The sequence below is a fragment of the Labrus mixtus genome, chromosome 12 (genome assembly GCF_963584025.1).
Source record: "Labrus mixtus chromosome 12, fLabMix1.1, whole genome shotgun sequence".
Lineage (NCBI taxonomy): Eukaryota > Metazoa > Chordata > Actinopteri > Labriformes > Labridae > Labrus > Labrus mixtus.
In genome coordinates, this window is record NC_083623.1 from 28,835,645 (window position 1) to 28,907,733 (window position 72,089).

Genomic DNA, 72,089 nt, shown 5'->3' on the forward strand with positions numbered 1-72,089 from the left:
CAGAAGTAACTAATCCATTCATACACATTCATACACCGCCGACAAAGTAGCGGGAACAATTTGGGTTTTAGTGTCATGCTCAAGGACACATCGTACAAGTTGCTGCAAGAGCTGGGGATCCAACCCCTGACCTTACAATTGAGAGACCACCAGCTCTACCACTGAGCCACAGCCACACCGAACACATGGCTCTTGGTTAACCAGTTAGGTAGTGACAACACCAACACTACCTACCCACCCACATTTCCTCTATTGCCCCCACAACCCAGCCATGTAGACCAGTCTAACTTATTGGGTCAGGGGCTTGGTTTGTTTGAATGAGGCTGGGCTATTTTTTTGCCAACATCAATAGGACCTAACACTCACATGTATTTTCTGCTTGCGGATTTACGGTTTTAAAATAATTCAATATACGTAGGTTACATTTACCAATCTGTGAGCATTGAATGTTAACACTCACAAAAAAACGACATTTAAACCTCAGGCTTTCGTTGGCCTTTGCAGAGTGTGAACAGTGAATTGATGGTTGTGATTGGTTTCAGTCTAAATAACTACTGGATGAAAAGATGATTGTGAAGGTTTTCAGTCATCCAGGCCATGGTAATTTGAAGCTTGATCCAAAGCAGCTGGACTTGGTTGAAGATTTTGAAGGACTGTACCTTTTGTGGCTTTTGGAATTGAATACCTCTCAATGACTTCTACAATTCTACAATTCACTTAGCAGACGCTTTTATCCAAAGCGACGTACATCAGAGAGTAAGTACAACACAAGCAAGGATCTAGAAAAAAGGGAACAATGTCAGTAAGAGCAAACGATCAGCTTTGAGTCTGATTGGACACACAGGTGCTGACAGGAAGTGACCAGAGGCAAAGCACAACATTGACAGCAGTTCTTGAGAGCTCTAATCAGTATAGAAACCATCTTATAAGTCGTCGTTATCAAACAAAGACCATCGTCATTACCATCATCATCATCATCAATAATATGGAGACCATCATCATTAAGTTAGTAGTTAAGTCATGAGTTCACTTGATAGGTACGTAGACAATTCATCCCTTTTTAGTTCCATTTTAGTTTGAAGAGCATTGATGGAACTTTATGGACCCATGACAGCATGGTACTCTACGTGCTACATACTACAGTGAGCGTATTGCATAATTTCCTGTTCTGTTCAACACAGAGTTCAGACCAGGAGGCAGAGCTGCAGTCTTACACGCTTCTCTGTGCCTCTCTTAGACCTGTCTCCCAGTCACTATAGCTGTAATTCTGAATCTAATTGTAATTATACGATAGAGCCTTCAGGTATCAGGCCTGCTCGTGGTACCTACAGTCTCTAAGTGTACTATGGGGGGTAAAGCCTTCAGTTATCAGGCTCCTCTCCTCTGGAATCATCATCCAGCCGGGGTCTGGGAGGCAGACACAGTCTGTATTTTTAAGAATAGACTTAAAACTTTCCTTTTTGATAAATCTTATAGTTAGGGCTGGTGCTGGTGTAGACCAGCTCTTAGTTATGCTGCTATAGGCTTAGACTACCAGGGGAACTGGCACCCTGAGCTCCTCTCTCTCTCTCTCTCTCTCTCTCTCTGTGCATATACAGTACATCATATTACTGCATGTCTATCTGTAAATCTCAGTCACTAATCACGTATTTTCCTGGGAGCTCCTGAGCTCCCTTGGGATCATTTGTGGACGGCCTGTCTGAACAACAGATTGATTGGTTGATGGAGAAGGGAACCTGTTGAATTCTCTCACTGAGCAGTTGGTACTGTACCGTTTTCAACCAAGTCCAGTTTCCTTTGGATCACTCTTCAAATTAATCAATTAGCTGGCAGACTTGATTTATGTTTGACACCGCAGGTGTAGACAGATGGGCAGCAAGAGCCAGGACATCACCAGGGTTATCAAGTTTGCCCCAGGACCACTCTGGAAAGTTTGTAATTTTGAGTTATGGTATCAGATCAGTGCATTGACCAGTGTACTCACAGACTGAATATTTGTTGTTTATTTATTGATTAAATAGTTTTATGCTTGTAATAAATAAAACACATTGTGTCTTACTAACACAGTTAACATGACATTGTGTCGAGCTGGTCTTTACTTATTGTATAACTTGCTATTATTTCAGGTATGTAAAATAAATGACACAAATACATGCAGGTGTAATGATTATTTTGTGTTGTCTTCTGACTGCAGGATGCTTATTAAGGGTTAAAGGTTTTCAGTGAAATCAACCTGGACCTGATCTGACTGTGGTCGCTCTGCATCAGGATCTGTTGGTCTCCTTTTCTCTACCAAAGACACTTTAGACACTCAACACAAAATAACACAAGTAGATAAAAGTCTTTCTCACTCTACATTTTACGTTTATTACAAGGAAACAATGTGACAGGAAGAAGAGAAGATATCAGAAGAGAAGAAGGATCCTTACACTTTAACTTCAAAGTAAAATGTCATAGCTTCTCCCAACTTACTGGTTCATATGTCAGCAACAAAACATTATTCAGTACATCTGTTAGGATGAGTTCACTGACTAACAACTGTCTCTTTATGCTGACCTGTTTAACACTTGAAGGATGCTGAAATGATGGAGGAAATGAAAAGACCTAGGGTGAGGGGAAGAAATTAAAAGATGTACTAGAAAGGAGTGCAAGTATAAATTGTTGACGATGGTTTATCAACTTCTTAAGGACAGGACTGAAAGGGAACATTTAGAAATGGGCACAATTATAGGAGCTGAGGGACCCCCAAAGTTAGTAATGCTGCCCTTAAACATCACAGAAGAAGAGGAAGAAGTAGGGTGTGTCTGAATTGTGATTGTTGCTCAGGAAGGTTCTTAACTGAGTGAAATGAAGCACCCATGATAAGAGCTTTATAACCTCCTTTAGCTTAGAATACAATGGACCATCCTTTACCAAAGGAGATGAGATATGCCGTCCCACAATTCCTTGCGCTTTTTGTAGTCCATTTTCTGAACATTGTAGTTTCAACACGGCAGACCCACGTCATTATTTTCTGAATTTCCCTCCGGGATTAATAAAGGATATCAAAAAATTAACCTCCGCCGGCCCGTCGCAATTAATTTCATCGCATAGTGGAAATGTTTTCGGATTGTCAGAGCAACGAGATCGCCTTTCCCTAAGTCCTTTATGAATTTTTTGTTTTTGTATTGTTTCAAGACAAAGACATTTACAACACAAGACAAACTGTACATCTATGTACAACTGTATACATGGGGGTATCAAAAAAATAAAACCAAAACAGAGATACAGGGTTACAGTAATAATTTCTCACAAATATCCGGGTTTTCTTTGGTTTTTTTTGTCTTTCAGTCCAAGTAGTGTTTGTAGGTAGTGTTCCATTTCTATTATGAATTGTTATATTTTGGGTGTTTTCTGATTCCATTTACATTTGTAAATAAAAATATTTCCCATATAAAATAAACAAGTTTAACATGAATAATTGTTCACTGTCAGTCCCACTCGTTATAAAAAAGATGATGTGCTTTTCCTTTAATTGAACATTAAAACCAGTCTTTGTTTTAAAGAAGAGCTCTAACTCGAACCAAAATAAACAAATATGCAAACATTCAGAAAATAAATTAATGTTGGAGCTATTTAATTGTGGTTAGAATTAGTTTTGGTATTTAGTTTACTAATATTTTGGTAAGTTTTCTTTATTTATGGGTAGTGTTTTCTTTTTTGCTAGTTATTTGTTTAGTAAATTTAGTTTTGTATTAGTATTTTTGTTAGGTGTTTGGGTAACACTGTGGGCACCGGAGATTATTGAAGTAAGAGGCAGGTAGTGGACCAGCATGCACCTGGGTGGGCCTATTGTTTTTTTACCAGAGCAAGAGAGCCACAATTTTCTTTGTTCTTTTGTTTGTTTTCTTCAAATAAACCACCAAAATACCGCAGCTCTTGCATGGACATTGGATTTCTTTTGCCTGCGTACATTACATCCCCATGGTGCATCAGTGGTCATTTGATAATTTTTGATATGAGTTTATTTAAATTTTTTTGTTGTTTTTTTGGACAAATAGCCACTACAATGAACAATGCTTTAAATCTTGTCGTTACAAAAAACACAACCACCCTCCTGCTCTCTGAATCTTGCGATTATTTGGTTTACTGGATAAATTGAATGTATAATTTTGAAGGCAACTTCTTTAATTTTATTTTTTAATAAAGTTTTAACAAAACTTTTGCATCTTTAGAAATATGGCCATCAATATTAAGTTTTTAAGGAGAGTTCGGCATTCCTTTTTTCCAAGTTCAAAAAATATTTTGTGTTCTTTTCTCCTTCCTCCATCCATGTCCTCCTAGGAGGTACAAATGCTCCTCTAGCCTTATCTTCATGAAGTTGGTCTAATTCTAATTTAGTTCATTTATCTTTTTGACTGTACTTTATGAATTCTCCTAACACCTTTCCTTAACCTCATGACGATAGTGAAAGGGGATAGGAGGGACAATTCGGATGCACCCTATCACAGTCAGACGGGAGGGGGGTCCCGGGGTAAGACGTGACGTAAAAAAACAACCCGGAAGTAGCTATCCGCTATACGACGTTATTATAACAATATCTGCCTTTATATCAATGCTATGTGTAATCCAATGGAATGACAACATCCACAAAGTCTGTGCAGCAGACACAGAATCTAAACGTCATTATCTCTTCCTATTGGCTCGAGCTGAATTCTCGGGGACAATATGCTGCTGTGTTCTCATATCAGCCCACTCGGACTTTCTGCGGATAAATCAAGGGGCAACCTCCGGTCTCGAAAAATGAAGCCAATGCGGAAGTACAAAAAACTGCAGTTCCTCGAGGTTCCGCTTGAGGCTGGCTGCAGAAGCACCGGAAGTGCCAAGGGTTGTGACAGATTTGATTGACAGCTCTGCGCGCCGCATCTGTCTGTCAGTTCAGCAGGTCAGGAGGCTAACAGCTTGATCCTTCTGATTTCTCCTCTTTTTTTACTTCGTTTGGAGAGTTTGTTTAACACATATCTGACAACATACATGGCTTGCTGTGCGGTTAACAGACCATCCAACAAGTTGATGCTTCAGTTTTTTTTGGTAAGTGATATAGTAGTGTTATATTTACTGCTTACTCATATGTCGGTATATTTATGGATCTAGCTTGTTTAGAGTTAGCTTGTAAACCAGTCGGCTAACTGTAAACAGTGTAGCCCATTATTTAATGGATCAATGGTTTAGAAATGTTTGTTGTTAAGATAAATAATGAGTTTGTGTGATGTTAGAAGCTAAAGGTTCACCTCAGTGGTTAACCGCAGACTGTAAATATGGTTATCTGACGTTATGATGAATGTTATACTCCACGTAAATGTGGACATTAAAAAACAAACTTTGTGTAGTAATTATCCGTCAGTAACATAAACTTAACTCAACTGAACCTAATATGTTGTGTAGGTTATAGAGGATGACATTAACGTTACATGGTTAATGCAAACTGTTACCAATTTTAAAAAAAATCACTTTCTATGAGTTCAGGTAAATTGAATCTGGTTATTAATATAGTTCTTAATCGTTACAGATGTTATTATAAAGAATATAGCAGTAGAAATATAAAATATAAATAACATAGAATGAAAATAAGATATAAAGCAATTAGTACAAGAAATAGTTTGAAGAATACAGCCATGTACTGAGCTCATGTTAATAATAAATGAGTTACTGTATGTTCTGTACTAAAGCACAGAGACTGTTAATGATTTAAATAATTCAGGTAGTATTTGTTTCATGTTAAGATGAAGTACTATCCACAATAAATTGCTTAATCTTTCCTCACACAAAATCTGAGACAATTTGATGTGGAATATCATTGTGCAAGTGAGTGAGAGAGCTGAAAATATCATGATTACAATAAGGTTTATCTTATTAACTTTAAACAGATGTTGATTACCTGAATACTGTACCTTTGTTGTCTGGGTAGTACACTGTTGAATTTATAAATGTTCTCTTACACACAGATGAATACAGAAAAATAGATGAGAACAAAAAAATGATTTAATGAATAACTGATATTTTCTCTCTTTCTTTGTCATCCCGAAGACCCCTCACTAAAAGTCCATGTTCTCCTGGATCCATGTCACATGCTCGAGCTTCTTCAGAATGACTTTTCAACAGTCAAAGTTCTGGTGAGAGAAGATGGCCAGCAGATAAGACGGCAGTACATCAACGAGCTTCAGGAGGAGGAGGAGGGTTTGTACCTTGGAAGTCTGTATTCATGCTTCAGCTGTTCAAATAAAAATAGATCTCCTCCAAACAACTTGCAATCAAACCATTTTCTTCCCATTTTAAAACCCTTTGTCCAGTTTAGATGGGAGAAGTTGATATTATGTGATATTGATCTGGGAAGACTACATTTCTAAATCATTTTTAACTGTGTTTTTATTCACAAGTTATTGATCTTATTTACTCTCCATGTATCTTGATTTAAGAATGGGGCTGTGTTTAAGGACACATTTTGAACTACATTAGTATTTGGTAAAAAAAATGTCAAAAGAAGACAAAGTTGTGTAAAAGTAGACTTCCTTCCCTAAGCTATTGAGTTGAGCATTAATGCACATTTTAGTCTTGTCATTTCAAATCTGAAATGTATACTCATAAGTAGACATAAAGGAGTGCATTTATATAGAAATATTTATTTCATGTGAAAAACCACATTCAAAAAAGTCTGTTTTTACAGCAGAGATTAACATGTTTACAGCTTGGTACAAAACAAACAAATAGGTGTGATTAGCTCATGTCTCGATCGACACACACTGTACGGGGGTCGTTTGATTTGATGAAGGATAAGAGTTATTCACAATAAGGCGTGTAGCTGACCAGCTTGACAGGCGGGTGCGGTGTAACGTTTTGTCAGGAGGTTTAAAACCCGCCTCAGCCTCAGCTCTCAGCCTGTGGGTGACATCACTCAGGCCATCCGGGTGAGACCTCCCTCGCAGCGAGTTGTTGAAGAGAAACAACCGAAGTCCACCCCAGAAGAACCAACAAATACAGATGTTGTTGAGGCTCAGGTTTCTTCCTCTGTCTCTGCAGCTCTCTGGGCACCTCGACGGACAAGTCACCAATAATCCACACTGTGTCTACAGGAGAAATACAAAAGTGTTCAATTAATGCGTCAGACAAGTCAAAATGTACAGTTAACTACATGTGACAGCTCAGGCTGTTTTTTTGTTATTAGTCACATCTGCAGGAATAATATTGAACAAGGTAGCTGCAACTCATAATAATAGATGCCAGTCTTAAACACTATTTTTTCTAACACTTAAAGTTTTTGGTGTGAAGCTGACACTGTCCACAGACTCCATGACTTTACGGGGTTCTATAGAAAACAAATGTCTTCTAATAAATACTAAATAATTATTTATCAGTTGTCATGTTCACCGTCATCACTGTTGACATCAGTAAATATAAAACACAGACATTCCTCTTTTTGTCAGAACAGTAACATGAACTGTATGCTTTGTAATATTGATTTCTTCTGGATGTCTCTCATTTATTTACAGTCTATGGATAAAACTTTATTAATGTATTTCTCTGCTAACACTGACAAAGTCTAACTGCTCTGACAAATAACTAATAACCATAATTGTATATTTAAAAAAGTGTAGTTTTAAGACTTTAATTAAATATTTGGGTTGAATATAATTTGTTTTAACTGTGTTGTAGAAAAGTTAAATGTTAACTTACTGTTTATAGAGATAACTCAGGACGAGCAGGAATAGGGGATGATAGCAGCCTAGCTGTTAGCTATGCTGTGAAGTGGACTGCTAACGTCGAGCTGAATGGGCGGAGTTAAGTCCCGCTGGTCCCGCCTTACTGCTGTAGCTAGGTTGATCCGAAGTTAGGCTGAGACTGCAAATCCAATATGGATGCGGCCCTCAATTGGACTCATTTGCTGCCTGTATAACAGACGGGTCAGGGTTCGTCCAGTAATATTTACAGTCTATGGGATAAATACTCGGGGTCTGGAGGAGAAACTCCGGGTGAAGTCCGCGTCTGTTCGCGTTCATATATAGACTGAATGAGGGTATCAAATTGAGTCAGGCAGGTCCACATCAATCTACATGAACCTGTTAGTCAAGGTTATAAAGACAGTTAGACAGTCTGAGTATGTCAGTGAGAAACACATTTATGTCACCAATTAGATTAAATACTCAGAGAGGTGGTCCTTCTTTTCCAAATTCTCAAGTTTTAATAGAGAAATATAAAAACTGTAGTATGACTTCAAATCCAGAGGGAGGCGGCAATGCAGAATTTTAGATGTTAACCGCTTTTAAAACCAAAGAAGAAGAAGAAGTGTAGCGGATGTAGTTTGTTAGTTGTTGTTAGTTATATGTAGCATGTATATATAGGTTATAATTATTGTTTTCCTTAGCCCGAATTCTCACTCCAGTTCAGCAGGTTGCGGTAATGCACCAATAAACTGGTGTGCCAAACACCATAAAAGTAGTTAGCAGTTTCCGGGTTTGATGGTCCTATCCGGCTCTCTCACAGTTAGCATGTCTGCTAACGTTGTAGGCTATCAGATTAATGTTGAAAATCGTCAGCATTGAGTTTTCCTTCCTACATGTGACTCTTTGATGTGTGTCAGATGTCCGGGTTTCAGGATCTTAAAGATTTCTTCAGACGGCGGCTGCTCGCTGCGGTTATCAGAGATATATCAGAAACAACAACATGTGGATACGAAGAGGAGCTCCACCGACAAAGAAAAGTGCTGGATGTGATTTTAACACCTGAAATCAAGCTGCAGAGAGCAGGTAGGTTTTCTTTCCACTGCTGGAAACGTGTTTCCTGCTCATAGCCTTTAGCTAACGACCATTGACGCACACAGCACAGTGGGTGCGTTAGAATTGTCATTTTAGTTTAGGAAGCTTCCTAACTGAGTGAAATGAAGCATTTAAGTGGCGGCCATGATAAGAGTCGTTCGAATTCTCTAAAAGCCAAGGAAAGGTGGGTCAATGCTTCCTTTATAACCTCCTTTAGCATAGGATACACTGGACCATCCTTTACCAAAGGAGATGAGATATGCCGCCCCACAATTCCTTGCGGCCGCAACATTTAAAGCGAGTCGCGCATCCGACCGTTCACGAACATTAACGATGATCGTAAAGTGACACAGATCATGTAAGAGATAAAAAGATGAAATACATTTTTATCAGATTATGTTTTATTCAACGTATTTAATTAATTCACTTAAGGATGCTATGTGCAGTTGTACATTTGTATGCTTAATATATATATATATGTTATATACAAGGTTATATACATGGTTATATAAGGTTATATATATGTTATATAAGGTTATATATATGTTATATACATGGTTATATAAGGTTATATATAAGGTTATATACATGGTTATATAAGGTTATATATAAGGTTATATACATGGTTATATAAGGTTATATATAAGGTTATATACATGGTTATATAAGGTTATATATGTTATATACATGGTTATATATATGTTATATACATGGTTATATATGTTATATACATGGTTATATATATGTTATATACAAGGTTATATAAGGTTATATATGTTATATACATGGTTATATAAGGTTATATATATGTTATATATATGTTATATACATGGTTATATATATGTTATATAAGGTTATATACATGGTTATATATAAGGTTATATATATATGGTTATATAAGGTTATATATATGTTATATACATGGTTATATATAAGGTTATATATATGTTATATACATGGTTATATATAAGGTTATATATATGTTATATACATGGTTATATAAGGTTATATATATGTTATATACATGGTTATATAAGGTTATATATATGGTTATATATATGTTATATACATGGTTATATATAAGGTTATATATATGTTATATACATGGTTATATAAGGTTATATACATGGTTATATATATATGGTTATATATGTTATATAAGGTTATATATATGTTATATACATGGTTATATATATGTTATATACATGGTTATATAAGGTTATATATATATGGTTATATAAGGTTATATATATGTTATATACATGGCTATATAAGGTTATATATATGTTATATACATGGTTATATAAGGATATATATAAGGTTATATATATGTTATATACATGGTTATATAAGGTTATATATATGGTTATATATATGTTATATACATGGTTATATAAGGTTATATAAGGTTATATATATGTTATATACATGGTTATATAAGGTTATATATATGGTTATATACATGGTTATATAAGGTTATATACATGGTTATATATATGGTTATATACATGGTTATATATAAGGTTATATATATGTTATATACATGGTTATATATATGGTTATATACATGGTTATATATAAGGTTATATATATGTTATATACATGGTTATATATAAGGTTATATATATGGTTATATAAGGTTATATATGTTATATACATGGTTATATATAAGGTTATATATATGTTATATACATGGTTATATATAAGGTTATATATATGGTTATATAAGGTTATATATATGTTATATACATGGTTATATATAAGGTTATATATATGTTATATACATGGTTATATATATGGTTATATAAGGTTATATATATGTTATATACATGGTTATATAAGGTTATATATAAGGTTATATATATTATATACAAGGTTATATAAGGTTATATATATGTTATATACAAGGTTATATAAGGTTATATATATGTTATATACATGGTTATATAAGGTTATATACATGGTTATATACATGGTTATATAAGGTTATATACATGGTTATATATATGTTATATACATGGTTATATAAGGTTATATATATGTTATATACATGGTTATATAAGGTTGTATATATGGTTATATACATGGTTATATAAGGTTATATATATGTTATATATATGGTTATATACATGGTTATATATAAGGTTATATATATGTTATATACATGGTTATATATATGGTTATATACATGGTTATATAAGGTTATATATGTGTTATATACATGGTTATATATAAGGTTATATATATGTTATATATAAGGTTATATATGTTATATACATGGTTATATATAAGGTTATATAAGGTTATATATATGTTATATATAAGGTTATATATATGGTTATATAAGGTTATATATATGTTATATACATGGTTATATATAAGGTTATATATATGTTATATACATGGTTATATATATGTTATATACATGGTTATATAAGGTTATATATAAGGTTATATATATGTTATATACAAGGTTATATAAGGTTATATATATGTTATATACAAGGTTATATAAGGTTATATATGTTATATACATGGTTATATAAGGTTATATATATGTTATATACATGGTTATATACATGGTTTTATATATGTTTTATATATGGTTATATATATGGTTATATATATGGTTATATAAGGTTATATATGGTTATATATATGTTATATAAGGTTATATACATGGTTATATACATGGTTATATATGTTATATATATGTTATATACATGGTTATATATATGGTTATATAAGGTTATATATAAGGTTATATATATGTTATATACATGTTATATAAGGTTATATATGTTATATACATGGTTATATAAGGTTATATATATGGTTATATATAAGGTTATATATATGTTATATACATGGTTATATAAGGTTATATATATGTTATATAATGGTTATATATATGGTTATATAAGGTTATATATGTTATATACATGGTTATATAAGGTTATATATATGTTATATACATGGTTATATATAAGGTTATATAAGGTTATATATATGTTATATACATGGTTATATATAAGGTTATATATTTGGTTATATAAGGTTATATATGTTATATACATGGTTATATAAGGTTATATATATGTTATATACATGGTTATATAAGGTTATATATGGTTATATACATGGTTATATATATGTTATATGTGGTTATATATGTTATATAAGGTTATATACATGGTTATATATATGTTATATACAAGGTTATATATATGGTTATATACATGGTTATATATATGTTATATACATGGTTATATATAAGGTTATATATATGGTTATATACATGGTTATATAAGGTTATATATGTTATATACATGGTTATATAAGGTCATATACATGGTTATATATGGTTATATACATGGTTATATATATGTTATATACATGGTTTTATATATATGGTTATATATATGTTATAAACATGGTTATATATATGTTATATACATGGTTATATATGGTTATATAAGGTTATATAAGGTTATATATGGTTATACATGGTTATATAAGGTTATATATGGTTATATATATGTTATATACATGGTTATATAAGGTCATATACATGGTTATATATGGTTATATACATGGTTATATATATGTTATATACATGGTTTTATATATATGGTTATATATATGTTATAAACATGGTTATATATTTGTTATATACATGGTTATATATGGTTATATAAGGTTATATATATGGTTATACATGGTTATATAAGGTTATATATGGTTATATATATGTTATATACATGGTTATATATGTTATATACATGGTTATATATATGTGATATACAAGGTTATATAAGGTTATATATGTTATATACATGGTTATATAAGGTTATATATATGTTATATACATGGTTATATATATGTTATATAAGGTTATATACATGGTTATATAAGGTTATATATATGTTATATACATGGTTATATATATATGGTTATATAAGGTTACATATATGTTATATACATGGTTATACATAAGGTTATATATATGGTTATATAAGGTTATATATATGTTAAATACATGGTTATATATAAGGTTATATATATGTTATATACATGGTTATATAAGGTTATATATATGTTATATACATGGTTATATATATGTTATATACATGGTTATATATATGTTATATACATAGTTATATAAGGTCATATACATGGTTATATATGGTTATATACATGGTTATATATATGTTATATACATGGTTTTATATATATGGTTATATATATGTTATAAACATGGTTATATATATGTTATATACATGGTTATATATGGTTATATAAGGTTATATAAGGTTATATATATGGTTATACATGGTTATATAAGGTTATATATGGTTATATATATGTTATATCCATGGTTATATATGTTATATACATGGTTATATATATGTGATATACAAGGTTATATAAGGTTATATATGTTATATACATGGTTATATAAGGTTATATATATGTTATATATATGTTATATACATGGTTATATATATGTTATATAAGGTTATATACATGGTTATATAAGGTTATATATATGTTATATACATGGTTATATATATATGGTTATATAAGGTTACATATATGTTATATACATGGTTATATATATGTTATATAAGGTTATATATATGGTTATATAAGGTTATATATATGTTAAATACATGGTTATATATAAGTTTATATATATGTTATATACATGGTTATATAAGGTTATATACATGTTATATACATGGTTATATATATGTTATATACATGGTTATATATAAGGTTATATATATGTTATATACATGGTTATATAAGGTTATATACATGGTTATATATGGTTATATATGTTATATAAGGTTATATATATGTTATATACATGGTTATATATATGTTATATACATGGTTATATAAGGTTATATATATGGTTATATAAGGTTATATACATGGCTATATAAGGTTATATATATGCTATATACATGGCTATATAAGGTTATATATATGTTATATACATGGTTATATATAAGGTTATATATATGTTATATACATGGTTATATAAGGTTATATATATGGTTATATATATGTTATATACATGGTTATATATATGTTATATAAGGTTATATACATGGTTATATAAGGTTATATATATGTTATATACATGGTTATATATATATGGTAATATAAGGTTACATATATGTTATATACATGGTTATATATAAGGTTATATATATGGTTATATAAGGTTATATATATGTTAAATACATGGTTATATATAAGGTTATATATATGTTATATACTTGGTTATATAAGGTTATATATATGTTATATACATGGTTATATATATGTTATATACATGGTTATATATAAGGTTATATATGTTATATACATGGTTATATAAGGTTATATACATGGTTATATATGGTTATATATGTTATATAAGGTTATATATGTTATATACATGGTTATATATGTTATATACATGGTTATATAAGGTTATATATATGGTTATATAAGGTTATATATATGTTATATACATGGCTATATAAGGTTATATATATGTTATATACATGGCTATATAAGGTTATATATATGTTATATACATGGTTATATAAGGTTATATATAAGGTTATATATATGTTATATACATGGTTATATAAGGTTATATAAGGTTATATATGTTATATACATGGTTATATAAGGTTATATATATGTTATATACATGGTTATATATAAGGTTATATATATGTTATATACATGGTTATATAAGGTTATATATATGGTTATATACATGGTTATATAAGGTTATATATATGTTATATACATGGTTATATATAAGGTTATATATATGTTATATATAAGGTTATATATATGTTATATACATGGTTATATATAAGGTTATATATAAGGTTATATATATGTTATATACATGGTTATATATATGGTTATATAAGGTTATATATGTTATATACATGGTTATATAAGTTTATATATAAGGTTATATATATGTTATATACAAGGTTATATAAGGTTATATATATGTTATATAAGGTTATATATATGTTATATACAAGGTTATATAAGGTTATATATATGTTATATACAAGGTTATATATATGTTATATACAAGGTTATATAAGGTTATATATATGTTATATACAAGGTTATATAAGGTTATATATGGTTATATACATGGTTATATAAGGTTATATACATGGTTATATATATGTTATATACATGGTTATAAAAGGTTATATATATGGTTATATACATGGTTATATAAGGTTATATAGATGTTATATACATGGTTATATATATGGTTATATACATGGTTATATATAAGGTTATATATATGTTATATACATGGTTATATATGGTTATATACATGGTTATATAAGGTTATATATATGTTATATACATGGTTATATCTAAGGTTATATATATGTTATATATAAGGTTATATATATGGTTATATAAGGTTATATATATGTTATATACATGGTTATATATAAGGTTATATAAGGTTATATATATGTTATATATGGTTATATAAGGTTATATATATGTTATATACATGGTTATATACATGGTTATATATAAGGTTATATATATGGTTATATAAGGTTATATATATGTTATATACATGGTTATATATAAGGTTATATACATGGTTATATATAAGGTTATATATATGTTATATATGGTTATATAAGGTTATATATATGTTATATACATGGTTATATATATGTTATATACATGGTTATATAAGGTTATATATGTTATATACTTGGTTATATATGGTTATATATGGTTATATGTATGTTATATACATGGTTATATACATGGTTTTATATATGTTATATATATGGTTATATATATGGTTATATAAGGTTATATATGGTTATATATGTTATATAAGGTTATATACATGGTTATATATATGGTTATATACATGGTTATATATATGGTTATATACATGGTTATATATGTTATATATATGTTATATACATGGTTATATATAAGGTTATATATATGGTTATATAAGGTTATATATAAGGTTATATATATGTTATATACATGTTCTATAAGGTTATATATGTTATATATATGGTTATATATGTTATATACATGGTTATATAAGGTTATGTACATGGTTATATAAGGTTATATATATGGTTATATACATGGTTATATATGGTTATATACATGGTTATATATAAGGTTATATATATGTTATATACATGGTTATATAAGGTTATATATATGTTATATAATGGTTATATATAAGGTTATATATATGGTTATATAAGGTTATATATGTTATATACATGGTTATATAAGGTTATATATATGTTATATACATGGTTATATATAAGGTTATATATATGTTATATACATGGTTATATATAAGGTTATATATATGGTTATATAAGGTTATATACATGGTTATATATGTTATATACAAGGTTATATAAGGTTATATATATGTTATATACATGGTTATATATATGTTATATATAAGGTTATATATATGGTTATATATGGTTATATAAGGTTATATATATGTTATATACAAGGTTATATATATGGTTATATACATGGTTATATATATGTTATATATATGTTATATACATGGTTATATATAAGGTTATATATATGGTTATATACAAGGTTATATATATGTTATATACATGGTTATATAAGGTTATATATGTTATATACATGGTTATATAAGGTCATATACATGGTTATATATGGTTATATACATGGTTATATATATGTTATATACATGGTTTTATATATATGGTTATATATATGTTATAAACATGGTTATATAAGGTTATATATGTTATATACATGGTTATATAAGGTTATATATGGTTATATATGGTTATATACATGGTTATATATATGGTTATATACATGGTTATATAAGGTTATATATATGGTTATACATGGTTATATAAGGTTATATATGGTTATATATATGTTATATACATGGTTATATAAGGTTATATATATGTTATATACATGGTTATATACATGGTTATATATGGTTATATACATGGTTATATACATGGTTATATAAGGTTATATATATGGTTATATACATGATTATACATGGTTATATACAAGGTTATATATATGGTTATATACATGTTATATATATAGTTATACACATGGTTATATACATGGTTATATATATGGTTATATATATGGTTATATACATGGTTATATAAGGTTATATACATGGTTATATATATGGTTATATACATGTTATATATGTTATATACATGGTTATATATAAGGTTATGTATATGGTTATATATATGGTTACATATAAGGTTATATATATGGTTATAGACATGGTTATATATATGTTTATATATATGGTTATATACATGGTTATATAGATGGTTATATATAAGGTTATAGACATAGTTATGTATATGGTTATATATATATAAGGTTATATATATGGTTATATAGATGGTTATAGACATGGTTATGTATATGGTTATATACATGGTTATATAGATGGTTATAGACATGGTTATGTATGTGGTTATATACATGGTTATATAGATGTTATATACATGGTTATATTTATATATATGGTTATGTACATGGTTATATACATGGTTATATACATGGTTCTATTTATATATATACATGGTTATATATAAGGTTATATTAGATTAGATTCAACTTTATTGTCATTGTGCAGAGTACAAGTACACAGACAACGAAATGTTTTTGGCGTTCTAACCAAAAAAAGTGTGAAAAAGCAACAAGGTGCAGTACAAACATGAATAGGCATAAAGTGCAATATGGTAGTAAGGTAATACGGTAAGCTGGTGCAGAGGATACAGATAAGACTGGTATATTATAGAGCAGCATTGATGGATATAAGATAGTTACAGTATGAACAATATTTACAGTATGGACATTATAAACAATATGCTAATAAATATCAAGTGGAATAGGATATTATATATACAGTCAAGTAGTATAGGAAATGCAGTGTTCAATGTAAAGTCAAGTACAAATGTACAGTCAAGAATTTAGGAGTATTGCAGTGTCCACGGGGGGTGGTTGAGGAGGAAGAGGGGGGTGGGGCAAAGTACACTTGGGTATGGAGTTCAGTAGGGTGACAGCCTGAGGGAAAAAACTTCTTCTGAACCTACTGGTCCTGGTGCCAAGAGACCTGTAGCGCTTTCCGGAGGGGAGGTAGGTAAACAGTCTATGGTTGGGATGGGAATTGTCCTTGGCAATGCAGCGCGCCTTGCGCAGGCACAGCTTTTTATGGACAGACTTGATGGAGGGGAGTGGGGAATCGATGATGCGTTGGGCAGTTTTCACCACCTTCTGCAGTGCCTTCCGGTCAGAGGCGGAGCAGTTGCCATACCATACAGTGACACAGTTAGTAAGTATGCTCTCGATGGTGCTGCGGTAAAAGTTTGCCAGGATCTGTGGGGACAGGTGAGCCTTTTTTAGTCTCCTCAGGAAGAAGAGGCGCTGGTGAGCCTTCTTGATCCTAGAAGGCATTAGGACTCCCAGAAACTTAAAGCTGGTGACACGTTCAACCTCGGCTCTGTCGATATGGAGGGGTGTGTGTGTGCCACCTTTAGACTTTCTGAAGTCCACGATGGTCTCTTTGGTCTCCATGGTGTTGAGGGACAGGTGGTTGTCGGCGCACCACACAGCTAGGCGCTGGACCTCGTCTCTGTACGCTGACTCATCGTTGTCGCTGATGAGACCAACCACCGCTGTGTCGTCTGCAAACTTAACAATGGTGTTTGAGCCATGTATGGCTTTGCAGTCGTGGGTGAAGAGGGAGTACAGGAGAGGGCTCAGCACACAGCCCTGCGGAACGCCAGTGTTCAGGGTGAGGGTAGAGGAGGTGTGGTCGTTGATCTTAACAGACTGCGGTCTGTTTGTGAGGAAGTCCAATATCCAATTGCGGAGGGAGGGGTCGATGTCCAGGTCATGCACTTTGGTGTGTGGAGGGGACAATGGTGTTGAACGCTGAGCTGAAGTCAACGAACAGTATTCTTACATAAGAGTTCTTTTTATCAAGGTGGGAGAGGGCGGAGTGAAGTGCCGTGGAAATGGCATCCTTTAGACCCTAGATTAATCCTGCTCAGCGCTGCAAACACTTCAGCGGGGGAGAGTGTGAGGGGCTGGTGGCCTGCAGGGAGCACCTCCTTGATGGCCACCTCTTTGTTGTCCCTGTCAAAGCGCCCATAGAAGACATTGAGCTCTTCAGGTAGGGAGGCGTCACTGGGTGGGGGGTTGGCGTTGGCGGGTTTGTAATCCGTGATGGCCTGTATGCCTTGTCACATGCGTCGGGGGTCGGAGTTAATGAAGTGCTCCTCAATCCTCAGCTTCTAACTGTGGCCTCAGAGATGCCCCTCGACAGATTAGCCCTGGCTGAGCTGTAGGCCCGAGGGTCACCAGATCTGAAGGCGATGTCGCGTGCCTTCAGCAGGACTCGGACCTCCTTGTTCATCCACAGCTTTTGGTTAGGGAATGTAGTGATCCTTTTCAGTGTGGTGACACTCTCTATGCTAGATGCTAGAGTCGATAAAGTTGACAGAGTTGCATGAACCGATGTTAAGGAGTTCCTGTCGGCTATACGTTATGTATGCTAGACTGTCTTTAGTGAAAAGACTCAAAACAAACAAACAAATAACAACTAATTTGCAGATTCTGGTTGGAGCACCGGTCCACCTGTTTATACATTTTCCATTGATCCGCGGATCACGAGTGGCCAGATCTGTTTCTCCACCATTTATGACACACAGAAAGTAAAAATATAGCAGCCAGTCACCACCCAGATATCCTCGGATTATCAAGTATTGTAGCTTTGTGTCTTTTAAGCTGAAGTGCACTTACCGCTGACCAGGAGCAGTCTGTGTCCAAAACTTTGCTCCCAATGTTGCTTCATTATAGACAACCAGGAGACACACTACAGAGAGGAAGTCAAACATCTGGTTGAGTGGTGTTCAGAAAATAGTCTTTCATGTTAACAGTTTTTCTTCAAATTAGTAGAGGAACTTGGGCCCCTAAAAGTTGAGATACCCCTACCCGAGGTAGAACAAAGCACAACCATATTTTATAATATAAACTTGAATATATAACTTGAACATGTCTAGTTTATGAAACGGATGGTTGTATAAAAACTTTTGGATGTTTTATGCATCTTACCAAAAAACGAAAATAGGTCAAATTAGGGCTTCTCCAAAAGGGACAGCTCTAGCCTTATCACATGTATCTCTGGGAATCAGAATCAGAATTTCACCAACTTTGGACAGGATGTTCACAGATAGTTATTAGTTTCAATTATGCAAAGTTTGTATCAATACCATTTTTAATTTTTGAATTTTTCACACTTAAACACACATGTAGTTTAGGCGGAAATTGAAACAAAAATTCAAAAGGTATGTATATCAAAGTCATGATCAAATCTCATTTTTTAAGTAAGGACACCAAACATTAAAATATGTCATTTGTATCTTCTTTAGACTGTTATCTCAACATAAAAGCAAGTTATTTGACTTTTCACTTGACCCTATGCTGTCACCAGCCCCTAACAGGAAACTAGTGCAGCCAGGATTTCAGGCCTGGTACAATGTGGCCCTATGGATATGTATGTGGGAGGAGGTGGCCACAAACAATAGATTAAGACTTAACAACAAGACACAATATAATTGTATTCTGTAATATATATATAATTAAACACTTTATAGTTATTCCTAATACATTTTGTCTCATATTTTCTATCTTACATATGATTTATATGATGACACTCAGAGTCAACCCGCTGCTTTCAACAATATTGTCACCTATGACATTGTTTCTATTTCATTCTAAAAAATTAAAGCATTGTCTTGACATCAGTTGTGAAATATTAATGAACTAAAAAACAGTATTGATATATATAACCTTGAGTTCTTAGAAATTAAATATACTTCATATAGTGTATTTGTATATCGCCCATACAGCCTGTTGTAGTTTTTTAAATGTATTTCAGTCATATAAAGATGGTGTGTAGTCACCATATCTCCTGCTTTTAAGAAGAACCCTAGTTACTCCAGAGGATACACTGGATGAAGGGATAGTTTTTATAATACCCTAAGTATGATAAAGTGTTTAAAAAAAGCTACAATAGCTATTTTTGTTGAATGATTTATGAAAAGTCAAATAACTTGCTTTTATGTTGAGATAACAGTCTAAAGAAGATAAAAATGACATATTTTAATGCTTGGTGTCCTTACTTAAAAAATGACAGACTTTGATATACATACCTTTTTGAATTTTTGTTTCAATTTTCAATTTCCGCCTAAACTACATGTGTGTTTAAGTGTGAAAAATTGAAAATGGTATTGATAAAAACTTTGCATAATTGAAACTAATAACTATCTGTGAACATCCTGTCCAAATTTGGTGAAATTCTGATTCCCAGAGATACATGTGATAAGGCTAGAGCTGTCCCTTTTGGAGAAGCCCTAAATTTGACCTGTTTTCGTTTTTTGGTAAGATGCATAAAACATCCAAAAAAAGTTATTTTGCAATAAGAAAATTTTATACAACCATCCGTTTCATAAACTAGACATGTTCAAGTTGTGAAAAAATATGGTTGTGCTTTGTTCTATCTCGGGTAGGGGTATCTCGAAAACTAAAGCCTTTTTTGGGGGTTTGTTCCTCTACTAAATTTGTCTGCTCTTCGTTTGAGCTTATGGTGATGCTGTTAGTCATCTTCTCTAATATACAGTATATATTTTTTTTTTCACTGTGTCCAGCAGCTGTTGGTGAGTAAAGAAGAGCTTCCACCTGAGCAGCAGGAGTTGAGCCACATTCTGGACCAGGAGGACCCTGAGTCCCCACAGATTAAAGAGGAACAGGAGGAACTGTGGATCAGTCAGGAGGAAGAACAGCTTCAAGGACTGGAGGAGGCTGATACCACCATGTTCCCCTTCACTCCTGTCTCTGTGAAGAGTGAAGATGATGAAGAGAAACCTCAGTCCTCACAGCTTCATCAGAGACAAACTGAACAGATGGAAACAGGAGTTGATGGAGAGGACTGTGGAGGAGCAGAACCAGAGAGGGACTCAGATCCAGAGAGACATTTACAACCAGAGACTGAGGTCAAGACTGAAGACTCTGATGAACCTGAGACTGATGACATAGAAGATTGTAAGGAGACCAGAGAGAATCAGTCAGGTATGACCTCTGTCGAAAACATTGAAGATAAGAGATCAAATAAACCACATACCTGTTCCAAGTGTTGTAAGTCATTCAAAAAGAAACGGGATCTGACCAGACACATAAGAATTCACACAGGAGAGAAACCCTTCAGCTGCTCTGAATGTGGAAAAAGGTTTAACCAAAAAGGAAGTCTGGCGATACACTCTTTACTTCACAGAGAGGAGAAACCCTTTGGCTGCTCTGAGTGTGGTAAAAGATTTAACCATAAGCCTACTCTGAAACTTCACATGGCGCGTCACAGAGGTGAGAAACGCTACAGCTGCTCTCTTTGTGACCAAAGGTTCTGTTGGTCTAATCAGTTAAAGAGACACAAGTGTGTTGGAGGTCAGGCTTCAAAACCCGAGAGTTATTTACAAGCAGAGACTGAGCCTGCAAACTCCTCTGTACATGAGACTGAAGACAGTGATGAGTATTGGAAGGATACCAAAGAACATAGGCCAGGTGTAAACTCTGTAGAAAACATGAAAAAGGCTTTCACTTATCAGAGACATAAAGTTTTAGTAAATGATGGACGTTGTTCTGGGGAGAGACAATTTGGCTGTTCTGAAGATGTTGCTAAACATGAATTCATGAAACACAACACTGTCAACATTGAACCATGCAGTAAGGCTGAGCACCTTCAGTCAGGTCTGAACTATCTGAAAAACGGTGGAGAGGTTTCCTCCTGCGATTCTTTGACATGTAATGAATCATCCAAAAACACTGACACTCTGCTCAAACAGCAGAAATGTAACGATGGGCAGAGGCCATTTAGTTGCCTATTTTGTGAGAAAAGATTTGCTACAGAAGATTGTTTGACAAGACATACATCTTTCCATACAAGAGAGAAACGACTCAGATGCATTCATTGTGAGAAAAGGTTTACTCAGGAGTCAGACTTCATCAGCCATATGTGTGTTGGTGTGTCCTCAGAACCTTATCAGAGCCAGACTGAAGAACAGATTACAGACAAATCTCTAAACTGTCCTCACTGTGGGAAAGGATTTGTCAGTCAGCACAATCTGCTGGTGCACATGAAGATTCATTCAGGAGAGGAAGTGTTTAGTTGCTCAGTTTGTGTTCAAACATTTGCCAGCCATGAAAGCTTAAGATGTAATTTGGCTTGTCAGACTGTGAAGAAGCATTTTTGTTGTTCAGTTTGTAATACAGGTTTCACTGACAGTGAATCTTTGATTAAACACATGAGAGTCCACGTTGGACAAACACAGTTCAGATGCTCAATTTGTGATCAAGAATTTGTCTGGAGAAGACATCTGACAAAACATATGGAGGTCCACACATCTGAGAAAATCTACAGCTGCATAGTTTGTGATCAAAGATTCTTTTGGTCCTCTCAGTTAAAAGAACACAAGTGTGTTGGAGGTCAGGCTTCAGAGTTTCATCAAAATCAAACTGAGGAGAAAAGAGAGGCAGAAACAGGAGATGATGGAGAGGACTGTGGAGGAGCAGAACCAGAGAGGGACTCAGATCCAGAGAGACATTTACAACCGGAGACTGAAGACACTGATGGGCAAGAGACTACAGAACATCAGTCAGGTTTAAGCTCTGTAGAAAACATTGAAGATAAGAGATCAAATAAATCAAATACCTGTTCTGACTGTTGTAAATCATTCAAAAAGAAACGGGATCTGACCAGACACATAAGAATTCACACGGGAGAGAAACCTTTTAGCTGCTCTGTTTGCAGTCAAAGATTTATCCTCAAGTCTGCTCTGATACTTCACATGGCTCATCACAGAGGAGAGAAACCCTATGACTGCTCTGTTTGTGACCTAAGATTATTTTGGCCCAAACAGTTAAAAAGACACAAGTGTGTTGGAGGTCAGGATGCAGATCTTCAAAATCAAACTGAGGAGAAAAGAGAGGCAGAAACAGGAGTTGATGGAGAGGACTGTGGAGGAGCAGAACCAAAGAGGGACTCAGATCCAGAGAGACATTTACACCCAGAGACTGAAGACTCTTCTGAGGCTGAGACTGAAGACAGTGAAGATTGGAGAGAAACCAGACCAAATCAGTCAGGTTTAGATTCTCTAACAAATGTCTCCCAGAGTGCAGCAACATTTGACTCTGATAGGAAATATGATTTCTGCTCTGACTCTGATCAAAACTTTAACAACAACCACCTTCTGGAACGCCATAGAAACAATCACACAGAAGATAAACTTTTCAGTGGCTCAGGATGTGAGAACCAGTTAACAGAAAGAGGAAATATGGGCCAACACATGATAGCCCACATAGGGCTACTCAGAGGGGCAAAGCAGGAGGAACAAGAACCCCCACTTATCAAGGAGGAACAGCAAGAATTCAGGATCAGTCAGGCTGATACCACCATGTTCCCCTTCACTCCTGTCTCTGTGAAGAGTGAAGATGATGAAGAGAAACCTCAGTCCTCACAGCTTCATCAGAGACAAACTGAACAGATGGAAACAGGAGTTGATGGAGAGGACTGTGGAGGAGCAGAACCAGAGAGATGTTTACAAATACAGACTGAGGTTAAGACTGAAGACTCTTGTCAATCTGATGATAGTGTAGACAGTGATTTTTGGAAAGAGACAAGAGATCGCCAGCCAGGTTTCAAATCTGTAGAAAACACTGAAGAGCATAGACCGGCGACTGAAAAGAAATCAAATAACTGCTCTGAGTGTAACAAAACATTCCTAACGAAATGGCTTTTGAACCAACACATGCGAATTCACACAGGGGAGAAACCCTTCAGCTGCTCTGTTTGCAACAAATGTTTCAATGTAAAGGGAAGTCTGACTAAACACATGTTGCTTCACACGGGAGAGAAACCCTTCAGCTGCTCCGAGTGTGGTAAAAGATTTGACCGAAGAGGCAGTTTGAACAGACACAAGATAGTTCACACAGGAGAGAAACCCTTTAGCTGTTCTGTTTGCACCAAAAGATTTAATCAAAGATCGAGTCTAAAACGTCACATGGCACATTACAGAGGAGAGAAACAGTTTAGCTCCTCTGATTGCAGTAAAATATAATGCCAAAAGGGGGTCTGATCAAAGTGCCCGTTTAGCCCAGTTGCTAAAGCAGCAAATTCTTGCTTTCCTTTTTCTGCACAAAGACAACAACTTCATTTCTGCCACTTTTTTGCTACAAAAGCTAAGGTGATGTTTTGTATATGTATCTTCTCAATGCCTTAAATCTTCTGATACAGTTTACCATGGAGTGTCGAAGTTCATAACAAATCTTAAAAGTCACGATTTGTACTCCTTTTCAATCAGTGTAAATAAGTCTCGGAGCTCCTCACAACATGTCTATGAAGTTTCTTGTTCTAAATCCACTCTGATCCTGTATTTGATCATCATCTATTTCAGCCCTGCTCAGAGCAGGCTGTTTCTGTGTCTGTACCTTTAAATATGTAAACACCAAACTGGTTTGTTCCTAATCACTCTGTAAATCGTACCACCATCTTTCTTTCCCTCTCTATTTCACTCAAGTTATTATGTTACATTATTTGACATAACTTTAAAGTGCTGTTGTAATGGTAGTGTGCACACTGCTTTGCCCATTTTGTGTGCCAAATAGAGGCAACCCAGCACACAGCAGGGGTGTGATGTGCTATAGTGGTCACATGGTTTGGTAAATTGAAAAAAATGTTTGTTTCTCTCAGTATCTCTGTAAATATTTTTTTGTGTCTCAATTAAAACTTATTAAAATATTGTCTGAATATTATTGTTTAAGATTGTGTAATAATGAAAATAATACATTTTATTTGTAACAAACTTTAAATCTGAAAGTGCTACAGAGTTGAAAATATAAACAATTACATCAATAAAAAACAAAGTCAGGAAGTCAGCTAAGGAAACTGAAAACACTAGCAAAAGGCTCTGTGAAAGAGGGGTTTGAAGGATCCTTTTCAAAGCGTCCATAGATTGTGGTGCCCTCGAGGTTAGGTAGAGCATTCTACAGACTGGGAGCCGTGGAGCAGAAGGCCCAGTCTTTGCTCCACGCTCCTCCTCAGTGTGTCTGCTGTGTACAATCATGCATGTGGCACATCAGCGTATTATTGATTATTTCAATCTTTTTTTGAGATATCTATTAATTTGATATATATCATGATATACAATGATCATTAAGGACCAATTTTTTCTTGATAACATGTCACATACCCCCCCTCCCCACCCATACATGTACTCACACATACATTATACACACATATACATTACAATAACATAACCATACCAGGGGAAACAGGAACAGAAAAATATATATATTCAGTACTGTGCAAAAGTTTTAGGCAGGTGTGAAAAAATGCTGTAAACTAAGAATGCTTTCAAAAATATAAATAATGATTGTTTATTTTTATCAATTTACAAAATGCAAAGTGAGCGAACAAAAGAAAAATCAAAATCACATCAATATTTGGTGTTACTACCCTTTGCCTTCAAACCAGCATCAATTCTTATAGGTACTGTTGGAGCCATGGATTGGTATAATTGTCTTTGTGGTATTTATTTAAGGTTAAGGTAGTCTGTTATATATTGGTGTTTTGGGTTATTGATTATTATATCATTTATTAGGATTGTGTTGAGTGGGGGGATGTCGGGTCACATGGGTATGGGCGGAGTTGTATTGATTTAACTCACCTGTTCACCTTTTTGTTCTCAGTGGAGGAGAGGGGTTGAGCTGGGTTGCCGTATTTTTTGTTGACCGCTATTGTTTCTGGTTCACTGTGACTATGAGTTAATGCACGTTATTATAAGTTAAGTTGATTATCTTTTTTATGTTAATAAAAAAGTAAAACTTATTTTTACGTATCACAGTATTCTTTTGAAAGCGCTTCGGACAAATACATTAGGCCCAACCTTAGCCTCTCAGCGGCTTCATATTCAGGAACGCCGCTACAGGTACACTTGCAAAAAGTCAGGGATTTTGTAGGATTGTAGTCAGGTGTATGATCAACCAATTATACCAAACAGGTGCTAATGCTCATCAATGTCACATGTAGGTTGAAATGCAGTCATTAACTGAAACAGAAACAGCTGTGTAGGAGGCTTAAAACTGGGTGAGGAACAGCCAAACTCTGCTTCCAAGGTGAGGTTGTGGAAGACAGTTTCATGCCACAGGTCATACACTATGGCAAGACTGAGCACAGCAACAAGACACAAGATAGTTACACTGCATCAGCAAGGTCTCTCCCAGACAAATATTTCAAAGCAGACTGGTGTTTCAAGATGTGCTGTTCAAGCTCTTTTGAAAAAGCACAAAGAAACGGGCAACGTTGAGGATCGTAGACGCAGTGGTCGGCCAAGGAAACTTAGTGCAGCAGATGAAAAACACATCAAGCTTATTTCCCTTCGAAATCGGAAGATGTCCAGCAGTGCCATCAGCTCTGAACTGGCAGAAACCAGTGGGACCTAGGTACACCCATCTACTGTCCGGAGAAGTCTGGCCAGAAGTGGTCTTCATGGAAGAGTTACAGCCAAAAAGCCATACCTCCGACATGGAAACAAGGCCAAGCGACTCAACTATGCACGAAAACATAGGAACTGGGGTGCAGAAAAATGGCAGCAGGTGCTCTGGACTGATGAGTCAAAATTTTAAATATTTGGCTGTAGCAGAAGGCAGTTTGTTCGCTGAAGGGCTGGAGAGCGGTACAATAACGAGTGTCTGCAGGCAACAGTGAAGCATGGTGGCGGTTCCTTGCAAGTTTGGGGCTGCATTTCTGCAAATGGAGTTGGAGATTTGGTCAGGATTAATGGTATCCTCAATGCTGAGAAATACAGGCAGATACTTATCCATCACGCAATACCATCAGGGAGGCGTATAATTGGCCCCAAATTTCTGCAGCAGGACAACGACCCCAAACATACAGCCAAGGTCATTAAGAACTATCTTCAGCGTAAAGAAGAACAAGAAGTCCTGGAAGTGATGGCATGGCCCCCACAGAGCCCTGATCTCAACACCATCGAGTGTGTCTGGGATTACATGAAGAGACAGAAGGATTTGAGGAAGCCTACATCCACAGAAGATCTGTGGTTAGTTCTCCAAGATGTTTGGAACAACCTACCAACCGAGTTCCTTCAAAAACTGTGTACAAGTGTACCTAGAAGAACTGATCCTGTCTTGAAGGCAAAGGGTGGTCACACCAAAGATTGATTTGATTTAGATTTATCTCCTGTTCATTCACTGCATTTTGTTAATTGATGAAAATAAACTATGAACACTTCCATTTTTGAAAGCATTCTTACTTTACAGCATTTTTTCATACCTGCCTAAAACTTTTGCACAGTACTGTATATATATATATATATATATATATATATATATTATAGAGCATAGTTAGAGCATTAACTGTCCTGTAGTTTCTTTAATTTGGTTATATTGGTTATATAATTGATCACAGGGCCCCAGACATATTCAAATTTTTCATATGATCCCCTCAAGTTGTACTTAATTTTCCCCCAATTTACGAACAGCCATGCAAGCGGGGACAGAATCAAAACATGTGACGTTTGCTGGAGACGTGTGACATCTATTACAAGTATCTGAGATACTGGCGTACATTTTGGAGAGTTTAGAGTTAGTAAAATAGGAGCGATGGACAACCTTAAATTGTATCAGATTAAGTCTGGAACAAGACGTGCTGTTATTCACTCGGGATAAAACACTACACCAGTCATTGTCACGTTTACCATGTTCCTCCTACCAGTCTTTTTGAATAATGTCCAGAGAAGTTTCTCTGTGCTGGGATATTACAGTGTAGATTTTTGAGATGAGGCCTTTCTGATTCATGGGCATGTCCAAGATTGAGTCGATTATAGAGGTAGGAGTTGGAAGTATCGAAAGAGATGAGAATGTGGGAAATTACATTTTTCACCCAGTTCGCTGAAGCTACAGAAGACGCTGTCAGAGTAAAGGTCCTTTAGTCTGACAAGACCTGACCTCTGACATAAGGAAAAGGCCATATTTTTTTTTCTTACCACTGTAACTTTTGCTGCTTTGCTAAAGTGCTCATGATGGATAGGCCGGGTCTTTGTAATATAGCAATAAGTAAGGTCTTTTACCTGCTTTTTGTAACATAACAATGAGTAAGGTCTTTTACCTGCTTTTTGTAACATAACAATGAGTAAGGTCTTTTGCCTGCTCTTTTGTAATGTTAAAAGACAAAGAGTAAGGTATTTTACCTGCTTTTTGTAAAGTGTCTCAAGATAACACTTGTTATGAGTTGACGCTATACAAATAAAAATTGATTGATTGATTGATATCAGTGCCAGGAGGGAGGATGAGATGGTTGTTGTGGATCGGGCTATGGTTAGATAATCCCTGGAGCCCAAAGGCCAGTCTAATCTGAGTCCAGATTCTTAGAGTGGAAGTGACGATTGGGTTACACCTGAGTTGGGTTGGTCGTATGGGAAGTTTTGATGTTAGCATAGCCAAGATGAGGTAGAGGGGCAGGATTTGGCTTCAAGTTCACACCAGTTTAATGTTGGTTCCTGGACCCAGAGGGACATTTTGTGAATATTAGTTGCTCAGTAATAATGTCTTAAATGAGGGAGTGCCAATCCCCCTGCAGATCTCTGCCTTTGTAAGAACTCTGTCCTGATCCTGGGTGTTAGAGCCATTGAGGACAACAGGGTAACATAAAAATATCATTTGCCCATTAGTGTAATTTAGTATTTATACATTTATACATATAATTAATAGAGTTTTTGCTTTTGAATTTTAGAATTCATTTACATTTTTTATATTTATCACGTATTGAAACATTGTGTGTTTATAGTAGGTCTGTGTGGTTATAAGTGCTCAGTTTACGTGTCCTGCTGCTGCAAAGTGTTCCTGCTGTCGTAAAGCGCAGCTAATTGGCGTAAATTGCCATGTGGGTACAGGTGAATAAATACTCAGACGAGAAGGCATTCTACCGAGCAGGACGAGGAGCAACAGTTTTCTGACCGTCATGGTTTTAGTTTTTGGTCGAACCCGAGAGGTTTTCTTTTAGGAAACGAGTGATATTTATAAGAGCGGAGCGTTTATTTTGTAACCTGAACCTTTTTTGAGCAATACATCGTATTTTTTTTGTCTCTTTAAATTGTCCTCCTTTCATCTTTGGATTACTTGGAAATTTGTCTTTTGGAAAGTACGAGTCAGAAACTTCTAGTCCTGCAGGAAGTGGCAAGAGGATTTTATTTTATTTAGTTAAGTTGCCACTACACTGGGAGTCTTGCCTTTCCAAAGGAAGGAGGTGATTAGTTTATCTATTGTACAAAAAAAGGATTTAAGAAAACGTGGAAGCATATTTATTTTTACACAGTTAACCCTTCCAGGAAGGGATAATAGTATCTTAAAGGGGAGGTGGCTGTCAGGGATCTGAAGGGCTCGATTGTTTACAGGGAAACATTCACTTTTTCAGAAAGATCCAAACCTATTTAGCAGCTCGATTGTCTGGTGAATTGTAGGAATCGGATCAGAGATTAACAATAATAAATCATCCGCATAGAGAGAAAGTGTGTGTTCCGAACCACATCTCAGGATCCCTTGACTGAAACTGGTGCTTTTAAGTGCAATCGATAGAGATTCCATAGCGGTGGCGAACAACAACGAGCTCAGGGGTGTGAACCTCTGCCGAGTTTAAAATATTGAAACTTCATCCCATTAGTTTACGGAGGCCCTAGGAGAGGAATATGAAAGCGTTATCCAGGATATATATTTTGACCCGATGCAAAATATCTTAAGCCCCAACAGGAACAGGTACCCCCACTCCACTCAGAGATACCACCACTTCAGCTGTCTCACTTGATGCTGGAGAGGAAAAAATATTGAGAAGTCGGCGAATGTTAGAGAAGGAGTGTCGGTTTTTCATGAACCTAGTTTGGTCTGGTGATATGATGTGTGGCATGATAGGTTCAAATCGACGGGCTAATGCTTTGGCTAAGATTTCATATTCGGTGTTTAGGAGGGAGATGGGACAATAGGAACTGCAATCAGAATCTTCTTTACCTGGTTTTAGTAGTTAGATTATTGAAGCCTCAGTGAGAGTTTGAGGAAGGGCGCCCCGGTCCAGAGAGTCAGTTTTGTCAATAATTTTTTTATAGAACTCTATAGGGTAACCATCTGGGCCTTGCCACTTTGCATTAATTTAATAGAGTTTGTGATTTTGTTTGTTGTTAACGGTTGATCCATCTCAACTGCTTGCGTAGGATATATGGGTGGAGTTCCAGGTTGTCTGAAAAACGTTTCATGTCTAGTCATGGTATTACTGTGAGATCGCCCGAGGTGGTCCTGATTTGTTTAATTTGCTGGGATGTTAGTTGACTTTTGATTTGGTGTGACAGAAGATGTCCTGCCTTCTCACCATGCTCATAATGAAATCCACGTGATCGTAACAGTGTCTTTTCAGTCTCTTGTTTTGAGAGTAAGTTGTGATTCATTTGGAGGTTGTGCCTTATTTGATCTAGTTCAGGTGACAGAGATACTGACAGCCTGTTGTCCAATTGGGTTATGTTAAACATAAGTTGTTCTTTTTGTTGTCTTACATCATTCATTAATGTTCAATCTCCAAGTGGAACAGGTTTTTTGTAAGACTGTAAACGAGGGGTAAAGTAACACTGGAGCATGATCAGATATCACTATAGTGCTGTATTCCGTGCTTTTGACAGCAGAGAGAAAGTCGTTTTCAAGAAAAAAGTAATCAATTCTTGAAAATGTTTTTTGGACCTGAAAAATTAGAACTGTTTTTTATTTGTATAGAAAAAGCGCCATATGTCAAAACTTCATATTTTTTCATAAATGAAGAGAATGTTTTGGCCATTTTAGAAGGGGCATGGCGCTTAGTACATGATTTGTCTAGCAATGGATTCATTGTACAGTTAAGATCTCCACCCAAGATAAGATGGTGGGAGTTTAGGTAGAAATGAAATCACCTTTTCAATGAATGCCTCATCATCAAAGTTAGGTGCATAAAGATTGACAAGCACAACCGGGTTATTACTAAGGGGGCCTAAAACTATTACAAAACGGCCTTGATGGTCAGCTATGACGTTTGTTCGGGTGAACTGTGTTTTCTTATGTATCAAAATAGCTGTGCCCCTTGATTTGCTGCTAAAATTGGAAAGAAAGGCTTGGCCAACCCATGACGCCTTCAATCTATGATGGTCCTTTGTGGCTAGATGGGTCGTTGTAAGAAAGCAATTTTGGTTTTAAGGTGTTTTAGTTGGGAGAATATTCTACCTCTCTTGACTGGGCCATTGATCCCTTTATAGGGAACGACATGCAGGAAAGTTGCCACCGGTGGGACCCGAACCTGGGACGCCCGCTTGGAGGACCATAGCCTCCATACATGGGGTGTGTGCACCAACCACCGCGCCACCAGCGCCCCACTCCTCCATTTCTTGTTATATTAGCCATATTCTAGCATTAAGGTACTTTATATGGGAAAGACACATATTGCTTTGTTGAAGGGAGGAAGGGAGAGTAAAAAAAATAAACAAGTAGGAAAACTTACAGCGGAACTACAAAGGGAAGGAGTTTTCCTCGGTGGGCATCATCCTGTGCGGGGGGGGGGGAATTCCCATTAAGTGATGACCACCGGCAATAACAAATATATTTAGGCTTTGTTAATCAAGCGAAATAATAAATAAATAAAATAGTTCTAGCGGAGTGTCTCTGCTGCATCCTAAGTGCGAGTATTAAACACGGAATGCTGCTGATGTCAACATAGTTATGGAATAGAAAACGTTTTTCTTTTCCTTTTTTCCCCCTCCTCCCCTCTCCTCACATCACCTAAAACGTAACGTAAAATAGTAGGCTATCACTTATACGATAGAAGCTGTTTTAACTTGCAAATAAATAAAAAGTAAGCAATAAAAACACAAACATGTTTATAGGCTAATGAAACACCCATTCAGGAGTATAAGGAAATAGATTTTAATATAACGTTAACTGCTGATTGTCAAGGTATGCCCATACCTCATTATTTCCACATTGGGTTATTTAGACAGGTATGAACTCAGAGAGGCCACAAAGAACTTTGTTTTAAATGTTCAGCTTGTCCAGAACTATCTGTTCATGATCCAAAGCTGTCCATTCCTGAGTCTTTGTTGGGTTTAATGCGCATTCAGTCCAGGCAAAGCAGGTGTCAAAGCTGTGCATTCACTGGGCTTTTTGTGGAGAGTCAAAGTAGTAGTTATTGTTTTGAAACGATACCTGGAGACAAGCCTGTTGCAGCAGACAGAATTTTATTCCTTTCAGGGAGCTTTTAACGTTTTTTTTAACGTTTTTTTTTCCAGGGCGGAGCTGATGTCCGGTTATACTTTCAACTCGGAGCCGCTGTAATTTTGTGTTGGCTGGCCCATCTTAAGACTTTCTCCTTCACCTGGTACTGGAGGGATTTGACGATGGCTATCGGTCTCCCCGAGATGCTGTCTCCCGGTTTGGGAGCAAGGGAGCGGTGGGATCACTTTATTTTGGGAGGTTTATCAAAGGTGCCATCAGACCTCATCAGTAGTTCGGAAATAAACTTTGTCGGGTCTGCATCCTTCTCACTTCCTTCTTGTATGTTGATTAATCTCAGGTTGGAACGTCTGGACCTGTTTTTGAGGTCATCCACCCGTTCCAGGAGTACCGTTGTTTGTAACTGAAGAGATTTAACAATGTTTTCCATCTCCGTAAGTTTTTCAAAGTTTCCACCCACCAAAACTTCTGTTTTAGCGAGAATTATTCACTTGTTGTCCGAGTGAGTCAACCGAGAATTTCAGGGATTCTGTTGATTGTTGTATCAGGATAGTCATGTCGGCTTTGAAGCTTTCGCGCTGTTTAGTGAGTAAAGCCTCAATTTCGTTCTTGGTGACTGGGTCAGGGTCGCTGGGTGAAACTCCACTGACGGCCGAGGTGGCAGCCATGTTTGCTAGATTAGCCAAGCAGCTCGTTGCTCGGATTATTATTGTCTGTGGTTTCGGCTTTGGGTTGTTCATTACTACACAGCACTTCTTTATATACAGTATCTGACAGATGTTGTTCGGTGGGTAAATTGCTGTTGGCTTGTGATAATGAAAGGTAGGCTAAAGTTTAGCCGGAGCCCTCGGTCACCCGTCTGTTCACTACTCCATCAACCGGATTCTGATTATTTAAATCTCTGGACATACTGATTAGTTATGATCTAATTTCCTCTAAAGTCCTCTATGCACACTAAAGTTAGCCATGGAGTGCCACAAGGTTCAGTGCTTGGACCGATTTTCTTTACATTATATATGCTTCCTCTGGGTAATATTATGAGGAAACAATTTTCATTGTTATGCAGATGATACTCAGCTTTATGTATCAATGAAGCCTGATGGCACCAGTCAGTTATGTAAACTAGAAACGTGCCTTAAGGACGTTAGGACCTGGATGACCAGAGATGTTTTGCTACTTAACTCAGACAAGACTGAAGTTATTGTGCTAGGCCCTAAAAACCTCAGAGAGACTTTTTCTAGTGTGGAATCTTATATTCTTTATACTTTTATGTTTGCTTATTAACTGATCCAATGCATTAGACATAACCTCACATATACATGCAACATGACCTTATATGACCACTGCAGCACACGAACATTACCCGATACTCACCTCACCTCAGATTTTCTTATCTTACACACACAGATTCAACAACAGCTCCTCTATAAGGAGTACTTCTTCAGTCACTCAAGGACAAGTTCCACATATTGGTACCACAGGCCACAAGGTGCTGGCATAGATAAAACTACATCCTTTTCTCTGTTCCTACTCTGTGAACTTAGAACGCACTATATGTTCAAGTATATAAAGATTGTACGCCCCAAGAGCGGGCAGAGAACTTACTTTGTGTATCCTGTATGCATCGTTGAACTTCTCTCCTTGCTGCAAGTAATAAACTGTGTGACTTAGCAACTCAACAGTTTTTAGTTTACTCCTTTTTGTTCACTCTCGTGCCGTGGTCCGGAGGGTTTTCTCTTTCTGCTGATTTCTTGCAGGCTCAGTTCTACCACACTAGTGATGTGACTGTCCTCAATGACATCAGCCTGGCATCTAGCACCACCGTTAGGAATCTAGGAGTTCTATTTGATCAAGATATGTCCTTTAGCTCTCACATCAGGCAAATTTCAAGAACAGCCTATTTTCACCTTTCATAATATATCCAAGATCAGGAATATCCTGTCGCAAAATGATGCAGAAAAACTAGTTCATGCATTTGTTACCTCCATGTTGGATTATTGTAATTCTCTTTTATCAGGGTGCTCTGGTAAGTCTCTAAAGAGTCTTAAACTAGTCCAGAACGCTGCAGCTCGTGTACTGACTAGAACTAGGAAAAGGGACCACATTACTCCTGTGTTGGCTTCTCTACACTGGCTCCCTAAACAGTCTAGAATAGAATTCAAGATCATTCTTCTCACTTACAAAGCTCTAAATGGCCAGGCACCATCTTATCTTAAGGAGCTAATAGTGCCGAACTACCCTTCAAGAACATTACAGTCCCAGAATGCAGGCCTGCTAGTGGTACCTACAGTCTCTAAATGTACTATGGGAGGTAGAGCCTTCGGTTATCAGGCCTGCTCGTGGTACCTACGGTCTCTAAATGTACTATGGGAGGTAGAGCCTTCAGTTATCAGGCCTGCTCGTGGTACCTACGGTCTCTAAATGTACTATGGGAGGTAGAGCCTTCGGTTATCAGGCCTGCTCGTGGTACCTACGGTCTCTAAATGTACTATGGGAGGTAGAGCCTTCGGTTATCAGGCCTGCTCGTGGTACCTACGGTCTCTAAATGTACTATGGGAGGTAGCGCCTTCGGTTATCAGGCCTGCTCGTCGTACCTATGGTCTCTAAATGTACTATGGGAGGTAGAGCCTTCAGTTATCAGAGCTGCTCGTGGTACTTACAGTCTCTAAATGTACTATGGGAGGTGGAGCCTTCAGTTATCAGGCCTGCTCGTCGTACCTACGGTCTCTAAATGTACTATGGGAGGTGGAGCCTTCAGTTATCAGAGCTGCTTGTGGTACTTACAGTCTCTAAATGTACTATGGGAGGTAGAGCCTTCAGTTATCAGGCTCCTCTCCTCTGGAATCATCTTCCAGCTGGGGTCCGGGAGGCAAACACACTGTTTTTTTTAAGAATAGACTTAAAACATTTATTTTTGATAAATCTTATAGTTAGGGCTGGCGCTGGTGTAGACCAGCTCCTAGTTATGCTGCTATAGGCTTAGTCTAAAGTCTGAAAATGTTCATGGATAAGGTAAAAGGTGAAGGAGTTCTTCATCATTAGTATGAAAGACATCTTTCTAATTCTCCTGTTAATATGTTATTATGAAGAGTCAGAGAGTCGGAGTCTGTCAGAGAGAAACAGTTTTTACTTGTATGTCACCAAAAAGCGGAAATACTTAAAGAGGTGGTCCTTCTCTTCCAAATTCTCAAGTGTTATTTCCTCAAAGTTTAATCGAGTTAGAATATAAAAGCTATAGTATTATTTAATATCCAAAAGCGAGGCGGTAATGCAGCTTCTTGGATGCTAAACCGCCTTTAAAAACCAACGAAGAAGTGCAGGGAAAAGTAACGTAACCGGAACTCACCAGTATCACCAGGCCATCTTCCACTGCGGTCAAGCCAGCCGCTCCTCGAGTTTACATGGTGAAGTGAGCTGCCCCTAAATTTTAAGTGCCCACGTATTCTGATCTTTATGGTAAATGCTCCGGACTGCAGAGCGAGCAGGAGCAACAGACAGAGAGAGCGATTTTGACCTGTTATTAATCTCCTTTTCCAGACAAAAAAAAAATATTTTTTCCATAAGTAGAAAATGATTCTGATATGGTTGGACTTAGTATGTCCTAGACACAGTAAAGGTACTTCATATTACTTGTGCACGTAGTCTAGGAAGTACTAAGTCCAACCATATCAGAATCATTTTCTACTTATGGAAAAAATATTTTTTACAAGACATCAAAGTCATAAAAAAGACTCATTATAGTGCTTTATAATGGACTTTGACAATGGATTTCTCAAAATCAGAATATCAGAATCATTGTCTACTTATGGAAGAACATATATTTTTATATTTTTTTCCCAGGAAAACACCTTATTTTGAAAAACGGAAGTTATCGCAGACTCGCAGTATTATTCTCAAACTAATTTCACCGAACTCCGAAGCTATTCCCTGAACAGTATTTTGTTTGCTCCCGTTTCATACACGTATATCTCATAGTCAGTTTTATGGTAAGACCTAGGCATTTAGCACTTCACTTCATCGCTCTCTCTCTCTGCTCGCTCTGGAGTCCGGAGCATTTACCATAAAGATCAGAATACGTGGGCACTTCAAATTTAGGGGCGGCTCACTTCACCATGTAAACTCGAGGAGCGGCTGGCTTGACCGCAGTCATCTCCCGGCCCTCTCACAGTTAGCATTGTGTGTCTGTGCTAAGTAGGGTTATAGGTTATCAGAGATATGTTAGAAAAGACTTCAGCTTTGAGTTGAGTTCTCCTTCTTTGACTCTGACGGGTTTCAGGATCTTAAAGATTTCTTCAGACGGCGGCTGCTCGCTGCGGTTATCAGAGATATATCAGAAACAACAACATGTGGATACGAAGAGGAGCTCCACCGACACAGGAAAAGATGGATGTGATTTTAACACCTGAAATCAAGCTGCAGAGAGCAGGTAGGTTTTCTTTCCACTGCTGGAAACGTGTTTCCTGCTCATAGCCTTTAGCTAACAGACGCACACAGCAGTGTGCTAACAGTGTTAGCCGCAGCTAGCTCCTGCTAAGGAAACGTTGCTTGAGACTTTACTATCTCTACCGGTAGCCTATACTAAGACAGTAAGCAGAACTGAACGGGCCCTCGTACCTTCCTCAGTGTTGAGATGTGACAGCCTCAGGTGCGTGGGGTAACTTTGATTTGTATGAAAGACATCATTTAACATGGTCACATTTTTACCGGAACACCTGAACGTCACATCAGGGATGTTTGCTTATATTTAGAGGATAATCCCTCAGTTTACACTGCTGTAGGATGAAAGTCCAGGTGTATTTGTGCATTTTTCTATGTTTCTGTGTCAATAATGCTGCTGTTTGAGAAGCGAAGGGTCGACATTCTTCATCAAGCATAGTGATTGCTAACTAGCTAACATTGGCTAGTTAGCGTTAGCTAACGATAGTATCAGGATCCCTGTCAGGAGTCTTCACACAGTCAGTGTTATGAGTCAGTAATGTTCAGGATGAGGAGAAGTCTGTTCTTTTGTTCCCTCACAGGGACAGTGGAGCGTCTAACAGCATTAATCCACTCTGGGATATCTTACAACCATTACATTCTGTACAAGAACAACCCAGGCTGTCTCCTCGTCAGCTGTGAGTTCAACAGAGGAAGTTGTGTCTGGTTTACCTTCTGTTGTTCACAAAGGCCCTATTGTTAATCAAAATGGTGTGTGTGTGTGTGTGTGTGCTGCAACACCACATGGTTCACTGTCCACTACATTAAAGTCTAAACTGCTCCAACAATTACAAATCTGCTCAAAGGTTAGTCCAACTCTGAATCAGTCTACTGTAAAAACATGTTAAGGCTGGCTAACAGCATCGTCTCTGTCCCTAACAATGCCTTGAACACAGATTTAGAAATGTTACCATCAAACCAGAGATACAGGCTCCCATGTTTGAATCAGGTCAGTGCAAAATACTCTTTTGTACACCACTCAATCCTAATGTTGAAAATGGAGCTGAATCTCAGATCAAATTACATTGCAAGCCTTTAAAAATGAGTTTGGTGTTTGAATATTGTCAGATGTTTGTATTTTTGTATCTTGTCTTTAATTTTTTAGGTTTCAAATGGAGCGGCTGTGATGTAAACAAAATGTCATACTTTTTCAGACAATGAAGTCCAATCAATCACATTCAACAAGGACTGTCTTTAGTTTAAAAAAAAAAAAGAATGTGCAATGACCACAGGTTAAAACAAAGGTGACCACTGGGACTAATACCTTCTCCATAGTGTGCAGTGGTAGGAAGCCTCTTTTTTAGTCAGGTGGGGGGGTTCCATAAGTCTGTGACTGCAAATATATTTAGTTTTATTATGCTTTGGTGCCAACTGAGGACACTCTCGAGGACTGATTTTAGCTTTTGTATTCAAACCCTAATTTGGTTCCAATAGAACTAGTATGCATACATTCATAATTATTTTTAAAAATGTATGCCTACACATCACAGTTAAAATTATGAGTTACATGCAGACATAAGAGGCATAACGTTTTAAAGGTATACAGGCTTATTCACTATGCAGTCACATATTGCCTAATCTCAGAATGATGTTGTCAGGACAAATAATAGGCCACAGGGCTTAAAGGCAGCACAAATTAAGGGCTCTTTTCTTTCGCTTTTGAAGACCTGAAATGACTGCCCGTGTCTTTGTTTGGGGGAATCATTTTTTCAGAAGTAGTTCTTGAAACACGAAGTAAAGGATGGGAGGTTTGAAGAAGTATGTATCTCCCTTCAAAATGGGACAACCCTTCAGGACCCTGATACATATATGGTGGTTTAAGATTGCAAAATGAGACTAAGTGGGTTTGTACTAGGGCTGCATGATATATCGTTTCAGTATCGTCATCGCGATGTGCGCATGCGCAATATTCACACCGCAGGAAGTGGGGGAAAAAAAACCCCGTTCGGAGCCGGAAAATATATTTGAGCCTTTCAATTAACCAGGCCCACTGCTAAATACTGGAAATAATATAAACCCCATATAAGGAGCAAAATCTAACAAAAAAAGAATCAAGCGAGGTGAAAATACACATTCTGGCTCCTACAGTCATTAATAGGGTGAATAACAATGTTAGATAATAGTGTGTCTCTGTTTAAAGGGCCTACCCCTCCATTCCAACAAGAATGTGGATACCCTACCCCTATTGGGCTTTGACACTTGCAGAAAACTCCGGATCTTTCCAGGAGGAGCTGTATAGGTTAGAAGGCATATCTCCAGTGTTTTTAAAGATGCACTCTGCAGATTTGGTGTGAAATTTTAAAGTTGGAGAACTTAAACAATTCTATGGTATATTTTCTGAACTAAATGCACAAACTTTACTCGAAGGAAAAAATGGATCCTCGTACACTGTTTGGAGCTACGCTTTTACTGTTCCGGGCCCTTCTAGTGTAGCATTTTATCTTCAATCTGTCACAGGGACCAAACTTTCCTCTGAGGACAGTTTGTGTGCAGAGTTACCAACATTTACCACAGAATCTGTACACTTCTCCAACTTTTACATTTCTCTACCAGAACTCCACAGTGCACCTTTAAGGCTACACCATGTTTCAACATTTTCCATCGATCCGCGGGTCATGTGAGGCCCGAACCGTCGGGTTGATCCGAACGGACCACGGATCAAGCCAGATTCGTTTCTCCACCATTTATGACACACACGAACACAGAAAGAATATAGCAGCCATTCACCACCCAGATATCCTCAGATTATCAAATAATGTAGCTTTGTGTCTGTTAAGTTTCCAAAACTTTGCTCCTGCTGTTGCTTCCATGTCGCAGGCGGCCCAGAGTTACAGGACTACACACGTGGTAGTAAGGGGACATTCAAGTTTTTATTTGTTCTGCACATGTAAAAACACATAACGTTCACAATTTATCCCAATCCATGTTCGGAAAGGAGCAGGGAGAAGAATAAATCTTATTTTGATTTTGCCCCTTACTCGAAATAAAACAAGAAATATCCGAGTGGTCTGTCCAGTCACAATCACTCGGTAACCAATACCATGGCCACATAAAACATATCTGACAATTGAGAGTCTTTGACTTCACTTCCACATAAATAAGGAGGAAAACACACAAAACAAGCTGCCAATTTCATACAGTCTAATAATTCTCTCCTTGTACATTTTCTTAAAGGGAAATATCTTCACACAGCTCATCAAGTCATTATTTAAAGGCAATTTGATCTGTTTTAAAGTTGTCTGTGCAAACTGATGCTGAAGATTAAATCTCTTACTTTGTTCTTTATCTTCTGAACTACAAACTAACTGTTAAAAATACTTAACTCTTTGAACTGAACAGAACTACGAGTGTCTGTAACTCAATCTTTCAGTAAAGCCGTTTTTTCCGGAAAACCAAACTGACTCACTTAATAAATTATTTTTTTCAATAAAATGTTCACATTTTTGTGCAAACAATTTTTCAAGTACCTTTGAAAATTGTGATATAAGGACACTAGTCTGTAATTAGTAAAGCTGTGTTTGCAAAAAAAAATACAGCGACCCAGCTAAGGCTGAACGATTTTAGGAAAAGATCTAATTGAGATTTTTCTGGCAGATATTTCGATTTGATTCACGATTTTCTTCAAATCAAGCTTCAGTGCCATATTCACAATGTACAGTAACATTTACAAACATGACAGAAAATTACATCATACCATTAAAACATTAAATGCCATTACTCTAATGCAAGAATGAAAACTAAAGTTAAGAATTGATTTCAAATGTATTTATTAACAAGAAACATGCATGTACATTCTATAAAGTCCAGTTATTACAACTGAAGAACTAAAAGAGCCATCTTTGACTGTCTTAATTTAAAGTAGTGCAAAAAATCCTTAATTGTGTTAAATTAAAAAAGTTAAATAAAATACAAAACAATTCCAAAAAAAACAAAAACAATGTTAAATAAGTAATGATAAGAAAAACTAAATTCAACAATTACCAAATGATCTTGCCCAACAGCCTTACACTCAAGTAGGTATAGGTCAAGGTCAGTCTTTTATGGCTCAAGGGAGCTAGCTTATCAACATCTATAGCAGCAGTACTTTATTTAACCCTATATTAAGAAACCTGGACTTGGACTTTTTACCGTAATCTTATCTTTTTACAGTAAGTGAAACTGAAAAGTAATGGTAATAAAATAAAACTCTTACTAAAATAAAATGACCTCTTACCTTCTGAAAAATATGTCAGACATTAAAATAGGTGGGTCATTCATTTATGGCTCAGCTGAGCAGCACCCAAATATTGCACATCTATTCTGTAAACAATATAGCATTAAACATTATAGCAAAAATAGCGAATATTTTTTTTATTTTTTTTATTTAAAAGGCTGACACCACAAGTCAGGGTGAAGTGCAGAACAAACAAATACAATCTCAAAAGTACTAAATCCTGACATCTCTACATCACTCTATACAGATTTTTTGTCAAGAAAACCAGCATGTCAACCTTTAATGGTTTTAGACATGAGCGCTGACATGTGACAACATTGCCACTAGCACTAAACAATCTCTCTGATGGCGAACTGGTAGCTGGTATGCATAGGAATTTACGAGCCAGTTTGCTCAGCCATGGAAAGTTAACATTGTGCACTCTCCACCAGGCCAGTGGATCTTCCTCTCCATCAATAGTAGGAGTCATCAGGGAGTTGTCCAGTTCAGCTTTAATGGCACCCTCCAACTTCATAGTGGAAGAAGGAGGAGGGACAGCCTTGCTCTTGAAGAAGCTGCCCAATGACCGCTTTCCCTTCCCTGTGGTGGATGGCTCTGCCTCTGCTGCACCCTGGGGCATGGGATCTGTGGTGCTGACACGAGCCCTCTTTGACAGCTCTTATCTGTGTTTTGCAGGAAAAGTTTTGCAGTCTGATGTGATTTAGAGCAATTGGGCATTCTATGTAAACATTAAAAAATGCCAATCAGTGTAATACAAATATCACTTGTATTGATGTGGCATTTTGTATTACCAAACTACACAAAGAAACAGGACAAGTTACCTTTCGTGCCACCTGTTCCATTTCAATCTTCACTCTTTCTTTGATGTCTGGGACATTCTCTGCACTTATGTAGTCAGTCTTGAATCTAGGATTAAGGATATAAGTAATGTCCAGTAGCTCCTGTGTGGCTGGGTCGCTGTATTTATCTTCAATGTAGCCAAGAGCTCTTGATTTGATTTCCTTGGTAAGATCTGTGTCCTCATCACTTTCGGTCAGGGTTGATGTTCTCAGGAGATGGAGAACTGGCTTCAGGTATGACACGCTTACATAGGCTTCACCGGACAGGGCATCTGTAAACTCCTGAAGAGGACCAAGGGCATTGTTTATCGATTCAAGGACATCTGTGTCCTGCCAAGTGGGGACCAGGTGACGTGTCTTCTTGTCTTCAGACAGAACCTGAGACAACGCCTTTCTCTGCTCCAACACTCCCAATCATTTTTTGCCTTGAGCCCCATCTTGTCGGACACTCTGTCATCAGTGAGTGCTCTGGTAAATGTAATTCTTGCTGTGCCTTTTTCAGTGCTGTCTTCTTTTTCCAGCTATGAGAGAAGACACCAATCATCTGTTTGCAAAGTCCTGTTGCCCGTTTAACTCTTGCATCATCTTTAACAGCATTTTCTGGACAAAAAAGAATAACATAAACATTAAATGAGAATTACAGGCTGAAAATGTAAGGATAATAATGGTAAACTTTGCAAGGCAGATTTTCCAGCAAGAGAACAAAGTAAATCCAATAAAGCCATATTACAGACAACAGTAAGGAAATCAATGATCAAAAGCACATAACACAGTATTCATCATCTACTATTGATGATAAATAATCTGTTATCATTATAATATTAATTATTCAAACTAGGTATTTGTGGGCTTCAAAGAAAAACAACATTATGAGAAAAAACTATACTGAAGACAATAGGCACACATCATATTAAATCCTTATGAATGAGTAAATTAATAAACAAACACACACTCTTACACTTACCAAGTGTCCAAAACATTGAAGTCTGGTCCATTGATTAAGTTCCATAGCTTTGATGACGTTTGCTGCATTGTCGGTTGTGATGCACGTCTGGTCCTCTTCTTTCAGACCCCAGCTTGACAGACTCTCTCTCAATCCCAGGGAAATATTCTCTCCGGTGTGGTCAGTGGGAAAGTATGCTGTCTGCAGGCAGCGACTTTTCAACTCAAAGTTGTCATTTACGATATGCACAGTCAAACTAAGATAGGGCTCGGTCGTTCTGCTTGACCACATATCAGTAGTTGTGGCATAATACTCCACATTTTTCAGCTCTGTTACCACTTTTTCTTTACACTCCGCGTACCGCTGTGGGATGGCAACCTGGTTGAAGTAGGTGCGGGAAGGAATCACATATCTTCTGTCCAGCGTGCGGAGGAGGTTTTTAAATCCGTCTTTGGTGACCGTGTTAACAGACACCATGTCCTTGGCAATGTAGTGTGTTATGGCAGTCGTTATCTCCCGGTGTCCCGGCTGCTCTTATTATACGGAGTTACGCTGGCAAAAGACGCTGTAATTGTAGTCTGTTTGCTACTATGGGCCTGAGTAACATTTTCGCTAGACTTTTCACCGGATTTTTTCATCATGCACTCGTCATGCAAATGACTGTGGTGATTTTTCAAGTGCTGGTATAAATTGGTTGTGTTTCCGCTGGATGTTGCAACTTTAGCGCGACAGGTTTTGCACAGTACCTGTTTCTGGTGCACGTCTGCAGCCTCAAACCCGAAATACTCCCAAATGACGGACGTGCTGTTTTTCTTGGTGATTAAATCCCCAAACTCCGCTTCTGGTCCAGCTGAAGCCATTTCAGAAATTAAAGAACAGGTGGAGCAGGCTATACTGATTGGTTAGCGTGACCTGTCCACGAGCAGCATGCCGCTTCTGATTGGTGAGCTTGGCAGGATGGTAGGGAGACGGAATGTATGTGTAAAATAGTTGACACAACAGATCCTGGGTCAGTCAGGAGCACTGCAAAAAACCGCAGCTTTGGCGATTACATGATCGTGTTGTCTGAAATCGCAATTTCGATCAGAAAACAATAAATCGTTCAGCCCTAGACCCAGCTCACCCTCTCTCTTCCTCTGAGAACAAAAAGGTGAACAGGTGAGTTAAATCAATACAACATCTCCGCCCATACCCATGTGACCCGATATGCCCCTACTTAATATAATCCTAATAAATGATATAATAATCAATAACCCAAAACACCACTATATAACACACTACCTTAGCCTTAAATAAATACTACAAAGATACTTAGATCCATCCATGGCTCCAACAACCTATACGAACAGAAAGATTGAAAAAATGGCTAATTGGTTTAATTATACAGCCAATAGTCTTTTTCACAATAAACATATCAAGCCCATCGCTATCAGTTGATGTCTTATTTTTAGATTTTGCTACAATAGATCTCACTGACTTCTCTGTGAAACAATATTTGACCTTCTCCATTCCAACCACCTTCACTGGTAAATGGTCATTATGTCATTAATTAAAAGGCCACTTCTGGCAGTATTTTTTACAACATTTATACAAATATTAGCAATTACTGTTGCTGTTGATATATTTTGGAGATCTTTCATCTCTGTAAAGTCTTGTAAAATATCGGTAAACTTTAAATCTGTCCACCACGCTGTGTCTTCTGGGACTATCGGCTGTGTGAAATGTGGTTTATATAACCTACCAACTCAATCGTTCTGGAGGACCTGGATCGCCCCGTGTGCTTGAAGCCTGTCCACCTCTCGGAGACGGAATGCCGACACGCCGAGTGATTCTGATGGCCCTAAACCTCATGATAAAGGAAAGTGCTTATTCCATGGTTTTCATGGTGCTTAAAATTAGGTTCCACCCGCTTTTAGAAACCGACTGGTCCTGATTTTACTGTATCTATCCACAGCATTTCTTCGCCTGGGTTGATTTCCTGTTTACGTGAGACGTCACGCAACACAACGACGTCATCTGACTCGAGAAGAAAAAAACGGAGCGGCTTATTACTGAACTGGCCTGGATTTCTAAAATTCCACTTCAGTCAATAAACTTGGTTTTGGTTGGCAACCAAATCTCCGTTGCTCTTACGAGTTTATGCCATTTTCATACGGGAATTAAACGAAAAATGCCCTTGCTCTTTACTGTACTGTGTTTGTTAAATTTGTGCGGCATAGGACGAAGCCCCCACGGGCACGGGACCGACAACTCCCGTGCAGTGCTCATAAACTCTAATGCAACATACCGGGGAACACGTGCATCTGGCTGTGCGCTGGTTAAATCGTTATCGTTTTTTTTTTTTCATCTGACACTGGTCTTGTCCCGTCTCATTAGTATAATGGCTTTGCAAGACAATTTTACCATTTCCATAAACTGTGCTTGTGATTTTGTATTGGAGGACTCTAAGATACCTCCTCCAAATCACTTAAACAGAGGTGTCTTATTGTTCTGTTGCTGCTGATTTCAGGGAATGTGCAACTCAATCCAGGTCCAGATTCTGCTTTAAATTTTAACACTCCTGCCGACTTTAAATCAAGGTCTGGTTTTGGTTTCATCCATCTGAGTGTACGCAGTTTAATAGCTAAAATGGACATAATTCGTATCTGGGCGAACTCAACCGATGTTGATGTAATTGTTCTATCTGAAACTTGGTTGACTAAATCTGTTCTGAACAAGGATATTAATATCGATGGTTATAATATATTTAGGACTGACCGGCCCAAAAGGGGAGGGGGTATTGCAATTTTTATAAAAAGCAAGTTTCATGCAAATGTGCTTATCTCCAAGTCAGAGAGTAAGCAGTTTGAATTGTTGGCTCTTGATCTTGAGATATTGAAATCTCTCCATATAACTGTTGTTGGTTGCTATAGGACACCTTCAGCTGTCAGCAGTGCACTATCCACCCTGATGCAGCTTTTAACAGAATTGAAGTTTAATGAAATTGTCATTCTTGGAGATTTTAACTGGAACTGGTTAAAACCTGTATCTGATGATTTTAAAGCTTACTGTGACGCGCTAAACCTCTTTCAGATTGTCGATAGCCCCCAATAGACCCAATCTAAAATGTCCAGAAAAATCATCTCTATGATAATTATCTCTTCACTAAAATTGTGGACAAGCATGCTCCCCTCAGAAAATACAGAGTTAAAGGCCGAAATAATGTATGGTTCACTCCAGAGTTATCTAACTCACTTCATGAGCGAAATATAGCATGGGCAAAAGCCAGGAGGTCTGGATTCGGACTGGGTGCTTTACAGGCAGATGCGCAATGCTCTGAGTTGCAATTAGGAAAGCCAAAGCTGATCATTTCCTCACAGAAACCTCAAGCAACCTAAACAATCCCTTGAAATTCTGGAAGACAATTAAATCCCTGGCTGGAAATAAAAATGAAATTGAGCTTCCTCCATGCATTGTTAAGGACTCACTTAAAGTCACTGATAAGTCCAAAATGCTTTGTGTCTTTAATTAACATTTTATAGCCTCTGGGTCCTTGTTTGACTCTTTTAGCAATAGGCATATAAATTCCCCTACTGTTTTTTCTGACTGTCACGTTACAGGTAGTCAATCCTTCAGTTTTCAAGTCATTACAGTCTCAGAAGTGCTCAAAGCCCTCAAACTCCTCGACACAAAAAAATCTGCAGGTCCTGACAACTTAGAACCTTACTTTTTAAAGTTGGCAACTGATTTTATCGCACCACCTTTGACACATCTTTTTAATCTCTCCCTGGACACAAACGAAATTCCTCTTATATGGAAATCTGCATTTGTTATTCCCTTGTTGAAAGGGGGGGACCCTACAGTCTTACGTAATTATAGACCCATTTCCAAATTGTCGGTCCTGGCTAAGGTTCTGGAGTCCATTGTGAGTGAACAACTGAAATATTTTCTACTATCAAACAATATCTTATCTGACTTTCAGTCTGGTTTTAGGAAAAAACACAGCACAACTACAGCGGCCTTAAAAGTGGTCAATGATTTTATAGAATTTTTAGACAACAAACACCACTGTGCAGCGCTTTTTATTGATTTATCAAAGGCTTTTGATACTGTGGATCATGCAATACTAAAGCAAAGACTTAGTAGCATAGGACTATCAGACAAAGCGGTCTGCTGGTTTGAAAGCTACCTTTCTGGAAGATCTCAGTGCGTGCAGGCGAAAGGCATCACTTCTAGCTCCCTTGTAGTATCCAAAGGCGTGCCCCAGGGATCAGTCCTGGGACCACTACTCTTCATTTTATATATCAATAGTCTTGATGAAAATGTTATTAATGCAAATTTCCACTTTTATGCTGATGACACTGTGATATACTGCTCTGCACCTACACCAAACCAGGCCCTTTGTCAGCTACAACTTGCTTTTAATACTGTACAACGTGCCTTGTGTGACTTAAAACTTGTGCTGAATGCTGATAAAACGGAGGTCATGATGTTCTTGAACTCCAAATCAAAGCCACTGAACCTTCCTGCTATCACCACCTTTCAGGGCTTTGAAATTGAGTCTGTATCTCAATACAGATATCTGGGATTTGTGATTGATGATTCTCTCTCTTTTAAGCCTCACATTCAACAATTGGTAAAAAAAAAACTCAAGTTAAAATTAGGATTCTATTTTAGAAATAAGTCCTGCTTTTAAGGCCAAAAAAACACTTGTTGCTGCCACTTTTATGTCGGTGATAGACTATGGCTATGCTATTTCCATGCACGCATCCTCGCAAAGCCTACATGCGCTGGATACTGTCTACCATGGGGCACTGAGGTTTATCACAAATCTAAAAGCCCTTACTCACCACTGCTCCTTGTATGCTCGGGTTGGTTGGACTGCCTTGTCTTCACGTAGACTAAATCACTGGCATATTCTTATTTATAAGGGTATTCTCGGTCTGCTTCCATCCTACCTACAGAGCTACATACTTCAAAAAAGTAATGGAAGTTACCATCTTCACTCGCAGGATTTACACCTTCTAACCATCCCTAAAGGCCGTACCGAATTAGGAAAAAGGGCGTTCAAGTATGCTGCTCCCTCTTCTTGGAATCGGTTGCAAGATACTTTAAATCTTCAGGAGCTGGTTTCCTTGAATGTTTTTAAAGGTCGTCTTAATGATCTGGAGGCAGAAATATTTGACTGTAGATGTTTTAGCTAACTCGTATTGCCCTTTTTGATCGCTTTGTTGCTGATGACTTATGACAGATAATGATGAACTGGTTCTTTTTGTGATTCTTGTATTTATGTTCATTGTTGTTAAGTGTTTTATGTCTGAAACCCTGTAATTGTGCTGCTGCCTGTCTTGACCAGGACGCTCTTGTAAAAGAGATTTTTAATCTCAATGAGACTTTTTCCTGGTTAAATAAAGGTTAAATAAAATTTTAAAAAAAGGTTGTTGGCCAAAAACAAGCGGATCCATGTTTTCTGAATCGAGTGTAGAGCGTTTTTCATTGACTATAATCCCAGCAGTGGAGAACACTCTTTCAGCTCTGACAGAGGTACTCGGGGTGCTTCAGTAGCGCTGCGCCAGCTGGGCAAGGTGGGGGTACCTGGTTCTTGTCGTCTTACACCACAGCAATGGGTTGCTGTTAGGGGCTAGCGGGATCTCCCTCTCGTAGCACCTGATGAGTCTCCCTGGCGATACTCATTGCCCAAGAGTTCCCCTATAGCACTGAGAGCATCTTTTACCTGGCTTGGTGTCCCCTCCGTTTCCACAGACCCTCGTCTTCCCCCGTGCAATCACAGCCAGCTCCCGTTAAACTTTTTCACGTACCTCCTGCTGATGGTCTCGTACCAAATGAATTAGGTGATGGAAACGCATGTCGAGGTAGCTAGCTGTATTAAGCAGCCTGAGGGTTTCGTTGTGATGACTGTATCGCTTCTTAAGATCTGTTGAAATCTTTGCTTTCATTTCACTGACTGCTGGTAGATCATCAGGGGATGGCTGGAGTCGGGACAGAAGGGTGAACTTAAAAGGGAGAAGGGCTGATCACTGTAGTATCATCCACATATGTTCCTTTAGCATTTGTTAATAGAGAGGTAAATCATTAGTAAAGATGGAAAACAATAGGGGTCCAAGGCCGCTTCCTGGAGGAACACCACATCCCACACACGATCTGAGTAAAGAAGATTCAAGATTTTTATTTTACTGGGCGATAGTCACTAAGGCAAGCTCCTGTTGTTTGCTCCTGTTGTTTGCAGCTTGAAGCCATTTTGACGTTGGTTCCGTAGTAGGCTATGCACTCTGAAAACATTATTGTTCTGTGAATTGTTTCACTCGTTATCCAAAACATTTTGACCAATATTTTTTTTTATAACAAAATTACACATTCGAATGGCAATTAAGCATTCAGATATCTTTATTATTAACATTAGAATTATATTTAAATATTGTTCCTTCTTGATTTAACAATGTCTCTGATAGGGCTATAAATGAACGCAAATAATCATTGATCTTGGTGAAGCTTGCATAAAGACTTCTACAATTGAAAAGTAGACCCGCTGTAATGTAAATGCTTATCCATGCTGCGCTGGGTTCGAGTTACTACCAATCCATTTCAGTACCTAACATATCATTGTTAACACTGACCCCCTCGAGGTACATGAGGAAGGACTGCCTGGCTCTTATCATAAAGTCAGAACAGAACAAGCAGAAGACGGGGATTTAATTGGTCTTGTTTTGTGGTACAAATAACTCGGTTCCATTACTTTTATTTACCTGCCACAGTGGCCTGTAGGTAGAGCAAATACACCTGACACTGCACAAAACACCCTTATTTGGCTGTTGGCAGGTGCTAATTGTGACTTAGGGGACAACTTAAAATTATGATAATAAGTATCACTATGTTAGGTTTGGTTTAACAGCTTTCATTGATATGTCCTTCTGTGTTTTCGTGCTTCCAGCAGACATTCAGCAGCTGATGATGAGTAAAGGAGACCTCAGCCCTGAGCAGCAGGACTGGAGCTTCCTTCTGGAGGACACTAAGCCCCCACACATCAAAGAGGAACAGGAGGACCTGTGGATCAGTCAGGAGGGAGAACAGCTTCAAGGACTGAAGGAGGCTGATACCACCATGTTCCCCTTCACTCCTGTCTCTGTGAAGAGTGAAGATGAAGAGAAACCTCAGTCCTCACAGCTTCATCAGAGACAAACTGAACAGATGGAAACAGGAGTTGATGGAGAGGACTGTGGAGGAGCAGAACCAGAGAGGTACTCAGTCTCTGGTTGTAAACGTCTCTCTGGATCTGAGGTCAAGATTGAAGACTCTTGTGGATCTGATGACAGTGTTGACAGTGACTTTTGGAAAGATACTAGAGAACGCAGGCAAGATTTGAAATCTGTAGAAAACGTTCAAAGTAAGAGAACAAATGTGGATGGTAATTCATATAGCTGCTCTGAGTGTGGTAAAACATTCAATAAGAAACCGAATCTGACCAGACACATATTTATGCACACAGGAGAGAAACCCTTCAGCTGCCCTCTTTGCTATAAAAGATTTAATAGAAAATGTGCTCTGACCACACATAAGAGAATTCACGCAAGAGAGAAACCATTCAGCAGCTCGGAGTGCAGTAAAAGATTTAACCAAAAAGTGGCCTTGGCCGGTCACATGTTAGTTCACACAATAAAGAAACCCTACAGCTGCTCTGAGTGCAATAAAATATCTTCTGATAAATCATATCTGACCAAACACATGCAAATACATACTGGAGAGAAACTCTTTAGCTGCACTGATTGTGGGAGAAGATTTAAATTTAAGCGTAATCTGACACATCACATGGTACATCACAGAGGGGCATCAGAGCTTCATCAAAACCAAACTGAGGAGAAGAGACTGGCAGAGACAAGGGTTGATAGAGAGGACTGTGGAGGAGCAGAACCAGTTAGAAACTCTGATCCTGTGAGAAATTTACAATTAGAGACTCAGGACAAGAAGGATGACTCTTCAGAAGCTGAGACTGACAACAGTGATGATTGGAAAGACACAATAGAAGAACATGACTCGGGTTTAGTCTCTGTGATAAACATAACTAATATGAGACTGAAGACTGATAATAAATCTCATGGCTGCTCTGAGTGTGGTAAAACATTCCACAATAAACGGAATCTTACCAGACACATATTAGTGCACACAGGATATAAACCCTTCAGCTGCTCTTTTTGCAGTAAAAGATTTAACAGAAAATGTGCTCTGACCACACACACAAGAATACACACAGGAGAGAAACCATTCAGCTGCTCTGAGTGCAGTAAAAGATTTAACCAAAAAGTGGCCCTGACTAGTCACATGTTGGTTCACACTAGAGAAAAACCCTACAGCTGCTCTGAGTGCAATAAAAGATTTACTGATAAATCATATCTGTTAAAACACACGAGAATACATACAGGAGAGAAACTATTCAGCTGCACTGATTGTGGTAAAAGCTTTAACTTTAAGCAAAGTCTGACACATCACATGGCAAATCACAGAGGGGCATCAGAGCTTCATCAAAACCAAACTAAGGAGAAAAGACTGACAGAAGCTGATGGAGAGGACTGTGGAGGAGCAGAACCAGAGAGGGACTCAGATCCAGAGAGACATTTACAACCAGAGATTGAGGTCAAGATCGAAGACTCTTCTGAACCTGAGACTCCGGACAGTGATGATGATTGGAAAGAGACAACAGAACATCAGTCAGGTTTAAACTCTGTGAAAAACATCATAAGTAAGAGACTGAAGACTAATAAGAAATCCCATTGCTGCTCTGAGTGTGGTAAAATGTTCAACAATAAACGGAATCTTTGCAGACACCTGAGAATTCACACAGGAGAGAAACCCTTCAGCTGCTCTGTGTGTGGTAAAAGATTTAACCAAAAAGGAAATCTGACCTCACATATGTTGGTTCACACAGGAGAGAAACCCTTCAGCTGCTCTGTGTGTGGTAAAACATTTAAACAGAAAGCGACTCTGACCAAACATGTGAGAATTCACACCGAAGAGAAACCCTTCAGCTGCTCTGTTTGCACTTAAGGATTTAACCAAAGAGGGGCAATCATAATCATGTTGGGACACTCAAATTTGGTCGCGGGCTGGAATAGTCCAAATGACTCGCCATGGGGGCTGAACTATTTATTCCAACATCAATATGCAGGGCCGGAGAGGGACTCATTTTCAGCCCGGGAGTTTCATGGCTCAGACCAGCCAATTTAAGTTCAGATCCTTTCCCTGGAAATATAGGCTATAATTCTATCTAGTTCCATTCAAAGCATAAGCCTACAGTGTTTCCCACAGGGTTTTATGAGACTATGGTGGGGGGACACCAAACTGCCTAGGGGGGTCCGGGGGCATGCACTTCTGTGAGAAAAGTGTGCACATTTTAAAGTTAAATGCATCAATTTTGTGCAAAATGAACAGGCTAAATGTATGAAAAACTTAGTTCTCTTTTAACAATTTTGTGCTCTTGTAGTAATTAAAAACAAAATCCAGAGGCTTACGTTGCCTAAAATGTCTATCCCAGCAATTCAAAGTGACTCACTCAACATCAAAAGCATAATGACAAAAAATATCAGTCATCAGCACAGTGGCTTGAAATTGGCACCATGTAGATACGTCAGGACAGAAGCAGGCACCTCCTTTAAACTCAGGCTCTCATTGGCTGTTGTAGGATGTGAACAAAGAAAGGAATGTCAGAATTGGTCAAATGAGTTGTCAATCTAAATATTTGAGTGCAGCTGCCATTGTGAGATATCTCAGTTGAAAACATTGCTCTCTTTGATGCCAGATGTCAAAGTTTGAACACTTAACGAGGACCACGACTTCATGGTCATCGCCAGCGACTTTATCTGGAATGTGTTAAGCAGTCAGGAGGTGGTGGACTTCATCAGAGGATCAAACCAGACAAGACTGGCAAAGTCTGTGCCCTCTCATCAATCGTGGAAGAGCTGCTAGACCACAGTTTGGCTCCTGACACATCTGGAGACGGGACGGTGATAACATGACCTGTGTCAACATCACCCTCCGGCCGCACCCTGCTCAGTCTGACGACAAAAAGAAGAGGAAGCAACCGGAGGAGGCAGAAGGTTTGATGATGGCCACCATGACCTGCATGATACTGGCAGAATAGCTCAATTACATCCAGGTTGCTTTCCATTCTGAGACATGCCTAAGTCTCCGTGTAGATCCCTCATCACAGAGCTTTTGTTTGTGTCCTAAAAGTGCTGTAAGGTCCATGAATTACTTTTGAAGTCACTTTATCACTTCCTCCCAAAATGTCTGCAAACAAATGGACAAAGGTAAAAGATAAAACCAAACAATATTTGTGTCCTCTGAAGCCCAAACTGAAATGTGACATGGTGTGGGAATTGACTGTTAATCCAGTGTTGGATTGAATGTTTTGGTACCCTGTTTTAGGTTTCTCTCAGAGTTTCTTTAAGCTCAGTTTGTAGGTCACAGTTAAGACTTTAAGAACAATGTAAGGATTCTGGTCATTTGTCCAGTCCTTGATTCCTATTGACACCCGTTCACAAGTGAGGATAGTTTTCAGTCTCTCTACTCATCCAAGATTTTCATTTCTGCTTTGTCTTGATAAAGATCTGTACATTTCCAAACAGAAAAGAAGTGGGCATTTTGAGCCTGCTCACTTAGTTGGAAACATAACGGCATGGAAACATGACAGCATGGAAACATGTAGTAAGAGGAGGTGTTGAAGTCCTGGACTAACTCTACAAAAACAGCTTGAGTCCAGGACTTAAAAACGTCCACCATCCGATTCACGCTTCTTGTTTTCCCTTGTAAAGCTTTTTTTTGTTTATTTTTATTTTTGCACACAAAACAAATCCACCAATAACAAAGATAGACAATATAGAGTGAAGGGAGGAGCAGAAAGCTCCGAACTCGTCTGAAGCCTCCTCTTAAACATTAAAGAATCACATAACATGAAATAACCTGTAGGTCATGGGTTCAAAGTAAGAACTGTTTATTTTTCCATGTTGGCTGAGTAAGTTTTACAGTTTATATAGAAATCCTTTTTGACAGCACACTCTGATAACACCTTTATGTTGGAGTGTGGATGGGATGCCAATGTTATTTTTGGAGTGGAAATAGGATCTAAAGATCAGAGCACAGAGACAGTGTAACTTTGTAGAGGGTTTCTTTATTTACCGAAGCCTCATTTAAACTACATTGTGTGACTAAGTTTGTTTCTATTGTACTATTTTGTCACCATGCCCTTTTTTCTGTGAATACTTTGTAATTGTAATTTGACTTTTTTTCCTTTGTATTTGTGGGACATTTGGGGTGCATACTCTTGACACCAGTATGAAAGTACACACAAGTACACTTTTTAAATCATGAGAAAAAAAGAAAACATTTCTAGTACAGTATATCTGGCTTCAGGGTCATGTGTTTGACAACCTAGTGGACGATATTGCAGCAGGTGAAAAACGGTCTTTGTTGAGCTGTCTTTTCACTGTCATTATTGGCAACTGCTTCCCAATGTAGTCTCGGACTCGTGTCTTTTGGCAACATCCGTCTTTTTGAAGTGAAATCACCTTCATGCGAGTGAGAATCACAATCAGCTTTATTGGCTGGGTAAGCTTACACACAAGGAATTTACATTTGGTGAACTGTGCTCTCTATCTACAAAAGTACAACACAAAATAAACACAAATAAATAAAGACTAATATGTACAAACATGTAAACATGATAATAAAAACATGTCATTATGTGACAGGTGGCTTCATTTACATGAATCAGAGTTTTACAGTATTTACAGGTGTGCATAGATTGATCATTTAAATTCAATTATATTTATATATATATATATCCGTATTTGTACATTCACAGTGAAGTTTTTTTTGACAGGTCTGACACTGTGACTGTTTATCAGAATGTTTTCTCTCAAGTCCACTGTCATCTCCACAGTCTTGAGAGGGTTTGGCTCCAGATGGTTTTGACTGCACCAGAGAGCCAGCTGTTCCACCTCCCGCCTGTAAGCAGAGTCGTCTCCGTCTGGATGGTGAAAACCTGCAGTAGAAGCTGTTCAGGTCTTTAGCCAGTTTATTGTTACCTGCAGGGTTGGGGGTGGGTCTCCTGTAGTTTCTGACCTCTCGCAGGCCTTTCCAGACTTCTGGTCGTTAGCTGAGAAGCTTTGTTTTAGCTTCTCAGTGTAGCTCCTCTTAGCTCTTTTTTAGTTCATTTCTGAAAATGGGATGGAACAGAGTCATTGCAAAAATTTGCCCTTAAACACAGCCCCATTCTTAAATCAAGATACATGGAGAGTAAATAAGATCAATAACTTGTGAATAAAAACAGTTAAAAATGATTTAGAAATGTAGTCTTCCCAGATCAATATCACATAATATCAACTTCTCCCATCTAAACTGGACAAAGGGTTTTAAAATGGGAAGAAAATGGTTTGATTGCAAGTTGTTTGGAGGAGATCTATTTTTATTTGAACAGCTGAAGCATGAATACAGTCTTCCAAGGTACAAACCCTCCTCCTCCTCCTGAAGCTCGCTGATGTACTCTCGTCTTATCTGCTGGCCATCTTCTCTCACAAGAACTTTGACTGTTGAAATGTCATTCTGAAGAAGCTTGAGCATGTGACATGGATCCAGGAGAACATGGACTTTTAGTGAGGGGTCTTCAGGATGACAAAGAAAGAGAAAATATCAGTTATTCATTAAATCATTTTTTTGTTCTATTTTTCTGTATTCATCTGTGTATAAGAGAACATTTATAAATTCAACAGTGTACTACCCAGACAACAAAGGTACAGTATTCAGGTAATCAACATCTATTTAAAGTTAAGAAGATAAACCTTATTGTAATCATGCTATTTTCAGCTCTCTCACTCACTTGCACAATGATATTCCACTTTTTTTTTTTTTTTTGGTAACAGTTTGTGCAAATCTTAAGACACTACGTCAACCATGTAACGTTAATGTCATCCTCTATAACCTACACAGCATATTAGGTTCAGCTGAGTTAAGTTTATGTTAAGTACTGACGGATAATTACTACACAAAGTTTGTTTTTTAATGTTGACATTTACGTGGAGTATTACATTCATCATAATGTCAGATAACCATATTTACAGTCTGCGGTTAACCACCGAGGTGAACCTTTAGCTTCTAACATCACACAAACTCATTCTTTTCAACATCTTATGTAACACCCGCCCTGCGGGGGTACGCAGACTTTGCAAGGTCCCCTAACGGGTCAAATAAATGACCAGTCAAAAATGAAACACAGAAACAGATTTAAAGAGAAAAGTTGCCAAGGTTTATTAAATTAACTAACATAAAATTAATGAGTCACCGTAAGATAATCGGCGCAGATTTCAATGTCTTACAGGCGGAAGTATGGCTTGGGCAGGTATTTTGATGCTTTGCTGAGGAGGAATTCAGTGTCACACTTCTACAGTAAAAAGACTCCTTGTCACACAATATCACTGCAACTTAAATCACACTATGTATAAGCATGCAATATCACTGCAACTTAATCACACTATGTATGAGCATGCAATATCACTGCAACTTCAACTGTAATCACACTATGTATAAGCATGCAATATCACTGCAACTTCAACTGTAATCACACTATGTATGAGCATGCAATATCACTGCAACTTCAACTATATTCACACTATGTATAAGCATGCAATATCACTGCAACTTCAACTATATTCACACTATGTATGAGCATGCAATATCACACCATAGTGTGATTAAGTTGCCATAGTGTGATTAAGCATGCAATATCACTGCAACTTCAGTCACACTATGTATAACTTAAACATAGTGTGATTTAAGTTGCAGTGATATTGCATGCTCATACAAATAATATCTTCTATCTTAAGGTCTTGTTTGCTTTTGTAAACCATTTAAAGATATCAGTATAAGTTTAAGTGAGCTCCATAACCAACCAAAACAATCCTCCCAGGAGCTTTAAGAAAACAACTGCTGCAGAAAATAACCATCAACAAAGTCAACCAACCAAACAAAGATAACACAACCAAATCAGGACAACATAACCAAATCAAGACACCACAACCAAATCAGGACAACACAACCAAATCAAGACAACACAACCAAAGACAACACAACCAAATTAAGGCACCACAACCAAAGACAACACAACCAATTCCAAGATGGCGCGGCCGTGTCCAGACGCCGTCCGGGTTGCTCCGCTGAGGCTTTTTTTTTTTTTTTTTACATCAGCTCTTTCAGCTAAGATAACTTATGACCGAAATACGCTTTTGGACATAAAGAGACTGGTCACAAACACATTTTCCAACGATGAACAGTGGTTGCCGGTCGAACTCCTGCGTAAGACAACACAGGACGGGAACAATGGCCGGAGGAGGAAAAAGCACAGCGGAAGACGAGGTGGCGTCCGAAACAGGCTAAGAACTCAGGCCCTACGCCCACCCCTGCCAAGCATCCTTCTTGCCAATGTCCAGTCCCTGGATAACAAGATGGATAATCTGAGCGATCGGGTAAAATACCAACGAGACATGAGGGACTGTAACATCATCTGCCTGACGGAAACATGGCTCACTCCTGTGGTGCCGGATCAAGCCATCAAGCCATCATGCCATCGGAGTCATTCTCTGTGTTTCGCAAGAACAGGACGGAGGAATCTAGCAAGTCAAAGGGTGGAGGGGTTTGTTTTATGACCAACAACAGCTGGTGTAACCCACAAAACATTAAAACTCTCTCCAACTCCTGCTCGCCACATCTGGAGCACATAACCATCCTGTGCCGTCCATTTCACCTCCCCCGGGAATTCACTTTGGTCATCGCTACATCTGTTTACATTCCACCACAAGCGGACACGGACACAGCTTTATCGGACCTGCATGACGTGCTGTGCCGGCACCAAAACAAACATCCGAACGCTGCCCTCATCGTGGCTGGGGATTTTAACAAGGCGAACCTCAAGAAAGTTATGCCGAACTTTTTCCAACACGTCACTTGCTCCACCAGGGGCAACAATACACTGGATCACTGCTACACGCCGTTCAAAGAGGGCTACAAGGCGATTTCCCTGCCCCCACTGGGTAAATCAGACCATTCCGCCATTTAACCTTTTGCCAAGGTACAAACAGACGATTGTACGTGAAAAGGTGGTGACGAGGCAGGTTAGTCACTGGAACGACCAATCAGACGCTATGCTGCGAGACGCTCTGGATGACGTTGACTGGGGCATGTTCCAATCCAGCTCGAGTGACGTAGACGAGTTAACAGAAGTTGTGACGGACTTCATAGCAACGCTGGTAGACGACGCCGTTCCCATGGTGTCTGTCCGGATTTTCCCGAACCAGAAGCCATGGGTGGATAAATCTATCCACACCGCTGTGAACGAACGGACCGCTTGATACAACTCGTCACTTCTCACCGGCAGGACGGAGGAATACAAAGCGGCGTCTTACAGACTGAGACGAGCAGTGAAAGACGCTAAGCGGAGGTACAGGGACAAAGTGGAATCACAGTTCCAGTAGCGTGATTCAAGGAGCTTGTGGCAAGGACTGCAGACAATTACTGACTACAGGAAAAGAGCCCATGTCTCGGTGAGTGCAGACGCTGCTCTGGCTGACGAACTTAATGACTTTTATGCGTGATTCGAGGCTAGCGCTAGCACCGCTAACGTTAGCATGCCAATTGATGCGGCCAGCAGGATCTCCGAGGCCGGAGTGGCACACTCGCACCCGCTCACTGTGTCAGAGCACGACGTGAGGAGGACACTGAAAAAGGTAAACACCAGGAAGGCTGCCGGGCCAGACGATATTTCTGGCAGAGTGCTGAAGTCCTGTGCCGACCTGTTAACTCCAGTGTTTACCACCATCTTCAACCTCACCCTGAGTCAGTCTGTGGTCCCCACATGCCTGAAAAAAGCCATTATTGTCCCTGTACCGAAGAATGCCTCTCCAGCTTGCCTTAATGACTATCGCCCAGTAGCAGTCACCTCAGAAGTGATGAAGTGCTTTGAGAGACTCATCAAGATGCAAATCTGCTCCTGGCTCCCCGAGTCTCTGGATCCACTTCAGTTCGCATACAGACTGAACAGATCCAAAGATGATGCTGTCTCCCAGGTACTGCACACCACCCTCACCCATCTGGACAGAAGGAAGGGGGACTATGTGAGACTGCTGTTCATTGATTTTAGTTCAGCTTTCAACACCATAGTCCCCGCCCACCTCCATTCCAAGCTGATCAACCTCGGACTTAACACCTCCCTGTGTGCTTGGATCCTGGACTTCCTGACGAACAGATCCCAGGTGGTCAGAGTGGGCAGACACACCTCCAGCCCCTGCACCCTCAACACCGGAGCACCACAGGACTGTGTCCTCAGCCCCCTGCTCTTCACCCTGTACACACATGACTGTGTGGCCACAAGCAGCTCCAACATCATCGTGAAATTTGTAGATGATACGGTGGTCGTTGGTCACATCGGCAACAATGATGAGCAGGCATATACAGGGGAGGTTGGAAACCTGTCACAGTGGTGCCAGGAAAACAACCTGCTCCTGAACGTCAGCAAAACCAAGGAGCTGATTGTGGACTTCAGGAGAGGACAGCAGAGGGATTACACCCCACTGAGAATTAATGGGACGCTGGTGGACAGGGTGTGCAGCTTCAAGTACCTGGGGGTGCACATCTTAGAGGATTTAACATGGACAACCCACATAGACAGTCAGGTGAAGAGGGCGAGGCAGCGCCTCTATCACCTCAAACAGCTGAGGAAATTCAAAGTCTCTGTGAAGGTCCTGAAGACTTTTTATTCCGGAGCAGTGGAGAGTGTGCTGACTGGAAACATCACCCAGTGGTATAGGAACAGCACTGTACGTGACCGAAGAGCCCTGCAGAGGGTGCTGAAGTCAGCAGAGCACTCCCCACCCTCCAGGACATTTTCAAGGAGGAGCACAGCCAAGGCAAAGAGGATCATGAGTGATCCCCACCACCCAGGTAACGGACTGTTTACATGGCTACCCTCTGGCAGGCGCCTTCGACACATCAAGGCGAACACAGAAAGACTCAGGAAGAGCTTCTTTCCTCAGGCTGTCCGGACTGTTAACTCCACTAGTAGAGGAACAAACCCCCCAAAAAGGCTTTAGTTTTCGAGATACCCCTACCCGAGGTAGAACAAATCACGACCATATTTTTTCATAACTTGAACATGTCTAGTTTATGAAATGGATAGTTGTATAAAAATATTTTACTGCAAAATAACTTTTTTTGGATGTTTTATGCATCTTACCAAAAAACGAAAATAGGTCAAATTAGGGCTTCTCCAAAAGGGACAGCTCTAGCCTCATCACATGTATCTCTGGGAATCAGAATCAGAATTTCACCAAATTTGGACAGGATGTTCACAGATAGTTATTAGTTACAATTATGCAAAGTTTTTATCAATACCATTTTCAATTTTTGAATTTTTCACACTTAAAGACACATGTAGTTTAGGCGGAAATTGAAAATTTAAACAAAAATTAAAAAGGTATGTATATCAAAGTCGGTCATTTTTTAAGTAAGTACACCAAACATTAAAATATGTCAATTGTATCTTCTTTAGACTGTTATCGCAACATAAAAGCAAGTTATTTGACTTTTCACTTCAATCAATCAATTCAATCAATCAATCAACTTTTATTTGTATAGCGTCAACTCATAACAAGTGTTATCTCTAGACACTTTACAAGAAGCAGGTAAAATACCTTACTCATTGTTATGTTACAAAAAGCAGGTAAAAGACCTTACTTATTGCTATGTTAGAAAGATCCGGTCTATCCATCATGAGCACTTTAGCAAAGCAGCAAAAGTTACAGTGGTAAGAAAAAACTGCCTTATTAAAAGGCAGAAATCTTCGGGCAGGCCGTCAACCGACGATCTTGAGGAGCCTAAGAGAGCTCAAGAGCTCCCAGGAAAGTAGGTGGTTAGTGACTGAGATTTATAGATAGATACATGCAGTAATATGATGTACTGTATATGCACAGAGAGAGAGAGAGAGAGAGGAGCTCAGGGTGCCAGTTCCCCCGATAGTCTAAGCCTATAGCAGCATAACTAAGAGCTGGTCTACACCAGCACCAGCCCTAACTATAAGATTTATCAAAAAGGAAAGTTTTAAGTCTATTCTTAAAAATACAGACTGTGTCTGGCTCCTGGACCCCGGCTGGAATTCGGTTCCAGAGGAGAGGAGCCCGATAACTGAAGGCTTTACCCCCCATAGTACACTTAGAGACTGTAGGTACCACTAGCAGGCCTGCATTCTGGGACCGTAATGTTCTCGAAGGACAGTACGGCACTAGTAGCTCGTTAAGATAAGATGGTGCCTGGCCATTTAGAGCTTTGTAAGTGAGAAGAAGGATCTTGAATTCTATTCTAGACTGTATAGGGAGCCAGTGCAGAGAAGCCAAGACAGGAGTAATGTGGTCCCTCTTCCTAGTTCTGGTCAGTACACGAGCTGCAGCGTTCTGGACTAGTTGAAGAGTCTTTAGAGACTTGCCAGAGCACCCAGACAAAAGAGAGTTACAATAATCCAATCTGGAGGTAACAAATGCATGAACTAGTTTTTCTGCATCATTTTGCGATAGGATATTCCTGATCTTGGATATATTACGAAGGTGAAAATAGGCAGTTCTTGAAATTTGCCTGATGTGAGAGCTAAAGGACATCTCTTGATCAAATAGAACTCCTAGATTCCTAACAGTGGTGCTAGATGCCAGGCTGATATCACTAAGGACAGTCAAATCACTAGAAAAAGTCTCTCTGAGGTTCTTCAGGCCTAGCACAATAACTTCAGTCTTGTCTGAGTTAAGTAGCAAAAAATTTCTTGGTCATCCAGGTCCTAACGTCCTTAAGGCATGTTTCTATCTGACATAACTGACTGGTGCCATCGGGCTTCATTGATACATAAAGCTGAGTATCATCTGCATAACAATGAAACTGTATGGAGTGTTTCCTCATAATATTTCCCAGAGGAAGCATATATAATGTAAAAAGAATTGGTCCAAGCACTGAACCTTGTGGGACTCCATGGCAAACTTTAGTGTGCATAGAGGACTCATCATTAACATGTACAAACTGAGATCGGTCTGACAAGTAGGATTCAAACCAACTCAAAGCAGTCCCTGCAATTCCAAGCAAATGTTCCAGTCTGTACAACAGGATCTGATGGTCAATGGTGTCAAAAGCAGCACTAAGATCCAACAAGACAAGCACAGAGAGAAGGCCCCTGTCTGAAGCTAGCAGTAGGTCGTTTGTAACTTTAACTAATGCAGTCTCAGTGCTATGGTGGACTCTAAATCCTGACTGAAACTCCTCAAATAAACTGTTCTCATGGAGAAAGTCATACAGCTGATTAGCTACCACCTTCTCCAGGATCTTCAAGATAAAAGGAAGGTTGGATATAGGCCTGTAGTTAGCTAGAGTTCCTGAATCTAGAGTAGGCTTTTTAAGTAGAGGTTTGATTACCGCTACTTTAAATGCCTGTGGTAACCTGTAAGGTTATGGATTTCAATGCCATAAGCTAAAACAAGATCCAGGGTATAGTTGAAACGATGAGTAGGTTCGTTTACACCCTGGGTGAAACCAATAGAGTCTAATAGTGACATGAAAGCTTTGCTAAGGCTATCATTATCAACATCCACATGGATATTGAAGTCACCTACAACAATTATTGTATCACTGCTAAGGACTAAATCTGATAAGAATTCTGCAAATTCAGATAGAAACTCAGAATATGGGCCAGGAGGGCGGTAAACTACAACAACTAGAACTGGCTGAAAGGTTCTTGAGACTGGATGTGGAAGACTAAGAACAAGGCTTTCAAAAGAAGAAAAATTCAGCTTTGGTCGAGGGTTAACTAAAAGACTGGAATTAAAAATAGCTGCTACTCCACCACCTCGTCCGGTGTCTCGAGGTATATGAGTACAAAAATGACTGGGAGGAGTGGATTCATTCAAACTAACATATTCATTTCGACACAGCCAGGTTTCAGTCAAAAAAAGTAAATCAATATGCTGATCTGATATCAGATCATTCACTAAAAGAGATTTGGATGCTAAGGACCTAATGTTCAAAAGTCCGCAGTGAATTTTCTGATTTTGTAGCAAAATCGTATTCGTAGTTTTGATTCTAATGAGATTTTGATGATCCACGCCGTTTGGATGACTTATAAAAACGGGTCTGGGCCGGGGGACAGACACAGTACCTATAGTATAACTACAGTTCGATTCAGAATTACAGCTATAGTGACTGGGAGACAGATCTAAGGGAGGTGCAGAGAAGTGTGTAAGACTGCAGCTCTGCCTCCTGGTCTGAACTCTGTGTTGTTGTCAGGGTTTTGGACTAATAACCTCTGCTATGTTTCTAGATAATAGAGCTGCACCGTCCAAAGTGGGATGGATGCCGTCTCTAGCTAGCAGACCAGGTTTTCCCCAAAAAGACTGCCAGTTATCTATGAAGGCCACATTGTGTGCTGGACACCACCTCGACAGCCAGCAGTTGAGTGATGACATGCAGCTATACATGTCATCACTGGTCTGATTTGGGAGGGGACCAGAGAATAATACGGAGTCCGACATCGTCTTAGCAAAAGTACACACCGACTCCACATTAACCTTATCTTGACCCTATGCTGTCACCAGCCCCTAACAGGAAACTAGTGCAGCCAGGATTTCAGGGCGACCTGGTACAATGGGGCCCTATGGATGTGCATGTGGGAGGAGGTGGCCACGAACAATTGATGACTTAGCAACAAGACACAATATAATTGTATTCTGTAATATATATATAATTAAACATTTTATAGTTATTCCTAATACATTTTGTCTCACATTTTCTATCTTACATATGATTTATATGATGACACTCAGAGTCAACCCGCTGCTTTCAACAATATTGTCACCTATGACATTGTTTCTATTTAATTCTAAAAAATTAAAGTATTGTCTTGACATCAGTTGTGAAATATTAATGAACTAAAAAACAGTATTGATATATATAACCTTGAGTTCTTAGAAATTAAATATACTTCATATAGTCTATCTGTATATCGGCTATACAGCCTGTTGTAGTTTTTTAAATGTATTGAGACAAAGTTTGACATCTTATCTCTTCGCTGATCTTGTCCTGTACTTGTGTAAGTTGTTTTTACTGATGAAAAATCTCCTTCTGCCAAGTTTGAACCGTCAAATATATCCCTAACTCTGAATCTTGGCTGTAGAAAATGACACCAACCAGCTGAAAGAAGTAACGAATAAGAATAACTTCACAGAAGAAAATATATTCTATCTTAAGGTCTTGTTTGCTTTTGTAAACCATTTCACGATATCAGTATAAGTTTAAGTGAGCTCCATAACCAACCAAAACAATCCTCCCAGGAGCTTTAAGAAAACAACTGCTGCAGAAAATAACCATCAACAAGGTTAACCAACCAAACAAAGATAACACAACCAAATCAGGACAACATAACCAAATCAAGACACCATAACTAAATTAAGACACCACAACCAAAGACAACACAACCAAATCAAGACACCACAACCAAATCAAGACAACATAACCAAAGACAACACAACCAAATCAAGACTCCACAACCAAAGACAATACAACCAAATCAAGACACCACAACCAAATCAAGACACCACAACCAAAGACAACACAACCAAATCAAGACACCACAACCAAAGACAACACAACCAAATCAAGACACCACAACCAAAGACAACACAACTAAAAACAACACAACCAAATCAAGACAACATAACCAAATCAAGACACCACAACCAAAGACAACACAACCAAAGACAACACAACCAAATCAAGACAACACAACCAAAGACAACACAACCAAATCAAGACAACATAACCAAAGACAACACAACCAAATCAAGACACCACAACCAAAGACAACACAACCAAATCAAGACACCACAACCAAAGACAACACAACCAAAGACAACACAACCAAATCAAGACACCACAACGAAAGACAACACAACCAAATCAAGACAGGCAATCATGATGACACTCAGAGTCAACCCGCTGCTTTCAACAATATTGTCACCTATGACATTGTTTCTATTTAATTCTAAAAAATTAGAGTATTGTCTTGACATCAGTTGTGAAATATTAATGAACTAAAAAACAGTATTGATATATATAACCTTGAGTTCTTAGAAATTAAATATACTTCATATAGTCATATACCACAACCAAAGACAACACAACCAAATCAAGACACCACAACCAAAGACAACACAACCAAATCAAGACACCACAACCAAAGACAACACAACCAAATCAAGTCACCATAACCAAAGACAACACAACCAAATCAAGATAACACAACCAAAGACAACACAACCAAATCAAGACAACATAACCTAATTATTATTGATGATGATGGTAATGACGATGGTTTTTGTTTGATAAACATGATTTTAAGATGATTTCTATACTGATTGAGCTCCCAAGAACAGCTGTCAATGTTGTGCTTTGCCTCTGTGCACTGCCTGTCAGCATTAGTGTCCGATCTGACTTAAAGCTGTTCATTTGCACTTACTGACATTGTTTTCCTCCTCTCTAGATCCTCACTTTTGTTTTACTTACTCTCTAATGTACGTTGCTTTGGATAAAAGTGTCTGCTAAATAAATTGTAGAATTGTAGAAATGCAAACACAATCAAATACAGCAAAATAAAGGCAAGGCAACAAAAAGTAGACAATACTGACACAATAACCACATGCAGCCAATACATCAAAATGCAAGGAAAAGGCATTACCATCTACAGGCAATCCAGCCACAGACAATAGAACATAGCTAAATGTATTTAAAAAAAAAAAAGTTGTGTGTTTGGTTATATGTTGTCATTTGTCTTTGAATAGATTATATGAATGGAGAATCCGAAGGGGGCTATTATCTTTGGAGGCAGGGCAATGTTGATCAGACGCTAAATGCTCATCAGACAAAAGCCAGTGGGTGTACAATGGATTTTGATGCCTGCGTAAGGTTTTGCCATCTGCAATCTTTTCTATTGATGATCTAGTTATGGTGTCTTGATTTGGTTGTGATGTTTTGATTTGGTTATGGTGTCTTGATTTAGTTGTGGTGTCTTGATTTGGTTGTGGTGTCTTGATTTAGTTGTGATGTCATGATTTAGTTGTGATGTCTTGATTTAGTTATGGTGTCTTGATTTGGTTGTGATGTCTTGATTTAGTTGTGATGGCTTGATTTAGTTGTGATGTCTTGATTTAGTTGTGGTGTTTTGATTTGGTTGTGATGTCTTGATTTAGTTGTGATGGCTTGATTTAGTTATGGTGTCTTGATTTAGTTGTGATGTCTTGATTTAGTTGTGATGGCTTGATTTAGTTATGGTGTCTTGATTTGGTTGTGATGTCTTGATTGATTTGGTTGTGATGTCTTGATTTGGTTGTGATGTCTTGATTTAGTTATTGTGTCTTGATTTAGTTGTGATGTATTGATTTGGTTGTGATGTCTTGATTTGGTTGTGATGTCTTGATTTAGTTATGATGTCTTGATTTAGTTGTGATGTCTTGATTGATTTGGTTGTGATGTCTTGATTTAGTTATGGTGTCTTGATTTAGTTGTGATGTCTTGATTAATTTGGTTGTGATGTCTTGATTTAGTTATTGTGTCTTGATTTAGTTGTGATGTATTGATTTGGTTGTGATGTCTTGATTTGGTTGTGGTGTCTTGATTTGGTTGTGATGTCTTGATTTGGTAGTGGTGTTGTGATTTAGTTGTGGTGTCTTGATTTAGTTATTGTGTCTTGATTTGGTTGTGATGTCTTGATTTTGTTGTGATGTCTTGATGTCTTGATTGATTTGGTTGTGATGTCTTGATTTAGTTGTGATGTCTTGATTTGGTTGTGATGTTTTGATTTAGTTATTGTGTCTTGATTTGGTTGTGATGTCTTGATTTGGTTGTGATGTCTTGATTTGGTTATGGTGTCTTGATTTAGTTATGGTGTTTTGATTTGGTTGTGATATCTTGATTTGGTTGTGATGTCTTGATTTGGTTGTGATGTCTTGATTTGGTTGTGATGTCTTGATTTGGTTGTGGTGTCTTGATTTAGTTGTGATGGCTTGATTTAGTTATGGTGTCTTGATGTGGTTGTGATGTCTTGATTGATTTGGTTGTGATGTCTTGATTTGGTTGTGATGTCTTGATTTAGTTATTGTGTCTTGATTTAGTTGTGATGTATTGATTTGGTTGTGATGTCTTGATTTGCTTGTGATGTCTTGATTTAGTTATGATGTCTTGATTTAGTTGTGATGTCTTGATTTATTTGGTTGTGATGTCTTGATTTAGTTATGGTGTCTTGATTTAGTTGTGATGTCTTGATTAATTTGGTTGTGATGTCTTGATTTAGTTATTGTGTCTTGATTTAGTTGTGATGTATTGATTTGGTTGTGATGTCTTGATTTGGTTGTGGTGTCTTGATTTGGTTGTGATGTCTTGATTTGGTAGTGGTGTTGTGATTTAGTTGTGGTGTCTTGATTTAGTTATTGTGTCTTGATTTGGTTGTGATGTCTTGATTTGATTGTGATGTCTTGATGTCTTGATTGATTTGGTTGTGATGTCTTGATTTAGTTGTGATGTCTTGATTTGGTTGTGATGTTTTGATTTAGTTATTGTGTCTTGATTTGGTTGTGATGTCTTGATTTGGTTGTGATGTCTTGATTTGGTTATGGTGTCTTGATTTAGTTATGGTGTTTTGATTTGGTTGTGATATCTTGATTTGGTTGTGATGTCTTGATTTGGTTGTGATGTCTTGATTTGGTTGTGATGTCTTGATTTGGTTGTGGTGTCTTGATTTGGTTATGATGTCTTGATTTAGTTATGGTGTCTTGATTTAGTTGTGGTGTCTTGATTTGGTTGTGATGTTTTGATTTGTTATGGTGTCTTGATTTAGTTGTAATGTCTTGATTTGGTTGTGGTGTCTTGATTTGGTTGTGGTGTCTTGATTTAGTTGTGATGTCATGATTTAGTTGTGATGTCTTGATTTAGTTATGGTGTCTTGATTTGGTTGTGATGTCTTGATTTAGTTGTGATGTCTTGATTTGGTTGTGATGTCTTCATTTAGTTGTAATGGCTTGATTTAGTTGTGGTGTTTTGATTTGGTTGTGATATCTTGATTTAGTTGTGATGGCTTGATTTAGTTATGATGTCTTGATTTGGTTGTGATGTCTTGATTGATTTGGTTGTGATGTCTTGATTTGGTTGTGATGCCTTGATTTAATTATTGTGTCTTGATTTAGTTGTGATGTATTGATTTGGTTGTGATGTCTTGATTTGGTTGTGATGTCTTGATTTAGTTATGGTGTCTTGATTTAGTTGTGATGTCTTGATTGATTTGGTTGTGATGTCTTGATTTAGTTATGGTGTCTTGATTTAGTTGTGATGTCTTGATTGATTTGGTTGTGATGTCTTGATTTGGTTGTGATGTCTTGATTTAGTTATTGTGTCTTGATTTAGTTGTGATGTCTTGATTGATTTGGTTGTGATTTCTTGATTTGGTTGTGATGTCTTTATTTGGTTGTGATGTCTTGATTTGGTTGTGGTGTCTTGATTTAGTTGTGATGTCTTGATTGATTTGGTTGTGATGTCTTGATTTAGTTGTGATGTCTTGATTTGGTTGTGATGTCTTGATTTAGTTATTGTGTCTTGATTTGGTTATGATGTCTTGATTTGGTTGTGATGTCTTGATTTGGTTGTGATGTCTTGATTTGGTTGTGATGTCTTGATTTAGTTATGGTGTCTTGATTTATTTGTGATGTCTTGATTGATTTGGTTTTGATGTCTTGATTTGGTTGTGATGTCTTGATTTGGTTGTGATGTCTTGATTGGGTTGTGGTGTCTTGATTTGGTTGTGATATTTTGATTTGGTTGTGATGTCGTGATTTTGTTGTGGTGTCTTGATGTAGTTGTGTTGTCTTGATTTAGTTATTGGGTCTTGATTTGGTTGTGATGTCTTGATTTGGTGGTGATGTCTTGATTTAGTTGTGGTGTCTTGATTTGGTTGGGATGTCTTGATTTGGTTGTGGTGTCTTGATTTAGTTGTGATGTCTTGATTGATTTGGTTGTGATGTCTTGATTTAGTTATGGTGTCTTGATTTAGTTGTGATGTCTTGATTAATTTGGTTGTGATGTCTTGATTTACTTATTGTGTCTTGATTTAGTTGTGATGTATTGATTTGGTTGTGATGTCTTGATTTGGTTGTGTCTTGATTTGGTTGTGATGTCTTGATTTGGTAGTGGTGTCGTGATTTAGTTGTGGTGTCTTGATTTAGTTATTGTGTCTTGATTTGGTTGTGATGTCTTGATTTGGTTGTGATGTCTTGATATATTGATTGATTTGGTTGTGATGTCTTGATTTGGTTGTGATGTTTTGATTCAGTTATTGTGTCTTGATTTGGTTGTGATGTCTTGATTTGGTTGTGATGTCTTGATTTGGTTATGGTGTCTTGATTTAGTTATGGTGTCTTGATTTGGTTGTGATATCTTGATTTGTTTGTGATGTCTTGATTTGGTTGTGATGTCTTGATTTGGTTGTGATGTCTTGATTTGGTTGTGGTGTCTTGATTTAGTTGTGGTGTCTTGATTTGGTTATGATGTCTTGATTTAGTTATGGTGTCTTGATTTAGTTGTGGTGTCTTGATTTGGTTGTGATGTTTTGATTTGTTATGGTGTCTTGATTTAGTTGTAATGTCTTGATTTGGTTGTGGTGTCTTGATTTGGTTGTGGTATCTTGATTTAGTTGTGAAGTCATGATTTAGTTGTGATGTCTTGATTTAGTTATGGTGTCTTGATTTGGTTGTGATGTTTTGATTTAGTTGTGATGTCTTGATTTGGTTGTGATGTCTTGATTTAGTTATGGTGTCTTGATTTGGTTGTGATGTCTTGATTTAGTTGTGATGGTTTGATTTAGTTGTGATGTTTTGATTTATTTGTATTGTTTTGATTTGGTTGTGATGTCTTGATTTAGTTGTGATGGCTTCATTTAGTTATGGTGTCTTGATTTGGAAGTGATGTCTTGATTTAGTTGTAATGGCTTGATTTAGTTGTGGTGTTTTGATTTGGTTGTGATATCTTGATTTAGTTGTGATGGCTTGATTTAGTTATGGTGTCTTGATTTGGTTGTGATGTCTTGATTTAGTTGTGATGGCTTGATTTAGTTATGATGTCTTGATTTGGTTGTGATGTCTTGATTGATTTGGTTGTGATGTCTTGATTTGGTTGTGATGTCTTGATTTAGTTATTGTGTCTTGATTTGGTTGTGATGTCTTGATTTGGTTGTGATGTCTTGGTTTAGTTATTGTGTCTTGTTTTAGTTATTGTGTCTTGATTTAGTTGTGATGTCTTGATTTGGTTGTGGTGTCTTGATTTAGTTGTGGTGTCTTGATTCAGTTATTGTGTCTTGATTTGGTTGTGATGTCTTGATGTAGTTGTGATGGTTTGATTTCGTTGTGATGTTTTGATTTAGTTGTATTGTTTTGATTTGGTTGTGATGTCTTGATTTAGTTGTGAAGGCTTGATTTAGTTATGGTGTCTTGATTTGGTTGCGATGTCTTGATTTGTTTGTGATGTCTTGATTTGGTTGTGGTGTCTTGATTTAGTTGTGGTGTCTTGATTTGGTTGTGGTGTCTTGATTTAGTTGTGGTGTCTTGATTTGGTTGTGATGTCTTGATTTGGTTGTGATGTCTTGATCTGGTTGTGGTGTCTTGATTTAGTTGTGGTGTCTTGATTTGGTCATGGTATCTTGATTTGGTTATGGTGTCTTGATTTGGTTGTGATGTCTTGATTTGTTTGTGGTGTCTTGATGTAGTTGTGATGTCTTGATTTAGTTATGGTGTCTTGATTTAGTTGTGGTGTCTTGATTTGGTTGTGATGTCTTGATTTAGTTGTGATGTCTTGATTTAGTTGTGATGTCTTGATTGATTTGGTTGTGATGTCTTGATTTGGTTGTGATGTCTTGATTTAGTTATGGTGTCTTGATTTGGTTGCGATGTCTTGATTTGTTTGTGATGTCTTGATTTGGTTGTGGTGTCTTGATTTAGTTGTGGTGTCTTGATTTGGTTGTGATGTCTTGATTTGGTTGTGGTGTCTTGATTTAGTTGTGATGTCTTGATTTGGTTGTGATGTCTTGATCTGGTTGTGGTGTCTTGATTTAGTTGTGGTGTCTTGATTTGGTTATGGTATCTTGATTTGGTTATGGTGTCTTGATTTGGTTATGGTGTCTTGATTTAGTTATGGTGTCTTGATTTGGTTGCGATGTCTTGATTTGTTTGTGATGTCTTGATTTGGTTGTGGTGTCTTGATTTAGTTGTGGTGTCTTGATTTAGTTA

The 72,089-nt window shown here is 37.6% G+C and overlaps 3 protein-coding genes and 2 long non-coding RNA genes across 9 annotated transcripts in view; 4 read left to right on the forward strand and 1 right to left on the reverse strand.

The window, feature by feature from the left end:
* Positions 1 to 1,031, forward strand: part of LOC132984454 (zinc finger protein ZFP2-like) — an 83,341-nt gene extending 82,310 nt beyond the window's left edge. For both annotated transcript variants that reach the window (XM_061051330.1, XM_061051329.1), the window contains exon 2: positions 1 to 1,031. This exon is cut by the window's left edge and continues 2,610 nt beyond it. The gene's annotated coding sequence lies outside the window, so the exon portion shown is untranslated.
* A 5,608-nt stretch (positions 1,032 to 6,639) lies between these two features.
* Positions 6,640 to 7,842, reverse strand: LOC132984536 (uncharacterized). The gene is made up of 2 exons (XR_009674953.1): positions 7,711 to 7,842; positions 6,640 to 7,103 (listed from the first exon to the last, which is right to left on the reverse strand). It is a non-coding gene; the product is annotated as an uncharacterized LOC132984536 (long non-coding RNA).
* A 479-nt stretch (positions 7,843 to 8,321) lies between these two features.
* Positions 8,322 to 25,716, forward strand: LOC132984438 (zinc finger protein Xfin-like). 2 transcript variants are annotated; one of them, XM_061051281.1, is made up of 2 exons: positions 8,322 to 8,780; positions 21,587 to 25,716. In XM_061051281.1, the coding sequence occupies exon 2, from the start codon at positions 21,752 to 21,754 to the stop codon at positions 25,043 to 25,045; it is 3,294 nt and encodes a 1,097-aa protein (XP_060907264.1). In that variant the 5' UTR covers positions 8,322 to 8,780; positions 21,587 to 21,751; the 3' UTR covers positions 25,046 to 25,716. The 2 variants fall into 2 exon arrangements, with proteins under 2 accessions (XP_060907264.1, XP_060907263.1); XM_061051280.1 differs by having other exon boundaries at positions 21,590 to 25,716.
* A 564-nt stretch (positions 25,717 to 26,280) lies between these two features.
* On the forward strand, positions 26,281 to 26,987 carry LOC132984527 (uncharacterized). The gene is made up of 2 exons (XR_009674945.1): positions 26,281 to 26,475; positions 26,915 to 26,987. It is a non-coding gene; the product is annotated as an uncharacterized LOC132984527 (long non-coding RNA).
* A 10,277-nt stretch (positions 26,988 to 37,264) lies between these two features.
* Positions 37,265 to 55,094, forward strand: LOC132984453 (zinc finger protein 665-like). Of its 3 annotated transcripts, XM_061051328.1 has the most exons (3): positions 37,265 to 37,662; positions 50,636 to 50,942; positions 52,311 to 55,094. In XM_061051328.1, the coding sequence occupies exons 1-3, from the start codon at positions 37,581 to 37,583 to the stop codon at positions 52,741 to 52,743; spliced, it is 822 nt and encodes a 273-aa protein (XP_060907311.1). In that variant the 5' UTR covers positions 37,265 to 37,580; the 3' UTR covers positions 52,744 to 55,094. The 3 variants fall into 3 exon arrangements, with proteins under 3 accessions (XP_060907311.1, XP_060907308.1, XP_060907310.1); XM_061051325.1 differs by having other exon boundaries at positions 37,267 to 37,662; positions 50,636 to 55,094; XM_061051327.1 differs by having other exon boundaries at positions 37,267 to 37,662; positions 50,639 to 55,094.
* Positions 55,095 to 72,089: the final 16,995 nt, after the last annotated feature.

What these genes read in the sequence shown, in the direction of transcription:
- LOC132984438 (XM_061051281.1), top strand. Translation starts at nt 21,752, where the DNA reads ATGTTCCCCTTCACTCCTGTCTCTGTGAAGAGTGAAGATGATGAAGAG.
- LOC132984453 (XM_061051325.1), top strand. Translation starts at nt 37,581, where the DNA reads ATGTGGATACGAAGAGGAGCTCCACCGACACAGGAAAAGATGGATGTG. An exon ending in AATCAAGCTGCAGAGAGCAG is followed by an intron (nt 37,663 to 50,635) that starts GTAGGTTTTCTT and finishes TCGTGCTTCCAG; the next exon opens with CAGACATTCAGCAGCTGATG.